At 38.2% G+C, this 72,089-nt stretch overlaps 2 protein-coding genes across 3 annotated transcripts; both read left to right on the top strand.

Moving 5' to 3' along the window:
* Positions 1 to 13,770: 13,770 nt before the first annotated feature.
* On the top strand, positions 13,771 to 17,300 carry HNRNPA0 (heterogeneous nuclear ribonucleoprotein A0). Its single transcript, XM_032211086.1, has one exon. It carries the CDS (start codon positions 14,586 to 14,588, stop codon positions 15,516 to 15,518), a length of 933 nt encoding a protein of 310 aa, XP_032066977.1. The 5' UTR covers positions 13,771 to 14,585; the 3' UTR covers positions 15,519 to 17,300.
* An 8,116-nt stretch (positions 17,301 to 25,416) lies between these two features.
* Positions 25,417 to 71,603, top strand: KLHL3 (kelch like family member 3). Of its 2 annotated transcripts, none has more exons than XM_032211382.1 (15): positions 25,417 to 25,706; positions 36,097 to 36,210; positions 40,960 to 41,066; positions 45,309 to 45,430; positions 47,560 to 47,722; positions 52,653 to 52,762; positions 55,327 to 55,443; positions 57,356 to 57,505; positions 58,453 to 58,570; positions 60,720 to 60,917; positions 61,774 to 61,875; positions 62,569 to 62,697; positions 64,758 to 64,898; positions 66,239 to 66,382; positions 69,183 to 71,603. In XM_032211382.1, the coding sequence occupies exons 2-15, from the start codon at positions 36,173 to 36,175 to the stop codon at positions 69,209 to 69,211; spliced, it is 1,668 nt and encodes a 555-aa protein (XP_032067273.1). In that variant the 5' UTR covers positions 25,417 to 25,706; positions 36,097 to 36,172; the 3' UTR covers positions 69,212 to 71,603. The 2 variants fall into 2 exon arrangements, with proteins under 2 accessions (XP_032067273.1, XP_032067271.1); XM_032211380.1 differs by having other exon boundaries at positions 25,636 to 25,711.
* The last annotated feature ends 486 nt before the right edge of the window (positions 71,604 to 72,089 follow it).

The following is a 72,089-nucleotide window of genomic DNA, read 5'->3' as shown; positions in this document are numbered from 1 at the left end:
TGGGTATATCTAACCCAGACAATATATTATATTGTACTATTGTGCAAGGTAAAAAATATAGCATATAGTTTTCATTCAAACAGCTAAAAATTAATAATACCATTTCCCAAAAGAATAATTTCCAAATTAAGCAATGTAGTAGTTAAATTGTAATCATTTCAGAATATGTATGTTTTACAAAGCATATCTAGCAACCTAGAAACAATAATTAATATTTCAGTCATTAAAAAACTTTCCATCTCCCTCTTTCACCTGTAACTTACATGTCAGGAGCAGTTCCATGAAGCTTGCCAGGGGGAAAGAAATATCACAGGATTGAATGCAGATCAAGACACAGAGAAAAGCAAAACACTCATAACTTACCTCCCAGGAAGTTCAGATGGAATGTCTCCACTGGTTTGCTGGATCTTTTCTTTTTTTCTTTCTTTTCATAATAAATATCAAAAATAGTATAATTGGGGGCTAAGAGAGATCAGTGGTAATGAGGACTTTGCAAGCTGCCAGAGGTGAAGTTTTCTCAGTTCTCCACAAATTAATCGATTAAGACATTCTAGTGAAAATTGAAATGCCCCACGGAGGAGAAGCTGAGCAATAAAGCCAGCTCTGGAGTCTGAGAGGAGAGGAAAGCAAAGGAGGAGGGCAGATGACAGAAGAGACCAGTAGCCATGGGGACCACATTTGTTATTAATGTTTTTCCAAACATCATCTTGAAACCTGATTTGGACTTATCTATTTCACAGCACATTTGTTTACTTTAAAAAAAAAAACAAATTATGCTGGATTGAAACGTGTAAATATTTACAAATGGCTCACTGTTCATTATAGAATGTGATAGTGTTTAAATATGAACCTAGACTGCTTATGAACAATAGATTGCTTATTTCGGCTCTTTTTTGAGGCACTTTCGGAGGCATAATGTTCCCTCCCTCCCACCCTCTTTATAGACTTATATATAAAATGTTGAAATTTATTGGGTTTTACTCAAACTGATTTCTGAGTCATGTAATATATTTCTACCATTTGTAGCCTGCAAACATTCATTCATTCTTATGCTGTACAATCCTTTGAACATCCATATCTGCTTTGTGTACATTATCTTAGCAAATTTTGTATTGGTGCTTTAACGGAAGTGGGTTATTATCTATGTACTAAAAGAAAGTTGGAGGTCATTTTTGTTATAAATTTGTTAGATGTGTTTTTTGTCACAATTCCTTTTCCCCTTTCCTTATTGATTGGTTTTTATTTTAATGTTGAAATTTAATAAATATATTATTTATAAAAAAGGGAGTAACCTGTCCATACCACAAAGAGCTACTTAATTATTCTGTCAATGTATGAAAAATCTGTGTACATATACATCATGGCTAAGCAATCCATAACTTGCAAGCTATATATACCCTGCCCAATGCTATTAGGCTAAGGTGTGGCCCCCTGGAACTCCTTTTACATTTGCCACCCAAAAACTTGGAGGCGTCCATGCTGCTTCATTTCCAAGTTGTTTGGTAACAGATGCTCTAGAATAGGTTAAAAAATACCTGCATAAATTAAACTATCAAACTTGTCCTAGATATGAACTCAAGACTCAGGATTGACATTTATATTAAGTTAAACTCAGAAGTAGTTTAAATTCTTTGCTTCTGTTGCTTTTTTTCCAATATTTTGTTTAATGACAAAATAGACTGAATTTTAATTCTGAACAGTTAACCTTTTTACTTTAAAGGGAAAAAAAATGATAGCAAGCATAAATATATTTTGCTTCCTTCAATGGTTTTCTTTTGGATTTTTAAAAGAATTGTAATTGGCTAAGGGAACATTTATGCCCACTAGTTATTTGTGCATGTATGTGAGAAAATGAGTGTGCATGTGAGATAGACAAAACTGTGTTTACGTGTGTAAGACAGATATTGGGTTGAAAAAAACTATATCCCTGTTGTTTGGTTTTGAAGATGCTATGTGTTGTGTTAGCTGCCAAAATAGCACATAAGGCAATATAAGACTAACATCTCTGGAAAAAATCAATAACAGCTAGCTCAATAAATCCTATGTTCATCACCTTCCCGGGCCAACAGCCACTTAAAAATACAGCCTATAAAAAGAGATACCTTGTGATATGGAGTATCATTGTTTTACTCATTTTCTATTGAAAACAGCTTCCACATGTAGGTTTTTTTCTCAGGGCTATGTGTGATTCTTCCAGTTCTTGAGACCAGAAAAAAAAAGTATGCTAAAATACTTTGCACTATCCTTACTTTGCTAAGCCTTGTCCTGTCTCAGGTACAAGACCATAATATGGTGTTGTCCATACACTTTTAATGTGGAAGAATTTAATGGAAACAATTTATAGATTTCCCCAACTTTGTTTGCTTTCTCACTAAATATCATTAACTGGCAGAAAAAAAACATCCACCAGTCATTCTGTTTAAAGTGGGTTGGGAAGGAGATAAGTTGACAGATGGCCAGACCAGTGGGTTTAGCCACCATGCTCTGGTTGTAATGAGACTTATTTTGATTTACCCCAAATTAATTTGAATTGTCTTGATGATTTTAATGAACCAGACTCTCTGCAGAAAAGAGAAACAGTTTGCAAGTTGCTGTTTCCTATTTTGTAACAGTGGAAAATACCGTAATACAACAAAAACATGGCTGTTAATTTGAGGCAACCTACTTGTTGGCGTTTCAAAGCATTTATCATTGAAAGCTACCATCCAACTAAACATTGGGAGTAAGTCTCTTTTAGGCCCTTGGAAGTAAAAATATGACCGTTTCAACATAGGTAGGTTCCTTCCCATTTAAAACATGAAATCCTCTGCATGCCTATTCAGAGGTAAACTGAGACTAGTGGAGGTTTCTCATTGATTTTAAGAGGAATCTTTTAACATTGCTTCTTCCCTTTCATGTATCATTAGTATTTTAAGCTACCCTATAAAATTAGCATGTGTACTTGCAGCATTTTGAATACTTATTGATTCCCCCAAATAAGTAATTTCTCTGCTTAGTTTTATGGATGAACAACCAGGTTAACAATGAAATTAGATCAGGATCTTTTAGAAGAGATGACTAATTTCTGAACTGCAGTTTGTAATGCTGTGTACAATGTGCTTTTAAGTGCTATTTCCTACAACTAAATTAGAATATACACCTACTGTATATGTATAATTAGATAGATCCCAAGTATAAGTAAAATTAAATCCCTAACTTATATGTAATGTTAGCTATATGTTAATCATATGTAATTATGTCCTCCATGCTCTCTATATGGGTTATGTTTGCTAAAAAGGTTAATGAATAGCAGAATTATGTTTGCATTATTTGAATTTTCATGGTACAGCACTTTTAATTGCTGAGTAAAAGTCGATGCAAGGAGCCTTTAGCACTAAGTAAACATGGACTAATTGCTGAATAGGAGTAAAGACTGTGGCTTGATTAGGGAGCTAATAAGAATAAGCTAATAATAACACGATAAGAAAATATTGTGAGTGTATTGTAGATAAAGTCTTGCAAAACAGAATGAATGCAATATGGTAGATAACAGGTAATTTACTTCTCTCAAATGACAGTAAAGGTGAATTTGCATTTCAGAAACAGGCAACATCTTCAGCATTGTCTGTGGACATTTTCAGTCATCCAGTTCATAGTTGTCTCAAATTTGTTTTTTTAATCTTCAAAAGGAAATTGGACTGTTTTTTCTTTATTTTCTTCTTTTCTCTTCTTTCTACTTCTTCCTCAAAGAAAAAACAATCTAATTGCCTTTTGAAGAAGAAAAATCACTTTAGAGACATCTTCGGCATTATGTTCTTAGTATTCCATTTCTACTTCACACAGATATGCACATGGAATGCCCAAATTCAAAATGGTAATATATAATTTAAATCAGACTTGTACTATAATTGTTTGTTTTTGGCACTAAACTGCACGGTAAATATTTTAAGTAATGGTAGAGGCAGTTATCTTTTACTCTATTCCTTTTTTCAGCACCTTTTGTTAGAAATACCGTATATTACACTGATGGAAACATTTGGAGATCTCCTTGTCCATAAAAGTCTTAGCCTAAATTCTCTTATCTAATGTTCAGTTTATTGATACCATCCACAATGAAATAGTTGATAGTCACCCAGCTAACATCAAGATTCATTTAGCCTAATTTCCCAGAAGTGTACTTTTCAGAACAATGACTTAACTAGTAATTCATAAGCCATTATTTGCCAGAGCAGAAATTTCCAAATCACTTAGCTTTATTAGACTTTTAATCATATTGCTGAAGTCCTCAAATCTTAGCTTCCTGCTGGTTTGAGAAGCATAGAAATCCAAAACTGGAATGAACTTCACTGAGCTTTTGTTTTGTAAGCTGAGTGTATTTTTGCAGGTAATATTGATTGCAGAAAAACAGATCTAGGAACTGATAGTAATAAATAAATAAACCTGTTACCAATTGTGGCATTATACAATTAACCAATGTCACTTTTGTATGTTATCATGATTATTTTAGGATTAGATATAAAATAATTATGAGTGTAACAGCTTTCTGAGTAGCATGTGTAAACTTTGAATATCATGATTTCTCCCACTGAAATTCATAGTCTCCATAATGTTATGGACATTGAACTATAACGTTCTTATAGTTAGTCTCTTAGTGGTTTTATACAAATGGAAAATCATAGAATAAAAAGAACCATAACTATTATGAGCAGAGCAAAAATCCCCTATAATCATATTCTAGAACTATTTAAGTATAAATGGACGCTTGCAACATAATTCCTCCATATCTTAACTAGGTATTCAATCCAGCAGGCGGTCATGCTACCAAAGGCTCTCTTCATCTATATCATGGCTGTCAAATTTGCGGACCGCTGGCCGAACGCATCATATGCTGGCCACGCCCATGCTCGGTTTAGCAAAGGGGCAAAATTCTCAGTATATCACGTGACACCGTGTGAGTTTGATACCCCCAACATAGATTATCCAACAGGGTAGTTTCTGTTAAAAAACTAAAGCCAAAACTAAACTAAAAAGGATCTAATAAATCAGACTCATCCAAGAGGAGCTGGACAAATTACTTACTCGTGTTGGCAACTACAGTTGATTTGTGTCCATTTCTACAAGAAATGAACTGAAAATCACCCTCTTTTTTAAAGAAATTGGAACTTTTTAAAAAAGAGGATAAAAGGCAGTCTGTGCCTTTTTAAAAACGCATTTCATTTGTTAACCATCTTCAAGAATACATACTAATTTTTAATACTACTCTGCCACCATGTGGTTCCAAATTTTTACTTTTGTAAAATATAACAAGCAGAAAAATGTAACATACTTTAGATGTAAATTATTCAAAAGTCAATGGAATGTGTTGCATCTTTATGTAAAATCATGTGGTAAAAGAATTGCATCCTTGCTATTTGGTTACCAGGGGAATTTACAAAATGGCACAAAACATAATAATAATATAAAATTGTGGCAATTTTCAAAGAATGGGTCTGTTGGAAGAAAAATCCATCTGGTTCAGTTCCAAGCTGGGAGAAAGGCATTGGAAATAAAATGGAGAGTAGACGCTGATTAGAAAGAAAGGTTCCATTTATTGATGAAGCAAAACTACCAACCACATATGATTTTGGGACAGCTGAAAAAATGGAGTTGAGAATGGGTGGGTCTTCTTTTGGGCTTTATATTTGATCTTCCTGTTCCTGTGTAAGAACATGTCCTTTAATATTCCACTGGCTGTTGTCAGATTCCTATGGAGCTGTCATGCCACAACATATAACTTCATATACTGTTGTTGCTCTCTAGCCCCATCTAGTGGCTGGAGAGACAAATATGCCCCAACTATATTGTTTGAAGCTGAACCTGCCATCAACCCGCACTCTCAAACCAAGTGCACACTGGGAAATCAGACTCCATTTCCTAACTTGGAGAAGGCAGAAGCACAAAGAAGCAGCCATCTTAATCTGTGGCATATGGTCATCCAAGGACGAATCCACATCTCACACACAGAGCATCGCTGGTGAGAGTCAAATTGCTTGTATTTATTAATTGTTCTGTTCAGCAGTAACTTAATACTGTCTATCTTATATTTGATTCTCACTGTATGTATCCCTATTTTCCTCAGTTCCACTGTATCCTGTTCTCCCAATAAGGCATTCAGATCTACGCAAATGGTCTGTTTTATTGGAGGATAGGTGGGTTTAGCTGCATGTCGAGCTGCACACAGCCTAACATGTAGTGGGGACAGAAGAGTGAAACAGCGGCTACCCAGCAAGTGGGATCCAGGGTAAAGACTATACAGAGACCTGCTACTCTGCCAGCGCAGGTACCTGCATATGGCCATACAGCAGTCTCTAGCACCACCAGAAGACAACATGTCACAGGTGGTGCCACAGCGGAAGTTAAAGCCTTAGAGAGAGCAATGTGCTTGAACCAGAAGCTGAACCCCAAGATCCTCTGCAATGCACCTCAGAGTACATCTATCAGCACTCCAGGCCAAACAGCAATGCCTACCTCAATAGGGAAGACAATCTTCAAGTAGCTAAGTTGGAAGGGGACTTTCAAGGACTTGCATTCCTTGACACAGCCAGACGTGTCAACCCATTGTACAAAAGTTACCCTATAACTTACAAGAGCAGTGGATCGCACATGGCTCGAAATACAAAAGAGAGCACAATGTTCCATTTTTCCCCTTCTCTGTTTTTGTGCACTTCATGTGCCAACAAACTAAAACAAGAAATGATCCTAGCTTTGACTTCACATTGTCATGTGCTGCTCCTTCAGAATGTAATCCTCGCAAGTCTCCAGTAGTAGTCCACAAAACTAATTCCCTTCACAGGTCTGCCAGATCCTATCATATAGAAATGGAGATCAGAGATCCTGGTAAACAGTGTCCTCTACATCAGAAGTCACATTATCTCCTAAAATGCAGAGCCTTCAGGGAGAAGTCCATAGAAGATAGCAAAGCTTTCCTGAAAGTGAACAATATCTGCTACAAGTGCTGCTCATCAGTTTCCCACCTTGCCAACGACTGTAAGGTAAAATGTATGGAATGTGGCAGCACAGGCCATAACACAGCCTTACACCCAGGGCCAGCACCAGTGGCAATGAGCTCGGCATGGAGGAAGAACACACTGCTACAACCACAGCAGAAATCAACACAAAATGCACAGAGGACTGCAAAGAGATTGCAGATGGCAAGTCTGCTCCAAAATCTGTTTAATCAGAGCCTACCCAACAGGACAAAGAGATGAATCCATTACGCTTTAAGCCATTCTAGACGACCAAAGTAACAGGTCTTTAGCCAGCTCAGCCTTCTTTGAAGCTTTTGGCATTAAAGGCCCCAGCACTCCATATTCCTTTTAAACTTGTGCAGGAATTGTGGAGACGGTGGGGAGAAGAGTATCTGGTTATCAAGTCAAGTCAGTAGATCAGTGGTCGGTTGCAGGCGGTATGCCCCAGTACGGGCATACCGGAGCCTGCCTGGAGCACTGGGTACTGTTCCGGTACGGTGCTCTGGAGGGCGCACCCGCCCACCTGAGCTCCTTACCTGTCCTTTAAGCCTTTGGCGTTTCCACGCATGGCCCCTGCGTGATGCTCCGCCGAGCAGCTGGAGCATCGCAGAGGCTTGCGGAGGCATCACAGGCAGGTATGACGCATGTGTGTGCTGCCTGTGTGTGTGGGCACGTCCATGTGGGCAATGCCGGGCCCGTTCCAACTGTACCGGTTGGAACGGGATCTAGAAGCCGCCATTGCAGTAGATGGGAAAACATGCCTGACTTTACCAACTCTTATCAAATACAACCAGATCCCTGACCATAGGTCTGAAATCCCTACACCAAATGCAGCGATTCATCACCCACATTTGAACCGCATAGCACATCTGATACCAGAGCTCGATCCTCAGGTTCAGATAGTCTTGTTCCTAAGGAGAGATATTTTACGAGTCCACAAAGTGACAGCTTGAATCAATGTTCTCCACAATGCCCCCTACACTCAGAAATTAGACCTAAGGTGGGACATTATAGGAGATGTCTGTTTAGGAAGCATGCACAAACCAATCTCCACTGGCAGGATGCTAACAAGCACATTGGAGAATAGACATCCTTTTATCTTTCAGCCATGCCACAACCAACTCCTCTTAAAGGAACTACCACACATTTCCCATTTGCCTTGTCCTTTCATAGGCTCCTTTAGTGACAACCTTGCCTGTGACAGTGACCAAGGTCTTTTGAGGTGCACAATCTTTCACAAAAGATGGTAATCAGGTGGCAGCATCTACTGAGGACAAACTCCCTTTAGAAAAGACAGGGCAGGGATTAGTCCAAAAAGATAGTGACATCCAAGTTACCTCTCTTCCCTTCAAACCACAGAGAAGACATCTACCTAACAATAGAGAACAAGTGCTGAAGCACTTCTTTTCCCTTAAACATAATTTCCAAAGAAAGCCAGAAATGAGAGACCACTTCTTTTCCTTTATAGGGAAAAATCTTTTGAGAATAGTCATGCAGAAATAGCTCCCTCTCTTAAAGACTATGAGGAGCACTGGTACCTATCACTATTTGGGGTATATCACCCTAAAAAGCCAGGTCAGATTAGAGTAATATTTTACTCTATTGCCAAATTTGAAGGTCTTTCCTTAAATGATCTTCTCCTGTCAGGTCCAGAGACCTCAATAAAAAACTTCTAGGAGTGCTCTTGTAATTTCGCAGGGACTGTTGCCCTTGCAGATGTCATTCAACAAATGTCCCGTTGCTTCTTTGTCAGAAAGGAACACAGAAATTTCTTAAGATTTCTTTGGTTCAAGGACAGTGATCCCCCCAAAGACATCATAGAGTACCATATGAAAGTATACATCTTTGGCAACAGCCCTTTCCCTGCAGTCGCTATCTATGGGCTCAGACATTCTGCCAAAGGTGAGTCAGAGTATGGCTCTGATGCCAGACAATTCATAGAAAAGGACTTCTATGTAGATGGTTGTTTAAAACTGATGCCTTCAAACGAGTCTGCATTTAGTCTCCCCAAAAGAGCACAGGAAATGCTTGCCTGTTCAAATCTCAGGCTTCATAAAATTGCTTCCAACAGTAAAAAAGTTATGAAAGTCTTCCCTTCTCAAGACTACTCTAACGATCTAAGAGACTTAGATTGAGGGACAGATTCTCTATCAGTCCAATGCAGTCTTGGTCTTCTTGGGACTTGAGAACTGATCCCTTTACCTTCCAAGTAAGTACAGAAGAAAAACCTTTCACTCGTAGAGGTGTCTTGTCTGCAATAAATAGTTTGTATGATCCATTAGGATTTGCAGCTCCCATCAAAATTAAAGGCAAAGCATTACTTAGAGACTTAACCTGCAAAACATGATTGAAAAATGGAACTCCTAGGCAGAATGGAATAATTCCTTAACAGCTTTATCTGATCTTCGGGTTTAATGCCCTATATCCCCCTGTACCCTAACCCTCTACAGAGGTACAAAGCCAAAAATTCTGTATATTTTCTGATGCTTCTATCAAAGCCATAGCTGCTGTTGCCTACTTAAAAACAATAGATACTAAAGCACACTGCTACAGAGGAATCATTATGGGCAAAGCAAAAATGGCTCCATATCCTGAACATACTAGACTAGATTAGAACTTTGTGCTACAATATTAGCTGTTGAGGTAAATGAACTTATTTAATCAGAAATGGATATTGAACTTAAAGATATTGAATTCTACACCAACAGTAAGGTAGTGCTAGGCTACATCTACAATGAGGCCAAGTGCTTTTATGTCTATGTTAACAAGAGTGCTAAGAATTAGGAGATCTAGCTGCCCTACACAGTGGCACTATATACCTACTGATCACAATCCCGTAGATCACACTACAAGAACTGTTGCTGCAAGTCACCTTAAAGATGCGACCTGGTTTCAAGGCCTGCATTCTTGTGCAATACATACCAGACTGTTCCTCAAGTTGATACATTCAACCTGGTAGATGAAGACTCAGATGCTAAAGTCTGTCCTACAGTTCTTACATTTTGGACAGTGGCCTCAGAGGCTTGACTTGAATCACATAGATTTTGCAGATTTTCAACCTGGAATTCAGTCGTTCAGGCTATTACTGCCTGACTCATATAGCCCAATCATTTAAAGGAGCCACACACAGCAACTTCAAAGGCTGGTACTGTACCATTGCCAAAACATCCGTTCGGTAATAGAATGTCAGCAATCTCAAAATATCATCATTTGTACCGTGCAGTATGTAACATACATGAAAAATTGACTGTATGCTAAAAAAAGATGTATTTCTAGAGGCAGCTCCCAGAGGAAACTGGACCCGTTTCTTGATCAAAATGGCCTATTGAGTGTAGGTGGCCACTTTAAGGAAGCAAAGGCAGAACCGGAGGGAAAAAAAAACTCTGATAGTTGTTGGCAATCATCACATAGTTTCTGTTTGTGCTACACTATCACCATCAAGTCAAACATCAAGGCTGACTATTTTACAGGAACTATAAAAACTGCTGGTTTGTGGATATTGGAGCTAAAAGATGTGTGAGTAGAATAATCTTCAGGTGCATCACCGGTCACAAGCTCTGTGGTGGGTTGCAAATGCAGAAGATGACCGATCTTCCAGCCGACAGACTCAGTGCAAATCCTCCTTTCACTAATGTGTGTTTCACTTGACATCTTTGGCCCCTGGTCCATGACTACATGTCACACTAGAGCAGGGTCTGCAACTTTAAAGAGTCAGACCCATTTGGACCTGTTTCCCACAGAAAACAAAACACTGGGCTCCATAAAACCTGTGTGGGCATGGCCAACTCAAAGTCACTCACCCCCATTAAGTCACATGACCCCCTTAGATGCGCCTACCAAGCTAGTCATTAGGGCAGAGAACCCTTGTTAAAAAAATACTGAGTCACAAAACCCTTTTGACATGTCTGTTATCTCTCTCTCCCCCTCTTTGTGTCTGTCTCTTTCCCCCTCTATCTCCCCCCCTCTCCTTGTATCTCCCCTTTGTGTCTGTCTCCCTCTCCCGTCTCTGTTCCCCTATCTCACACCCATCTGTATCTCTCTCTGTGTCTCTCCCCCATCTCCTGCCACTCTATAGCTGTCTCCCTCTATCTCCCCCCTCTGTCTCTCCCCTCTGTATCTGTCTCTCCCTATCTCTGTGTCTATCTTTTCCTATCTCCCCCCCTCTATATCTCCCCCTTCTATGTCTGTGTGTGTGTGTGTGTGTGTGTGTCTTGTCCCGACTGTGCCTCTTCTTTCCCTCTCTCTTGGAAAGCCCAGCGAGCTCTCCTTGGGGTTCTTAGCTATTCCTTTCTTCTTTTTGTAAATCCAGGGCTGGCTGAGGAATGAGCGCAAGCCAGGGCAGAGGCTTCCCTTCTCCCCCCTCCTCTTGTGTGCACCGGCCCGGCCCCACCACAGCTTGCCAGGGGGTCCTGTGTAGTGGGGATAGAACAGGGGTCATGTAGGGGTCATAGCTGGCTCTATAGGCAAAGGAGGAAATGCAAACCTTAGGTGTTTGTCTGAGCTAATTTTGACAACCTTTTCTTTGTTGCTTGAGTTTCTATCTTCACCCACTTTCTGAATGGAAGACCAAATCTGCATTTCTAAAAGCTGGCCACTGCTTGGGGCAAGGAAACGGGCTGGTTTCTGCCTCCCTTCAGATTTTTAAATTTCTCTTTAAGGGAAATATTTTATCCTGCCTTTTAATATTTCCAAAAATATTTCATTCTTCTGGGGGGGGGGGGTTCCTACAGGTCCATTATTATCTACAATATCAGAAATGATGTCTGCTTCTATGGACAGATGTCCAAAAGATGTCAAATCTGATGCAGAAATACTAGAACCAGAAATGCTGTATAATTATAACATATTATAAATATTGGAAGGTTTCAATGATTAGAATGATTTTATAATTATAGAAATAGCTTGAAATGTTGCAAAATGTAAAGCAAAAGGCTTGTTACCTCAAATTTTAGGCTTTCTTATTAACATTTTAAAAGGTGATATTAATATTTTTAACATGGCAGTCCATGCCTCTTCTCTATCTATAAGGAAACATGTTTTTCTTTTAGTCAAGGTCATTTCTTTTGGTATGTCAGAACTTGCATCTTCAGCAACCACACAATAGAAAGAGTATTCTGAAAGTCCTTGAGTACACTTGCAACTTTCAAGAAAGATACTAACCTAGCTAGGAAAAAGTAATATAACCCGTAAATTCATCAGTTGTAAAATACTTTCTAGAAGCAATGTTTTCTATTATTCAAACATTGAATGCAATCAATGTATTTTGTTTGCTCATTTACTTACTGACACATATATATACTGGAAGTTATGTATCATTTGTTTCTGTACCCTATAAAAAGATTTGAATTCTCCCTCCCCCCAATAAATGCTTTTTGCTTTGCCTGAATTACTTGATGATTCTTATTTTCAGGAGGCAAAGAAGCCCCTCTGCAAAGGTAAAAGTGTTTTCTCTCCCAAATTCAGGGAATTGATCTTAAACTCCGTGCACAATTGGGATGCCTCAATTTTGAGGCAGCACCAGGACTAAATGTTGATATGGGATGGGTTATAGAAGAGATACTTAACCTTCATAAAGGGTGAATTTATCAAATTTGTTTTTACTTTTTGTGATTAAGATTGGAAGTCACTTCTATACCCGTGTATATTTTTCTTTTTCTTACTTTCTTCTTTGCATTTTATTCTTTTTCTTTTTAAAAACTGATCTGCTTTGTGACCTACCAGGAGAAAATGCTGGTGGCATCCCATTTTTGTGAAGGAAGACAGAGGCTAATTAGAATATATTACCACTGTAGACCATCTTTTCCTCAGAAGCTAGACTTTCATCTATTGCCTTGTTGAAACTGATTAAAATGTCTGAAATCACTTTGTTTGAGATGGATGAATATATAAATTTGACAAAAACATAAATAAAATGGAGTTCTCCCGCATGGCATTTAGGAATTGATTTAGCTGATGCCATGGATGCATATATTGAGTAATGAATATTTTTTTTCTTATATTGAATATTTTTTTTCGATACTCCTTTTTAAATTTGAAACCTTTTTTCTTCCTTTGAAACTTTTATGGTTTCAGTGATGTAAGCTACCAGTGTCAGATTTGGCAGCATGCAACTAAAATAAAGTTCATTATTGAGAGCACTGGAATTTTCTGCTTTATGCATAAGGAATAAATAGAAGATAAAATTGTAATTAATGTTGCAAACAAGAAACTTCCTTCACTATAAATATCTTAATGTGAAATATAAACTAATAATTTAGATAAATTTAATAACAGATTATCCAGTAATTTAGATAAATTGCAGGTAGACAAGTTAAACATTTATTACTATCTATCTATATTTCTTGACATGATATGCTGGAATGGAAGATGAGCATGATGAGGTATCAGCCACGTCTTTATAATAAATCTACAATATACAATTATAAAAACTGTAGTAGAGAAATACTATTAGATAAGCCATTATTAGCTACAATATTCTGAATTATTGCAAAGGAAGTATCTTTTTCAATATGTAATTTCCAAATAGAAAAACTATTTTTCTTTTTTTTTCTTCCTCTAAATTTTGGGAGTCTTTCTTTACAATAAGTTTTGAGAGTATATTTACCCCCGGGAGAAGAATTCGTATGCTTGTCAAGTTCTACCACACTCTAGATGGGAAATATCCAACTGTATTCATCCCGCCTCCCCCCCCCCCCCGGAATTATTTTTTCCGAAAAACTGAACAACAGTTGTATTTTTAGTATTTTTAGCTGATCTAATACAGGCACGGCCTTAATATGGGTGTTTTTGGTCAATACAGGTGCCTTCGTTTTCATTCGTACTCAAGCTTGCTCTCCTACTAGTGGCTCAGCTCATAAATCTTGTTCGGAAGGAGCCTAGGGAAATGCAGAGCGCGACATCGGATAACGGCCAAACGTGCTCAATCTTTCAAATAAACCTCGTTATCTTCATTGCGCTATCAACCCCGCCCAAGGGAGAAGGGAGCTCTCCAGGAGAAAGCGCGCGCTTACAAGCGGGACAGCCTATTGGCTGATGCCTTTGTCCATGGGCGTATCGGAGTGGCTTTTGTCTCCTTTGGACTTCGGCTCAGTACGTAACCGATTGTTTTATCCGCGGCTGCTTAAACTAGAAATGTGATAGGTTCCTTCCGGACGTCAATTAAATGATTCGCTCCTCCTCATACTTTTTTAAACGCAACTCGTCGCTCGGACGGGAAAGATGATTGGCTTTGGGATCTATCATTCAGTAATAACGTAAGAAGGCAATGGCGGACGGTTGTTGGCTCAGTCGGTACTCCAGGAAAAGAGGTGTGTCTCGCGCTGCCACGGAAGGCGGGCCCTTTGGCGTTTCCTTTGTGTGTGGGCAGCAGTGGCTGGCTGCGAGCGCGCCTGAGGAGGAGTAGAAATCGCAGACGCCATTTTGTACGTTTTCTTTCCCCACCCCCTTTCCCCGTTCTCTGCCGGTGGATCTGGCCCGACCTGTCCCACGACGAAGATTGCTTCGTAGCCTCTGTCGATTTTTATCCGGCGGCAGCTGCCCCCTACCGGCGGCAGCAGCAGCGAGGAGGAGGAGGAGGCGTGTGACGGCCGCGGCTCCGGCATGGAAAACTCCCAGCTTTGTAAGCTGTTCATTGGCGGCCTGAATGTGCAGACGACGGAAGCTGGGCTGCGAGAATACTTCGAGGCCTACGGGACCCTAACCGACTGTGTGGTTGTGCTCAACCCGCAAACCAAGCGCTCCCGATGCTTCGGTTTTGTCACATACTCGGCTGTGGAAGAAGCCGATGCCGCCATGGCTGCCTCGCCGCACGCTGTCGATGGCAACGTGGTTGAGCTGAAGCGGGCCGTTTCCCGCGAGGATTCCGCCCGGCCCGGCGCCCACGCGAAAGTGAAGAAACTCTTCGTCGGAGGCCTCAAGGGGGACTTGGGGGAGAACGATCTAGTGGAGCATTTCAGTCAGTTCGGCCCTGTGGAGAAGGCCGAGATCATCTCCAACAAGCAGAGCGGCAAGAAGCGGGGCTTCGGCTTCGTCTACTTTCAGAATCACGACGCCGCTGACAAGGCGGCCGTGGTCAAATTTCACCCCATCCAGGGCCACCGGGTGGAGGTTAAGAAGGCCGTGCCGAGAGAAGACATCCAAGCAGGAGGCGGCGGTTCTTCCAGGTCGAGTTGGGGCGGACGGGGAAGAGGAAGGGGCGGAGGTGCCGGCAACCGGGACCACAACGGTCTCTCCAAAGGAGGCGGCGGCGGCTATAACAGTTACGGAGGCTACGGAGGAGGAGGCGGCGGCGGCGGCGGTGGTGGAGGCTACGGCTCGTACGGTGGCGGCTCTTACGGCGGAGGTGGCAGCGGCGGCGACTATGGCAATGGGTACGGCGGCTTCGGCAGCTACAGCCAGCACCAGTCGTCCTATGGCCCTATGAAGAGCGGCGGTGCGGGTGGCGGCGGTGGCGGCAGCTGGGGCCCCCGCAGTAACAGTGGACCATACAGAGGCGGTTATGGCGGGGGAGGTTATGGAGGCGGCTCTTTCTAAGCGGGAATTCCCACCGATCCTTCTGGGGGACGTTAGTTTTGTCTGCATGGAGTATGCTCTCCGTTTGTACCAGGCCAGGCTTTCAATACTTCCCCTACACTTCGCCTAAAGGCACCTTCATACAAAAAGGTTCCAGTGATGCGAAGCAGATCTCGAATGTTCCTGGTGGGGTCGCTCTGCTGCCTGTGTCACTTTCTTGAAGATGTACTGGGTCTTTTCACACAACGATTTTGTGTTAGTCATTGATGGACTCTATTTTTTTATTGCTTGGACATTAGTCGTTTTTTATACTAGGAACAAGATATTGTTTTAATTTTGGTTTATTTGGGGTTGGGAGGGAAAGTCATGATTCTGAAGTAAAACTTGGGAGGGAAAGGGAATTAACTTTGTAAGGACTTGGAATATCTACACATTTTTTTCTACAATGATTCCATGGCTGTAAAAGGGGTTAAATCGTTTTTACATTTTTATTTTTTAAATAAATCATTGTGTTCATTGACCTTTACATGTCTTTTTTCCTAGGGTTCATTCCGTATATTTCAAACAAAAGTTTTTTAAGCCAGTAAAAATTACTGATGCTTGAATAGCTTAGGTGTATTAAAAAAAATTGCTTTATTTCAAGTATAGAGCCCAGCTCTTGCTGCCTCACTACATTGGTTTTCTTACTGGTAAAGAGTTTGTGCCAGTTTTTGAAATATGTTGGTGGATGAAGTTGGTTAAAATACCTTATTCTTCATCCACAGTTTTGCAGTTGGGCATTTGCCTTGCAAACACAGTTGGTCTGTTCTTTTATATAGGGAGTTATTCATAAAAATGTTCTAACACATTTAAAGCATGTGCTTTTTTATATATACATGTTCAAAATGTCAGATTTCTTAGTTTCACATTGTGTTATTTATTGGCTTGTCTGTAACAATCCATTTTTAAAGAGGTGAATGATTTCCCTTATAAATATTTTGTTTGCATAGTGAAGTCATTTCAATTGGATACTATCTTAATTGTTCTTATTAAAAAGCCAAGTATTAAATAGAGTGCCATCTGCTGGCAGACTAGTTGACTTTTGTGTAAGTTTTATTAAAAAAATTGGCTCTCAGAATTGTAGACCATTAGATCTTTAGATTGCAAGGATTAAATTAACATGCCAATAAAATATATTGGCTGAAATGAAATACTAAAATATAAAAAAGTAAAATTATTGATTGACCAATTTAAGTATTCAATTTTTAAAATTTGTGCTCAGTGAACAATGAGCCAGTAACTTAGGCCAATTGTAAATCAAAATTTCTGTAGTCTGCTTGATGTATTTGTAGCCCTTTCACATAGTAGAATTAACGTTTGTTGTTCTATTAACAATGTTCTAGACAGAAACTGACTTCCTGAATAGAAATATAGAATAGTTATGAATATTGCAAATAAAAAATTGAATTCTTCACATGCTTCAGTGAGTATGTATGAAATGATTAAAATATTGACTTTTTATTAGAATTTCAACCAAAGTATTTTACTTGAGCTGCTTTATATTTCAACATTTGCTAAATCAAAATTTTACATAGAACTGAGGTGTTAAAGTCAAAACTAAGTTATATTTAAAAGTTTATTTGACCCAGTAGATTTTATTAAATAAGGTTTGATAATTTTTAGTAGGTGATAGTTATGGTTGAAGATAGGAGCTAGCTACTGAATGTCCTGATGTGTCTTTGAATACACATTTTTAGTGTCATTTACTCTGGAAGGTCAGTTATATTAAATTGAAACAACAATAAATTGGCTTACTTTATTTGATGCTCTACACTTTTTATGTGTACAGTTATCCATTTGACTTCTACAGCAAATATTTGTTCAGTGTGATGTGGAAATTACATTATCTGCAGCTTGTTCTATGTAAGCCTTAACAAAGTTCTAATTCAGTTAGAACTGTGCACATACTTTATCCATCAATATGTTCAATTTTCTAGATTTAACAAAATATGAAAAATTTTATTGGCTTGAGAAGTTATGCTGTAGAAAAAATCTTGGGTTAAAGCGGTTTGAAGCAAATTGGAACCTGGAGTAGGTGGCTTAACCATGTTGAATAAAAACTATTCTGGTTCTTTAATTTCATTAAATTTTAGTGATTTACTGGTGCATTTATCTTTTGGGGGAAGATAAGGTACAACTGAAGTCAGATCTCTGGGACTGTTATCATTGCCTAGAATAAAAACTGGCTTCTAATAACTATTTGTAGCTATAATTTGTATAGTAACAACCTTATTTCTGATTTTTCAGGACCCTTAAAATGTTTTATTCTATCTTGATATAAAGGTAGGTTGATTGTGCTAAAATTAAGTGTAAAAAATCCAGTGAAAAATTAATGCCATTGTCTTTGAAAATACATGTGTGATAGGCTGCATCATTTTATCTTCAGCATTAATTAGAGTTTACATTACTTTTACATCTGGGGTATATTTGCCTAAAAGAACACACAGCTTTCAATGATGTATATGAATACTCTCCCCATAAGGGGTAAATTAAACTATTAACAGATTTGCTAAAGATGATGTTCTTAGAAATTGTTACGTGCAGACCTTTGCAAGCTATCTTTTTGGACATAAAATTTAATTGCTGTTTATAATGCTTTTCTGTTTTCCAAAAGCACATCATGGTGATAAAACACTGTTTGTTATAATAGTAAAAACAGTTGTATATTGCCTGTAATGTTGTCCTCTCATATGACCTTTCAAATCTTCTGTGAGGTAATAATCGCATATAATGAACTACTAACCTTTAACACAGTGATTCTTAAATAACAGGTGCTATACACCCACACGGTTGATTACTAGCAGAAAAAACTTTTGAGTCCTGAATGTATAATATTTACCTATATATTTGGAAATATGTACATGATTCAATCATACTGTTCATTACTGTTTGGTTAGGTCAGAATATCTGGTTTGATCTAGTTTTCATATGACAGAGGCAGAATTTGCCAATTTTTATACATTATAATTTGCTCTTGAGTATTGCAAAGATTAACAGAGTAAAAAGTTTTAACAAAGCCAACTTAAATTCCTCTATTTAAAACTTCAATGATGTATTTTACTGCATATATTCTAATTATATAAATCTACCTTTTGTATTGGATGCAAGAAGCTGACTACCCTAACATTTTCTACTTTATGAAAGAATGAGTTAACAGAACATTGAAGACCCAACATTTGGCATCGACAAGAATTATAGCTAACTTAAATTTTTTTTTTAGTATGTGAACAGTATCATAGAATCCAATGACACTTCAGTTAATTCATTTTGCAAGTGTTTCAGGATAACCTGTAGTATGCTGTTCATGTATGGCAGTGTTCACTGCAATGAGGTCTGTCTTTATTGATCATAATTTTGAACTGTTCTTTTGAAAAATAAGCCTGGTGATATTGAAATAAATTTGCCAATCAACCTTAATAATTCTATTTCTAGGCCTGTGACTGTTAATGTTTATCTGGTGAATTAAGAACAGTACTATGTTTTATTTATTATGTTTGCTTTCTCTGTATTTTATTTTAAAGCTATGTTGAGAGAATATGCAGATCTTTTCACAATTTTGTACTCCAGATGTTGTGGACTTAAGCTCCAGTGATATCCCAGAGTCAAAGTCCAACATATCTGAAGGCAGAAATTTAGGTAAGCATGGACTGCAAGCATAATTAAACTATAAAGATACCAGATTTAGATGCCTTATATGTCTAAATTATACGAGTCTTTATAAACTGACCATAATGTTTCTGCAGTTTTGGACACTTGTCTGTTAGTAGACTGGTCAGCCATAGAAGTACTATTTTCTTCTAGTCTGAAACCCCAAATTTGTAATCTGCATGTCTGTAGGTATGGGAGAGAGAGAGAGAGAGAGAGAAAGAGTGCAAGTTTCCTACCCAATGAGTTATGCAGAAAAAGTTTTTATTAACAGTACATTGTGACACATTTCATACAAGATGATGTAATTTCAACATCCTGTCATGGCATCCTGAAAGAAAGGTACAGTTTAAGTTCAGAAATTACATGAAAAATCCTATTTAAAACTTATCTATGCATTATGTGATGTGAAGTTGTATTTTTGAACTATTTATTATGTGTAATTAGCTTTTAGTATTTTTAGACATTTTAATTTCAGATCTAACATAACCTGATGACCTCAGAGAGCATTCACAAGACTGGCAAGTTTAATTGCTCAAAATCCTATGAGTGCTTGTATGAGTGTTATAGTGTTGAATTAAATGCTTCTTCTCAGAGGCTTGGTGAAATAGTCTGGTGCTTGTTTATATAGTTGCATTCTAAAATTCATTCTAAAATTCAGGCACCCTGAAACATTGTATGTTTCAATGAATCCCTAAGTGAAAAGTGACACAGCTTCTAAATAGTACAAACAAATTTATGTAAATGTGAAGACATATCAATGAAGAAAATTGAAGCCCAAAAAGTTCAGTAATAAATTATTTGAAGTATATATGGAAATAACCATGAAATGTAAGAAAAAAAAGGTTTTCAAATTGCCCTTGGATATTACTTAAATTTAATGTGGGGAGATCTCATGCTCTTAATATTTCTAAGGGAAAATGCTTCTGCAAGGAAGAGTGAAAAATTCCAAAAGCCATTACAGAGAGACTTAAATGCAGTGGCATCTGTGTGTAAAGAGTGTTTAACGAAAGTCAGGATGATTGCAGTAGGCCCATCAAAGCCCAATATAAATGCTGCATGTGTTGTAAAGCATTAAGGTATGGGTTCATTTGTGTTGTGACTGACCTGGACTTTTATGTGTTTTACATTCTCCCCTCCATCCTTGGGTACTGCATCTTAACTGGCTACCAAGGACATTTTTATTAGAGTTTTAATCTGCTTTTTTTAATCTGTTTTTTTTTTTTACTTTATAAGAACTCAAGGCAGTGAGCATACCTCTAATACTCTTTGCTCCTATTTTCCCACAACAATCCTGAGAGGTTGATTGGTCGGACAAAGTGACTGACCCAAAGTCACTCCAGCTGGCTTTCATGTCTAAAGTGAGATTAGAATGTAGTCTCCTGGTTTCTTGAAATTGTTATTTCTGCCAAAGGAAGGTGTTGTCTGAAAGAATGTCCAAACCTTTGCACCTGACATACTATTAATACTCTAAACACAGTATTAATGCCTTCCAATTTGCAGAATGATTTGTTTGACTCTACTTCATAGAGCAGGGGTGATAAACTGGCGGCCCCGTGGGCCTGATGCATGACGTGCAGGCCATGCCCACCCCGGCTCTCTGGGAAAATCATCACAAAACGTCATGTGATAGCAATGTGATGCTGTGAGTTTGACACCCGTGTCATAGAAGTGTCAACCTCTATTCGGTTAAGGATCACTGAAACAATTATGGTGCCTAAACTTTCGCCTGCAACTACATATGGAATAATTTAAAGTTATTTCATTCAGTATCAAAGTGATGTATACGGAATCTAAATCTGCAGGTAATAGGCATGAAGGAAGCAATATGGCCAATCAGGTTTCTGTAAAGGAATTCATTTAAGTTGTTTTTACTAAAAATATAAATGTATTATAAAACTTATTAGACTGTATAAAAGCAATTCATTACACAGGATGGTTATTGACAAGTCTTCAACTACTTATACTAAATGCTGTGCTGGTATAACAATTATTTTTAGTGCTACATAATTTATTCTAATGTTAGAAGTTAGTATAACCAGACAATATTTATATCCTGTCTATTATTTTTATAAGCATCTCAAGGCAGTGAATATATCCAACACATCTTCCACCTTCCTCCAACAGCCATGTGAGGTGGTTTGGGCTGAGAGGGTATGACTGGCCCAAGTCACCCAACTGGCTTCCATAGCTAAGACAGAATTAGAACTCAGTGTTTCCTGCTTTTCAGTTTGCTTCTTAGCCATTAGACCAAAGTGGCTGAATATGAGGACAATTTCAGTAAATCTTGATTTCAGTTGTCTAAGGATATATTTTAAAAATTCAATATTACATAGAAAAATGGAGTAAATCAATATGACCTATATAGCCTGTTCTGCTTTATAGATTTTATTATATGCTTGTATGGACCAAACTCCACTGGCAGCTCAGTATTTCTTCATCTGTAATCTGACTATTGGGCAGAAGCTAACAACAAGCAGCATTAAGATGCTTCTGCAGAGAGGAGCAGAATATTTTAGAAAAAAAAATGCTTTACATTACATTTAAATTTAATTTAAAAATATGAAATTCGTAGGATTCTAAGATAGCTTTATTTTATCCAAATCTTTCCATTGTAACCAGTATGATAAAAGTAGGGCATATGTGTACTAACCTTTTATTTTTCAAAGACTGGGCTATTGATAATTCTATTGATGAGTTTTACTATAATGCACATTTCTGCCCATGTCAAACATGTTAATGAAGATTTAAAAGGACTGAACACAGGTCTGGTCAGGATCATAAATTGAATAAAATTGAATGAACATTCTGTGAACTTATACCAGGGTCTATAACTTTATACTGGTAGATATATATATGTGGCCTGTTAGTTGATAGTGTTTGGTGATTGTGGCAAACCGTTAATAGAAAGTTGGCGAGATTGTTCCCTGCCACCCCACATTCCCTCTGTTTTCTGGGCAGTTGAGCACACAAAGCACTGGGTTGTGTTCATCTTCTATTGTTATTTTTAAAGGGTATCTATAGGGTACATGTGCTCAATGGCATAATAACAAATGAAAATGCCAGAGGGCCGATACTTGGTTGCAATATGTCACCTTTCCTTAGTAAAAGAATAATAGGACAGAACCTAGCAATTACTAAGATTCATATTTATTTCTGTACTCAGTTATATATAAATATTGATTTTGGTTAACTCACTTGCTATGTTGCCAGAATGACATGATCCACATACATGTGATTTTTAGAAGGCTAGAAAGAAGATTGCAGAAATTCAAAATACAGTAAATTTTCTTGGGAGACATAAGGTATTAGAAATTCCTTCAAAAATTAGTGAGTAAGCAGCCTCGATGGGAATACCTGGCTTGGCTGGCTAGAAACTCCAAAGTCTAAAAATGCATGCCCCATTATCCCTTTTCCAATTCTAATCGATGAAAGTCAACATGTTAATATAAATAAGGTCAATTGGTATTTTGGTTCTGCATCCATATTTGAGCTGGTAACTAGTATATTTTCTAGTTTTTTGATTGTTCAAGTGAATACACTAATATATTACTGCATAAGATGGGATTATGAGTGATTAGAACCAGTGACGTGCAGTGAGGTTTATGGCTGGTGAGGCAGCAATTTTTTTAGACTTGTGGACTTCAACTCCCAGAATTCCACAGCCAAGCACGCTCAGTTCCAATTTAAAGTGACAGCATTTGTTTTTCTCCTTTTCTAAATAAGTTTCCTTCTTTCTTTTTCTTCTCCCTTCCCCTCCTTCCTCCCTCTCTCCCTCCCTCCCCCCTCTTTCAAACACACACACACACACACAAAGTTGCACCAGGATTCAGAAAATTTAGGTTTTCCTCCTCAGCCCATGTTAGCAATACCACTAGCAGCATTTTCACTGGCAGGTGTAAGTAGAAGTGGAAATTCATTCTTCTGAAAACATTGTTTTTGCTTGATTGGATAATTAAAATTTCAGAAGACCCAAAGGCATAGTATTAGAGTATTACATAGTGCATAAACTAAAGAACTGTCTCAATACACACACACACACACACACACACATACAAAGTTGCACCAGGAGGATGAAGTTTGAATTCCTCCCCCTCCCTCTGACCCACACGTACCTTTTTCAGCTGTTTCAGAGAGGATTTCAACTCTGCTCTTGCTTGCCATCATGAAAAGAAAAAAAAAATGTAAAAGGAAAAAGGCAAGAGCTGAGGTCAGGCTGAGCTAGTTGCTGCCGGAGTCACCATGGACGACTCTGCTTAGTGCTTAACTGTTTAAAAAAGCCTCTAAAAAAGCACTCTACAGGAGAAGGCAAGAGAACAATGTGCCTCACCTACAGGGATTTTTCGGCTTTTAACCCTTGCTTAACTGCTCAAGTGATCAAACGCCAGACTAGATGAGGCATATCGTTCTCCTGCCGCCTCCTGTAGAGGGCACTTTTTTAGAGGCTTTTTAAAACAGTTAAGCACTAAGCAGAGTCATCCATGGTGACTCTGGCAGCAACTAGCTCAGCCTGACCTCAGCTTGCCTTTTTCCTTTTACATTTTTTTCTTTTCATGATGACAGTGATGAGGCTCTGCCTCCCCTGACTGGACGTCCCTGATTATAAATCACTACATTGTGCTAATCCCCCCCAAAAAAGTTGTTTTCTTTAAAAAAAACCTGGGTTAGTAGCAGTCCTGTTTATCATTTGTATGATCAAAGATCCAGTAAACATTTAAGCTATTTTTCAGTCTCCATTCCATTGCTTTAGAACAGCCTGAAGTATAGCATCTATATAATTTCAGTTGAACATGTGGCATTTAATCTCTGCTATGTCATGTCACTTGGAGAGTAAAGATATTAAATAGCTTATAAACCTCATTTTGATTCTTGGTGAGGTTGCTTGAGTTTAAAATGCACATATCCAACTTTTTCTTTAGTCCTCTGACCCTGACAATCTATCTGAAATGTCAATGATATGTATAGAGAATGAAAAAGATGGTACTTTACAATTGAAATGAGAATTTTTTTACAGTACGTCCTCTCCCTCCAATCCGTGTTGTACATTTAACGAGGCTATACAGTGCTGATACTTTACAAACTCGAATGCCTTTATCTTGTTGCAAAAAGCGATGTACCTGCTTTTACTTAAGCTGAAAACTGGCCCCAGTAAGGGAAAATGGATGTGCGAAGCTCACAATAGAGCGCGTTTTGCCTTAACAACCCTGTCGGTTTTTAAAACTAGATTTGTTCCAGAGTGCAAATAAACACAATACAAAGGGAATTGTTTCCCTTTTTAAGACATCCTCTAAACCTATGGGTTAAATACATTGCCCTAGAGCTTTGGAATAGGGCGAGAACGAAATCCAAAGAAGTGGGATGTAAAGAGAGTACGTTCCGAAGCACGCCTCCCCCTTCCCTAAGCCATAAACCTCGGGACCAAGATCAAAAAATTGCTCCCTTCCCTTTCCGCCCTTGCTGCATTTGCTTCGTTCCCTTGGTCGGTCTTTTTAAAACCGAGCGGAACCCCGCCAAAAAGATGCCTCGGGCAAATGCAGCAGCCGGGGTGGTGCAATGTACCTATCCGCACAGCTGGTGTTGCCAGGAGACCGAGTCGCATGCTCGGAGCGGGAGAAAGGAAGGCAGAAGGGAGTGGGCTGCCGAGGCTGGAGGCAGAGTAGCGGCGGCAGCGGCAGCAGCGGCAGCGGGGACCTCTGGGAAGGGAGTGTTCTGGCTGCTGCAAAGTTAACCTGCCGCTGTTGCTTTAGGCGTGAGAGGAAGCGGCGCAGGGGCGAGAAGGAAGGCGGCCAGCTGAGCGCAGCCAGATCAAGGGGGCGCCGAGCGGTTCGCTGCGGCAGCGCTGGAGAAGCGAGCGGGCAGGAGGCGAAAGGCGCATGCAGCAGGGCTCCGGCTCCGCTCCGGCGGCGCACAATGGACGACGAAAGGTTGGTGCGGTGCGAAGAGGGGCAGGCGCCTTTTCTTTTTCTTTTTTTTTGGTTGCTTGCGTCGGGCGGTAGGGGTGGGCGCGTGGGCGCGTGGGCGCGGAAGCCTGGCGGAAGATGTCGCCGGCCGGATTCGCTAGCATCTCCCGAAAGTTGGCGGCGGTAACCTCCAAGCGACGCCGCTTATTCGCGTCTGTTTCTGGGTCGCGGGCCCCGGAGGTTGCTCCGCCGCCGCCGCCCCTCGTTGGAAGACTCTCCCTTTAGTGAATCTCCCCCTTTATTAGGGGAGAGGCTCCGGGTGACTTATTATTTTTCATTCATTTATTTTTAAATCAAGGGTTCATTCATCGCGAATCTCTTTCATCAGTTTTACAAATCCCCTTACACGCACACAATACACACGCGCGCACGTACACACACACACACGCACACACACACTTCCTGTCTCCGGTGGCCCTTCTTTGAAAGTGTCTCCCTCTCTCCTTCCGTTCGACGTGCAATTTCTAGGGTCTCCTTCGAAAGCGGTAGTCATTTTGGCAAGCCGATTCCTTTTCGGCGGGGCAAACTTCGTGCTCCGAGTTTTAATACGCTGGTCGGAAAGATGGTGAGGTGAGGAGTGTGTGCGTGCGTGCGTGCGTGTATGGGTGTGTTTGACCTGTGGGTGAATATCCCGGGCATTAAGAGACAAGAGCAGTGATTAGATTCGGTCCTGCCGATTCCTACACGAACTCCGCTTTCCCTTTTGCTTCTGTTCCCCCCCCCCTTCTTTTCACTGTTCTGCAATTCGCTTTTTAAACTACACATGCAAGCCTGCTTAGTTGCTTGGCACGGCAATTAAACATAGGTGAAAGGTTAAATTGTTTGCGTTTAATGAATCTCAAGCTGCAGGAAATATGTGTGAGTGGGTGCCTTTGCCGTTGCTATGGGAACATTTTTGTACAGCTACACCGGTGAGATTCACACAATCTGCTCTCTTAGTGTGGGATGTTGCTGCTCTTTGAGAGTTATGGTGATAGTTGTTGATTGAATAATAGCTCCGAAGTGGGGAGTAGTTTCGTATATACGAATTTCCAAGAGGAGCTTCCATAGGATCCATTGGAGAGTCCTTAATATTTAACCAGAACCATAAGTTATGACTAAAATACAATGTGTATCACAGTGAGGAGTCTTGCTTCACACACTACTCAAGGATAGTAAATTATGCAATTCATTACATAAGTAAAAAGCTGAACTCTTGTTTCCAGCTGCCAAATGATATCTTCCAAAACATTGTAATCTATAATTTTTCTACTGTTTTTGATGTTTGGCATTTCTTTGATGTTTATTTGGGATCTACTTAACTCGCCTGTTTTTAAGACAACTGAGAAAAGTACAATATGCTTACAAATATATTATTGCAAACACAAAACACACTAGTTATGACTTGTAAGATGCCAGGTGAAGATGCATTAACATCTAATAAAAAGATGACTAACCTATATCAGAATGCATGAATTTTGGGGCTCAAGGCCAAAGTTATGAACTCAGAACTAAATCTAAAAGGTTGCCAGGGCCAGAACAATGACTAAATTTTATATAATTAATCTTACATTTAATTGCAATTAAATTTAATGAAATTCTATTCTTATGATGATTGCCTCTATTTAATGTGCCCTGTCAGGTTGCATTTTTTGAGGAAGTCTGAAGGATCCATTTAAAACTTTGGGGTCTGTATGCAATTGTGGGAACCTAGGTTACAATGCTATTAAATGCTCAAGATGTAATAATGTATGAAATACTATAGAAAATTGTATTGTTATTTCCTAGCAATCAAATTAGAAAAGTGTTTTCCTCTCACTGTGGGGAGAATTCAGATTGATGACACAGTGGCCATTCCTACTTAATGCAAACTTAAATCTTGTTCTCTTGGAAAAAACAGGATATGTCAAGCACTTCCTTTTTACATTGTTAACCGGACTTGTTCAGGAAAAAATAACACACAGAGACCGCTGTACAGTAAGGTAGAACAGCAACTGCTTGCCTTTGCTGTTGTTAGTATGGGAAAGAGTGCTGTTATTCAAGTTATTTTGATGCTTGGGAATTAGCTCTATTAAAGTAGGCGAGACGTGCCCTCTTTTTTTTTTGCTTTCCGTGGCCTGGTTCACTAAGCCAGAAGGAGGGTGAAAATGTTTTGGGTCCAGTACGTTTTGCAAACCTAGACTTTTGACTTGTAAAGTATAGTTTGTGAAAAGGTACAATGTGCAAACCCAATCAGTTGTGGTTTATTTGGCAAACTCTGATCTATACTATTAAACTATGGTTTGGCACAGGAGTAGCCAATATTTCGAAGCATATTTGGAATTTCAAAAGCATGTAATTAGGATACATTTAGTCCTTGACTTACAGCCATTCATTAAGTGACAGTTTGAAATTATAACAGCACTGAAAATGTGAATGATGATTAGTTTTCACATTTACTAGCATTGCAGCATCTCCTTGGTCATGTGATCAAAATTCAGGTGCTTGGCAAACTGGCATATATTTGTGATAGTTACACTGTCCTGGAATCATATGCTCACCATTTGTAACCTTCTCAGCCAGCTTCTGACAAGCTAAGTCAATGGGAAGCCAGGTTCACTTAACAATTCATGAACTGCAGTCCTTTCCTTAACAACTATGACAAAAAGGTTGTAAAATAGGTCACAACTCATTAACAACTGTCTTGTTTAGATCAGAAATTTTGGGCTCAATTATGGTCTTAAATTGAGGACTCTCTGTATTCACGAGATAGCTGTTATAACACGTATAGTCCATCACAAAATTCCCACTTACCAGAAGAGCCAATGTAGTATATTGGTTAAAGCACCAGGGTAGAAACTGGGAAACTGAGGGCTAGAGCTGCCCTAGGCACAAAATCAGCTGGATGACCTTGTGTCAATCAGTCTCTCTCAGCCGGAGAAAGGAGGCAGCGACAAGCTACTTACAAAAAATATATTGCCAAGAAAGTGGCAATTTCCAGGAGTCAAAATTGACTCAAGGGTGTATGAACACAGGCAAACTGGCAGCCTATAGTGATCACTCTTAGAGGACAATTAAACATTAAAATGAACAATGATAGATAGGTTGAACCACACCCAAAAACCCCTAAAAGTTTTTGTGAAATTTGAGGATTTCAGGTCCTGTTTCTGAGCGGGGAAGGGTGTTTATATTTATGGAATGGTCTTCTCTGGAAATCAGATTGAGCACACACATTGGCTTTCCCTAAGCTGTTAAAAATCAAATTGTTTTAAAGATCCTAAGGAAGAAGAAATTATCCCACTGATTTGTTCCTTGATTAATTTTATTTTACAATTCTAATTTTTATATTGTGATTTTATTACTGTAGGTTTATTGTGTTGTTGATTTCACATGGCTTTTGTTAACTGCTGAAAGTCAAAATAGAGGCAGGGATAAATTTACCAGTAATAATCAATAAAAACCAACACAAGTATTTTAGAACAAGCAGTGATTTGGCAGTTATACCATAGTTAACTAAATACATAATTAACATGAAACAATAGGCATATGGGCACATATGCAGTTCCTTACTTCTCCCCATAACCTGAAACTCAAATTCAAATAACTAAATGGATTGCTCATTTAGTGATTAAAATAACCTTTTGCATTAGAATGATAACATTCATTTCCTTGAAGGTACAAAAGAGGATAATCGTGTTTTAATCTGATAACAAAAAACAGATTCCTGTCAAATTCTTCTATGAAAGGAAAACCATACTTTGGGTAACAGAACTGGAAAAGAGGGGAAGAATCTTATTGTTGCCCACTCATTTTTTTGTAGCTGGTGGCACTTTGAACCTACCCCCTCCAAAACTGGCAGGAAGAGCTACTGTAGATAAACGGGCATCAGATCCTATACTCATTTGGGGATTAAAATGTTTCATTATAATTATTTCTATGACTGGCAAGGTAAAACTATATAAACAGTCAGCAAACCCCTTGCTTATTTACACCGATGATGTTACCTGGTTGGGTAGTGAAATGTCTGTAAGCAACAACCAAATTGAGAAAGCACTGAGGACACTACAATTCAACCCTGAGCTACAGATGTTCTCTTCTGTTGAAGTTTAATACCATGATCATTTGACATGGGTAGAGATTAGAGTTCATTTTCACCAACTGGCTTTTCTGGTTTTGGTGGAATTGCTTTCTTATCCTGGCATTTACTCTACCGACTGCGGAGAACAATTACTATAGCATGTTAAAACTGATTTTATATTAGCCTGCGGATAGGGGTAGATGACGTGTCCTCTAGCATTCACATTTTAAAATTCAAATAGCATATTTTATAATAAATAAAGCATTCTTAGGATAGAAAAAATGATTGCCCTCCAATATAGCTTGACCTAGATGGACAAATCCATGCAATTTTCATGGCAAGATATGAAATGGCTTGCCATTGCTTTCTTCCAGGATGACCATTAGCAATAGCAATAGCAGTTAGACTTATATACCGCTTCATAGGGCTTTCAGCCCTCTCTAAGCGGTTTACAGAGTCAGCATATTGTCCCCACAGTCTGGGTCCTCATTTCACCCACCTCAAAAGGATGGAAGGCTGAGTCAACCTTGAGCCGGTGGGATTAGAACCGCTGAACTGCAGATAACAGTCAGCTGAAGTGGCCTGCAGTATTGCACCCTAACCACTGTGCCACCTTGGCTCTTGCCAACACCCAGGAGTGGGTGGGTGGTTTTATTTTTGTTTTTTACCCTTAACAACTGTGTACTATCATATTATTAATGCATCTTGTTTTGAGTGTCCTATATGTCCATATACTGCTTGAAGTCACTTCTATGGTATTTGGGTAACTCTAAATGGGTTTTTTTCTAAAACGTTTTGTACTGAAAAAAGCTTGGCTAGAGAAGAAAGAACTCACTTTTTTTAAATTTATCTATTTTTTTCCCCTTGCTCATTATGCATAACACTTTTTTTTAGTAAAAGTACATGTATGCGACTATGCTGCTTTCATTCTGCAGGGGAACATTTTCCATTATAAATAATATGATACAGATATAAATCTACATTTAATTAGTTCATGGCAAGAATCCTGAGCTTGTAGAATGGTAATCCATTCTGGCTTCTACCATTTCATATTACTCTGATCCGACATTCCAATGGAGTGTCTCTTCACATGGTTTATTCCAATAGAAGATATGCATGGCATGTAGATTGTTTTAACACATCTACTATCCTTGGAATGTGTCTAATAGCTATACACGCTATTGAATTTTCTGTTGATTATGCATTATGTAATACAAAGTATATTTTAATGTTGTCATAAATATTGGCAGGTTCTCTGATTTTCAGTGTTGAAAACAAGTTAATTTTGCTTCTGGCAGTTTGGAAGACTGACCAGTGCTTAAAGCTGAGATTTTTCCTTTTCTGGTAATTAATAATATATTGTGACAATTCGTGAATACAGGAAAAAGAAGCTACTACCTTAGTCTCCCCATTTTTAATGAAAGCATTTTAAAATTATTTAATGAATTTTAAATTTATTTGTTAAATGTGTATCCTGCCTTTTGTTCAGCAGCTCAAAGTGGTAAAAGTAGCAGATTCAGATTTAAAACAAGGATGACGTCTTCTCAAAATCTTTTAATCTATCTTTTTAATAGCTTTTTGTTTTGTTTTGCAATCAGTTTTCCCTAACAGATTGTATGTTTCTTGATTAGCAACTGATTAACTGAATTATCCAAGTTAATCAGTTATATATTCCTATTAAAGGCAAAGTCATTAATATAACATGCATCGTTTACAGATTAATTCTATGATTTTAGACCTAACCTATTGGAATCTCTTTAAGAGAATGCAAAACACCTACTGGTAGAGGACAATAAGCAATATGCTTTTTCTACATATCCAAATAACACAACAGAATACTCATAATTGTTAATTTCCTTTGATTGTTAGGATTTGTTTGCTAAAGCTTTTCAGTCTATGATTATCTAATGTCTGGGATATGTTTACTGTCATCCCATGTTACGATATCTCCAAAAAACATATGTTCTCCATTGTTTTTTTTTAGTCAGGTTAGTTTGTTCAGGAAGAAGAAAACTGAAAAATTATGGTATTTCTATTAGAGCTGATTAAATCATACAATACGAAGAAACCTTTCAAGTTCTTCAGAAGCATATATAAAAGGAGAGGGAGAAAAATGCTTTAGAAAGCCCAGTTTTTCCATTGGAGTGCTCAGTTTCCCCTTGGTGCAATAAAATGTAGTTAAAAGACAAATCTTAAAACAATACTAAGAAGAGAAAAGGGGAGGGGGGCAGGGGAAGTTTAACCCAGCCAAGTACATATTACTAGTAGTTGAGAAGTATTACTGGCTCTTGTGATTTTAGACTGAAACAAAAACAGAAAGAAAGAAGGACAGACAGACTGTAAACCTAAAAAAAATATTCAACTGCCCCAAAGGAGAAAACCTTCTTTTGTGGCTCTTGGGGAAAAAAAAGGTTTATTAAAATGTAAAAGCTTCTGGCCTTCCGTCTGGATCATTTTAAATAAATAATAATGCAATAAATCTTTGATTTAATGTATAATCTCTGCTAGATCAAAATTTTGTCCAAATTTCCATCTGTAACACTATTCAAATAATGGATAAAATCTGTTGTTTGGTTTATTGGTATAGATAGTGTCTGTTTACTTTCAAAAAGTTATTAGTTTTTATCAGTAAAATAGGCTTTTTCAGGTAAGAGTATGTTTTTGTCTTTAACAGGAATTTTAGTTTCTTTCCATTATATTAGTGATTATTTCTGAGTTTGGGAACTGAATGCTTCTCCCAGCTTTTAAAGTCCATTTCTAAAATAGCAGTGCTTTTGGTACACTAACTATAATTTTAAATTCAAGTTATGGTTTTATTCTACTCCATTTCTTGCTGAGAGTCTTGAATAAGCTATTAGAAAAGTATTTAAAGTGTTTTGGTTCATTGTTTTACTTTATTTGAAATTCACATGGGCAGTATTTTGATTTGCTTGCTGCTATCATTTTTACATTTCCATAAAACATTTTGAGAAAAAAATAAATCCTAATTAAACTTAGGTGCCTATAATCTCACATCATATGGGAATTTTGTAGGAGATGAGATTGTCAGAATCATGCAAGATTTGGACTATTTTAAAATTGGGTTATAGGAGGATTGGTACTTGTTAGCAGGAAAAATGTCTGACTACTGCTGTAGGATATGGCAAGGATAGGCAACTATTTTGTGGCAATCATGAGCTATTTTTTTAGTTAGTATTTTTTTCTGCCTACATCGTATTATGAGGGAGTACATCATAAAATAGTGTGAAGATGATTTTTTTCAACTTTATATGGTGTGTGTGTGAGTCTTGTTTCTTCTTTTTTAACAGTTGAAGCTTAAATCTTAAAATACTGGAATAATATTCAAATGATGGACCACCACGCTGCCAAATTTCAATATTTTCTAGTTGCATTTCAATAGTATTTGTGAGCTTCAGATTGATTGAGATTAAATGCTTCCACTCCAAAAAGAGGCATATTTCTATTTTAATACCCTTTGTAGCATTGCTTCAAATAAGCCTTGGGGTGAAAAAGTGAATTGTACTGCAGTCGGCAATGGAACTGAGCATCCATTATGAACTGGCAGTATATACATTAAGGCTGTCTCCATTTCTGAGATTACAAATAGTAAAGCATACTTTATTTTTTCCCCCCATTGTTTCTTTTTGTATTTTCTTATTTTTGTATGTTGTGGATTCCTGCTGGGTAGATCATGGACATAGGGTCAAGGCTTGGGTGTAGTCTATGAATTCCAATCCCACCAAAAAAATCTCCTTGCTTTGCTAGGAAATGGTTATACTATATAAATCATTTCTTTTTTACCCATTAGGACTAAGTGCTACCCTTTGATAGGGAATTATGAGAATTATGGGCTCAGAAAATATGTTGTTATCGAAATAGAACAAACTGCTTCTCAATTAGTGTTCCAAAAAATTAAAAATATAATGTTCATATTGTACTTGGCATTTCTTATTTTAGAACTTATCCTCATTTGCTTCCTTCCAATTAGTTCATCTTTTCAGTTCTCTTTCATTTTATTCATGGCCCAGGATGGAAGCTGTTGGGATTGTTATGGACAAAGCAGCAGACCTTTAAAATATGTTAAACTGAATCTAAGTTCCTGACATTGAAAGGGTCACAATTAATTACAGATAGTTCTTGACTTACAACCCCAATTGAGCCCCAAATTTATGTTGCTAAGCAAGGCAGTTATTAGGTTTTGCCCCATGTTATGATCTTTCTTGCCACAGTTGTTAAGTGAATCACTGCAGTTGTTCAGTTAGTAATGCAGTTAAGTGAATCTGACTTTCCCATTGACTTTGCTTGTCAGAAAGTTGGAAAATGGGATTACATGACCCCCCAACCATCATAATTACATGCCAGTTGCCAAATGGCTGAATTTTGATCATGGGACCATGTGGAATGAATGCTGCGACCGTCATAAGTGTGGAAAAACAGTCATAAATCACTTTTTTTCAGTGCTGTTGTCACTTTGAACAATCACTAAACGAACTGTTGTAAGCCAAGGACTACCAGTAATAAGCAAACCTGTTAGGGAGATCAGTTTGAAGAAAAGAGTTTTCTATAAGTTAGCTTTACTAAAACTTTTGATCTAATTGGAGGAGTGTTTTACTTGCTCTTCAGGGAAGTGCTATAAATAACCTGAACACACATAAACGTAACTTTAAAGCTTTCAAAATATGAATGTGTGGGAAAGAGCTGTTTGTCTATCTCTTGGCTAAGTGGTAACATTTTCCACACTTTTCTTCCACAACAAGCAAAATGTTCAAAATGTTTTTATGGGTTAGGCCCTACTGAAATATGTCCCGTTTCTTCTCATGCTTGGGTCCTGTGTTATCAGTTGCTTTGGGGTCAATAGCTGTGATTTTGTTTTTAAAATTCTACTGAAATTTTGCACTCAGTTCCTTGAACAACTTGTCTGCCTTTGCTATTGGTGTTGCCTCACCAGCAAATAAGAGCCTGGTTTATACTACTGAGTATAAAGTGCTGGCCTAGAAACCACAAGTGTTTAAGTTCTAGTGCCGCCTTAGGCATGAAAAATCGGCTGGATGACCTTAGACCAGTCATTGTCTCAGCCCAATTAACTCCACAGGGTTGTTGTTGTGGGGAAAATAGTAGGAGGAAGGAATATTAAGTAACTTTGCTAGCTTGAGTTACTTATAAAAATAATAAAGGCGGGAAACAAACAAGCAAGTCAACAAATACATGAGTGCCTCTTTTCTAAAGGTTTGAATGTCCAGCTGCACTTTCTTTTTCCCTCTAATAAACCATCATTTTATTTGCCATCCCTTTTTGCTCCAATCCAAGACAATCATTCTAATCCTACTAGCCCAAGTATATAAAAATCACCTTGATTGCTTTTTCTCCATCCAATGGGGAAAAGTCGTAAAATGGGACAAAATTCAACTAAGGAATGTTTCACTTAGCAACAGAAGTTTTGGGCACAGTTGTGAGCATAGGTCGAGGACTACCTGTATTGGAGGAGGGAGACACTCAGTGGGATTATTTTTAAGGAAGACATGTTTTGTAGAGCAGTGTTTCTCAACCTTGGTGACTTTAAGTCCTGGGGACTTCAACTCCCAGAATTCCCCAGCCAGCTATGCTGGCTGGGGGATTCTGGGAGTTGAAGTCCCCAGGACTTAAAGTCACCAAGGTTGAGAAACACTGTTGTAGAGCATATGAAGTTGTGTCTGAAAGTAAAGGCTGGATAGGAATGAGGGCAAGGAGCAATTGCTTTCCTTAAAAAAGAAAAAACCCAGAGGAGCAGCAGGAAGAGTTCCAGTATCTTGTACGCATAAGCAAAATCACCCAGTTCTCAGCCTCTATTGATGGTGGCTAAGGGCCCAGTTTAAAAGTGAACGCTGGCATTGTGAGATGCTACGTGGGTAGGTTTGCTGCTTCCCCAGGCTCATGAGGTGTCTCTCTTTGGGGAATGGTTCAATTAGCCTTCTGTCTTTTCAGGAAGCGTCGTTTACCTAAAGCTGAATTGGCCAGCGCTGTCAGTGAATGTGTTTTTTGTTTTGTTTTGATGGAACTGGTTTGGCAAGATTCTGTGTTTGTTTCTGGCCTGAGTGTAAGTAAAATGGCCTTGCCTTAGAGCTATTAACAGATGCTTTTGAATTAGGTAGTACATTCATACCAGAAGCCCTCTCCATTTGACCTTGAGAGTGCAATGAAATATTGGGAAACAGTATATGAACTGCTTTTTTTAATATTAGTAAATAAAGTGCTGAATATTTTATTTCAGGTTGTAGCTGCAGAGTGATTGTTGTTAACTGTATTGCCGTTCAAATTTGTGAATCCTGGTTTCATACCCTGGATATGGATATTTCAAGGGGAAAAACAAAAACATTCCTGCTGGTGTTTTTTTCCCCAGGTGCAATAAATAGATCAGTTATAATTCCAATGGCTCTGAATTTCTAATCCAGATGTCATACTGTATTTACCAAAAAGGATGATGACTTCGTTTCCCCCAAGATTTAGATAGAAAAACTGATCTGCCTTCATTAACTTATTCTTAGTATATCTAAGAGTCAGAGAGTTAAATACATTACTTTCCATGTGAATACTTTTTAAAAAAAAAGAAATACACATACATGTGCATAGTTCTTTAAAACCTCATGTGTGCTATTCACAAATGCTTGTGTTGCTGAAGCAAAGAATTTGTGCATGTGTTCTGAGCACATATTTCACATAGTTGCATCAAAAGCATTCACTTGTGCATAGTTGCGAAATTAAAATAGGATTCCAATTACACTAGGCAGACATAGTATGGACAGCTGGAAGAATACTTGCGATCACTTATAACATGTGACAACAAATGAGATGATGATTTCATGTTAAATTTTTAGGTCATGTTTTATTTTGGATCTTGCATATTAAAAGGGAGTATTTACTTGTTTTTCTTTCTTGTCTTTAGCATCAAGAGGTGCCCCCAACCACCTGAGGCAGATGGAGATAAGGATCAGCGGACAGTGACCATCAATTCTTGTCATATGGGAAAGGCATTCAAAGTCATGAATGAATTAAGGAGGTACTTCTTCATGTTCAATTTGCCTCTCTCTGCAATTATTAGACACTTGCTGGCTGGAGTTGGAGGGATCTAACTTGTAGAAGGCTTTGTTCAATTCAAGCATGATCTTCAAATCCGTTGCTGTATTTTGTATGAAGTTTATGGTGCTTCACAATAGAACACAATCACTAGTGCTATTATACAAAATAACAGGATTGTATAAGCAATTTGTTGGACATTGTACCTTAACAATATAGATATATTTATTTATTCTATTATAAATAGTAGATTTGCTTTAGACAACAATCTAACTTTGGGAATCTACAAACCCGGACTTATCTCATTTTTACAGGGCCCTGATAGCCTTCGGTGCCTTCCGTCTCTGCTACTGGATTTTCTTCTTTCCCTACTTCCACCTAGCTAACCACATATTTTCTTCTTCTCTTTCCCCCCTGTAGCTAGTTTGATGTTGGTTGTAATAAACTACAGAACCCAAGCAAAAGGGGCAGGGAGGTGCTCATCTAGAATACAACATGATGGGAAGTACAGATTTCTCAGGTGCTGAAAGGATGTGGGGGCTGTTGTGGACAGCAGCAAGCACTGACTTGTCTCAGGAGGATCTTATGCCTGACTAGGAAAATTCAAACAGGAGGACATTAAAAAAAAAAAGGACAGGAACTCTATAGCACTGCTTCCCATTCCAAGATACTGCAGTTAAACTTCAATAGTGTACAACTGAAAAGAGCAGGCAAGGCAATTTGGCCAATATTGCCAAGGTGGGTACTCTGCAGCAATCACAGGTGTCTGCCTTTATAGTAAAGTGCAGTATTGTAGAATGGTACTAGCTGAATTGCCACATATTGTCCAAGAAAATGGCCAGGACATGGACCTAGTCCTTTCCAGAGGTACCTCTGTGTCACCCACGGAACCACTGTCCTTTGAGTTCACATAAAAATCAGGAATCTAACTCCCATACTTTTTAATAACATGTTTTTAAACATGTTTAGTAGGAAAAAGCATTACTGGGCTCCTGTTTTGTTTTTTTGCCCCCAGAGACTAATATAGCTCTCTTCCTACAATGAGTTCACAGACGTGCAGCTGAAATGTTTAACAGCTCATCAATTGCCATTACTTAGTAATACATAGTCCTTGCTTTATAACACAACAGCCATGCCATGAACACACAGGAAAGCATTCACATGCCCTGTCTAAGAAGGCACCAGTCCTGATTGAATTATCTTGCCCGTGTCCCTTGGTAACAAGTTGCTTTTGCCCCTTTGCTGGCATAGAAAATGAAAGGCTGGAGGACTGTGGATTGCTTGGTATAAAGCAGATTAGTATGATAAAAATACTAGATTATTCTATTTGTAACTTAATGCTATGGGGGATAATGGAAGAAGACTGACAGCTTTCCTCTTAGAGGAGCTAATAATATAGGCTGCCTATGACGCCCTTCTAAACAAGTTACATTGCAGCTGCCCTGAAATCCCTCACATTTCTTCCCTTTCCTGCTTACCACTGATTTATTCTCACTACTGTTGTTTCTGCTGTTGCTGCTGCTGCTAAACTATTGCAGAACTAAGGTTTGGCATTTGTTGAATACTTTAAAGTGGTAGGTGACAGCTGATTGCCAAAGCAGGGTTATATAGAAAAGGTGTTGAGGGGCCACTGAATCAATCTAGGGACAGGAAAAAGAGAAAAGCCCATCTGCCTCCGGTAACATTTTTTAAGAAAGGGATATACTATACTAGCTGTCGAGATTTGATGCTACCATCTGCCCATAGAGGTTGGGATTCTTTAGTGCTGGTGACATTAAAAGTCAGCTGCACTCTGGAGTCTTCCCTGTCAAGCGAGCTAGTCCAAGAATGGATGGTTGATTTGACCTGCATTTTTGATAGCTCTGGAGCTGAAAAATTCCAACATCATTAAATTATGTTTACTTATTGATTATCCTGATCTGTTAATGTTTGCTGATCCCCGGATGAGCCCACGCAAATGCAATGTATATGAAACAAGTTTTTTTTTTAAAAAAATGAAATAATCTGTACATTTGAGCCATTATGTAGATAAATAAGACACTTGATCTTTCTATTTTAAAAACCAAGCACGGGGGTAAATGGGCAATGCTAATTCTGAGTAATGGTGTCCTTGGGATCATCCATTTTAGCTTGCAGCAATTATGCAATGCAAATTTGAAATAATATAAAAGTGGATGTTAAATATATTGATGAAAATACAGGTAGTCCTCGATGTACAACAGTTCATTTAGTGACTGTTCAAAGTTATAACGTAACTTAAAATGTGACTTATGACAGTTTTCATACTTATGATCTTTGCAGCATACCCATGATCATGTGATCAAAATTCAGAAGCTTGGCATCTCATTCATACTTATGACTTTTGCTGTGTCCCAGGGTCATGCAATCACCTTTTGTGACCTTTTTTAAAATAAATTTTATAAATTTATAAATTTAATTTTTTTTCTGACAAGCAAAGTCAATAGGGAAACCAGATTCACTTAACCTTGTTACTAACCCATCAACTTCAGTGATTCGCTTAACAACTGCGGCAAGAAAAGTTGTAAAATGGATGCAAATATTCACTTAACAAATGTCTTACTTAGCAACAGAAATTTTGGGCTCAATTGTGGTTGTAAGTCAAGAGCTACCATATTTTTCAGAGTATAAGACACACCTTCCCCCCCCTAAAAGAGGGTGAAAATTAGGGTGTGTTTTATACACTGAATGTAGCCCCACCCACCCACCATCCACCACCCTTTGGCCTCTGCCTCCCAGCAATTTACCTCTTTGCAGCAAATAGGGGGCTTGCGGAGGCTTCAATAAGCTATAGCAATCCCTGCAACCTCTAACAGCTGATGATTGGGATAAATTGAAAATGAAACTTGCTGTTTGCTCCCCGTGGCAAATTGCTGGGAGGCAGATTTTTTTCCCCTTGTGCTAATCAGGCTGTTTGCTGCAAGGAGGTAAGTCAACAACTATAAATGCCCATAGAATGTTCAAATTATTAGACTTATTTTTTAAAGACTGCTTTATTATTATTCTAGGCAACTTAACAAAATGAAAAAAGCTTTTTAAAATAAATGCTTGATGTGAAGAGGCCCCTTGCTATTGTTTTAAGAAGTGCTACTCTTTTAAATACCAGAGAATAACTACGGTATACTTCCAGAAAGCACATCAATTTTAATAGCATCTGTACAAGTATAGTCTGAAATATAACACTACAAACAGTGTATATTGTCTCTACTGCTTGTTGCAAGGAGCCAAATTGCTGAGAGGCAGAGGCAGACATTTTTCCCTTGTTTTTCTCCCTAAAATCTAGGTGCGTCTTATACTTTGGAGCGTCTTATACTCCGAAAAATACAGTACCTATACCAATTTAAGGAGCTGGACAATGTTGAAATTAACTTCATCTTTATTTTTGGCCAATTGTCCTGCTCTAAACTAAGCTTTAAAAAGAAAACTGGTAACTAGAAAGTTTTTAGAGACAGATGAGGGTAAACTAGTGAAAAATTAATCCAGAAAGATAGAGATTGTAGGGATTGGAAAACTAGCTATTTCAGATTGAGTTTTACACCAGATTTTAATCAAAATTGTACTTCTGATGGGCCAAATAATGAGTTTTAGATTCAACACTAGCTAAGAAGTCTGAGATAGGAGTGAAAGTTAGGAATGCTTTTTACCAGCTTAGATTGATTTTAGTTGTCCATGCTTTGTAGTGCAGCTTTCTCCAACCTGGAGTGCTTTCAATGAATTAGAACTGCTGCATCTCAAATTCTTTATTGAAAACCAGAATCTGAGCGTTTTAGGAATTGTTCCAATAACTATGAAATGTCACCGAGTTGAATAGGAGGCTGCTCTACAATGGTGGGTTCCTAACGGTTCAGACCGGTTCGGCTGAACTGGAAGTGGTTTGGCGGCCTGAGTCGCTGGAACTGGCAGCGACCTAGGCCTGCCACACCCCTGAAATGGTTCTCCAGGTGGCAGCATAGGTGTCACCATCTTTTTGGGTTTTATGCATGCGCGTCCAAAGTTTGCCACATCCACATACAATCTGGCAGTAGCGACTGCCGGAACCCACCTCTACTGCTCTAGGTTGTCATGCTGTAATGTGCAGTAGGTAGCTCTATCCCATTAGGAAAATTCAAATGGTGCTAATGTTGCTTGCTAATGCATGTAACCACATTGTGTCATGTTACATCACTTTCAGACCACTCTTCAGCCCACATTAAGTTGCCCGTATTTGCAAAGAGAAAAACAGGCTGAACTGAGAGATCAGTTGACCAATCTGCATGATAAATAGTTAGCACTGGAGGCCTGCTTTTGTAGCTCATTATTCATTTCACCACATTGAACAAGAGAGTGCTATTTCTCAGTTGTGTCTTGCTTGTGGCATTGTTTTCCATGGGTTGTTTGTTAGGCCTTCTCTCTTTAGTCCTCTTAAAGCTTACACGACTACCTTAGCCTGTAATAGAAACTGAATTCAGTCAAGGGCACTGCATACATGACACTGGCTCATTGGAATTGGGGATGGGTAGGTTATTGTATGATTGCTTTTCTTATTACTTTGTTGTTATATTTTTGTAACTTTTATTATCTGAGAAGATTTATTCTAATAGGTAGCTTATACTGTAGATCCTAATAAAAATGTAAAGAAGCATGGCAGCTACAGCCTACATTTACTTAGCATTTATTTAATAGTTCTGTATTTGCCAGATTAGTTCTGAAACCATCATTGTTGATATGTTCACAGCAAGCGGCTTCTTTGCGACGTGGTAATTGTTGCTGAAGACATTGAAATCGAAGCCCACCGTATTGTCCTAGCAGCTTGCAGCCCATATTTCTGTGCAATGTTTACAGGTAAATTTGTTTTTCAAACAAATAACTATTCTTATTTCGGGAAGAGCAAAGAGAGAATGTTTCTTGGTGGTGTTACATGGGATGCTGTTATATGGATGAGAGATGTTAAATGGAGGTACGGTCTTTGTTCAAAAGTGTTCTATCAGAAGAAGGAAAAAGGGGCACGAAGTATATTGCTTACAGCAGGGGTGTCAAAACTTGGGAACTTTAAGACTTGTGGACTTCAACTCCGATGCTGGCTGGGGAATTCTGGAAGTTGAAGTCCACAAGTCTTAAAGTTGTCACATTTGGACACTCCTGGCTTACAGTATAAGCCAATATTCCTCATTGTTAGTGAATGTTTCATGGCTGTGGAGCTTCACTTTGTGGATTTGATTGTGGAGATAGTGCAAGTTAAAATCAATATACTCTTCTTAGTGTATGCTTTCTTTTTGGGGGGGGGATCTTTCGCACAACCAATTTCAATGTATTTAAGTACAATGACAATAAAGATTATACTTATGAAGGCTGCCATTGGACTGGCTTTGACGGTAGAGCATAAGTCTCCAATCTTTTGGCTTGCCTGGGCTGCATTGACTGAAGAGGAATATATACAAGTAGTCCTTGACTTACAACAGTTTCCCCATGATCATGTGATGAAAATTCAGATGCTTGGCAATTGGCTCATATTTATAATCGTTGCATTGTCCCAAAGTCATGGGATCCACATTTGCGACCTTCTGACAATGGGGAAGCCAGGTTCATTTAACAACTGGGTTACTAACTAATTGACTCCAGTGATCCTCTTAATAACTGTGGCAAGAAAGGTCGTAAAATGGGGCAAAACTCACTTTAAAATGTCTCACTTAACAACAGAAATTTTGGGCTCAATTGTGGTTGTAAGTCGGGGACTATTTATAGTTAATGTATATAAATCACATAATAATATTAAAAGTTTACAATCTTTGGGTTGTAAAGAGCCAGGGTGGCACAGTGGTTAAAATGCAGTACTGCAAGCTACTTCTGCTGTCTGCTGGCTGACTGCAATTTGGCAGTTAAAATCTCACCAGGCTCAAGGTTGATTCAGCCTTCCATCCTTCTGAGGTCGGTAAAACGAGGACCCAGATTGTTGGGGGCAATATACCGACTCCGTAGAGAGGGCTGTAAAGCACTGTGAAACAATATGTAAGTCTTAAGTGCTGTTGCGATTGCTATCTTGTGAGACCGCATTACTAGATGTCTAGAACTATGAGCTGGACACACCTGTGATAGAGGGTGAGACCCTTATTTGAGCATCAAGGTGATGACTGGAACTCATTGATTTAAAACAAATTCATGCTCCATGAACTTCTGTCTCTCCTCCATTTTTTGCCTTATGTTATAATCTCTTTATGGCAACTGGGGTTATGACTTCATCCCAAAAAACAGGAAAAAATCATTTGATTTCATTTTCATTTCATTTTTCATTTATTAAAATTTATAGGCCGCCCTTTTCCCTGAGGGGACTCAGGGCGGCTTACAATCACAAGGGAGGGGGGTGCAGTATCAAAAAACAAAACAAAATGTGAACAAAGAAAAATAATAAAAATAATAAAACACAACTTTCGTTCAGCAATCAAACACTCGGGCGGGTGAATTGGGAACCTATCCCCAGGCCTGCTGGGAGAGCCAGATCTTGAGGGCTGCGCGGAAGGTCATTTGGAGTGCAATATCACCCTTGGAATGAATCCTCTGCAGACTACAATTCACTAACCATCTTACTTCACTTACTATGTTCCATCAGCATTATATTTTACAATTAATAATGAGCTTTTTGATCACAATCATTAAAAACTCAAGGTTTCTTTTTGCTTGAGCAAACAAAGTGAAACTGCATGCATGTGTATGACATTTGTTACTGGTAGATACAATTTAGGTTTTTAAAACATTTTGTTTTTATGAAGTGATCTTTAAAACACTTCAGTATTATTTAATGGCTATAGCGTTGTGACGGACTTGGTTGCCTGCAAAGTGCTAAATAAGAGACTAATCTACATTTCTTCGTTGTTCGAAGTACATGAGTACACAAGTGTTAATTGATCTACTGCTAATTAATCTTACCTGCCCTATGAATTGTTACAGTATTTTGCTAACAAGGAAAGCAGATTATATTGCTATTTTAACACATAGCCTCCCTGATAATGCTTGTAGGTTTTTTTCCAAACAGTATGTGCCAATTTTATAAGGCCTTTAAAAAAAAAGTTTCTCTTTTTTGTGCATGGGCCCATAAAGGCTGTGCAGATTCAAAGGGAGAAAAAGCTTTGAAGCATATTCAGTGCTCTTGTTTATTTTATCAGCAACTCCTTAAGGCAGGTGTGCCTTTTCTCTTCCGCCTATTTATATTTCCCATTGCTCTTTTCTCTTTCTCAAATCTACTGTGTACCATCCTTTGAAAATGAAAAAGCCTCCCCAGATAATTACATTAGATAATAAATTACCAATTTTCAGTTGTTGTTGTCCCCCCCCCCCCCCCCCCAGATCAGGCAATGTTGACTAGATGTTGCCACACATTACAGGTAACATGGAACACAATAGTGAACAACATTTTCTGTGCTAAAATACTTTGCTATGATAATGCAAAGTGCTCCATGATAATGCAGATTATTCAACTGTATGGGCAAACATTTTACTACTTGGTGAAGAGCTAAGGATTTGCTACATATCTGAGTGTGTGACAGAAAAAGACTAAAGCTCACACTTCATATATTAATGATTTGGTAGAATATTTGCTGAGGAAATTCATTGCCAGTGATAGGTTGGAATTACGTTGTCCTCCATGATTAAAACTTACAAGTGATAAATCCAAAGGAATTATCTACTGCCCGGAATGCAGGGATTTTGTCTTATTCACGGCATTTGGCCTCGTTTTGGGTAATAGATAAAATCGCTTTTTGTGTAGGAGAGGCAAGAAAACATTTTCCTCCTTTCTAGAAACATCAAGCAAGAAATACATTTGGGAGAAAAAGGAAAACATTTGGGTAGTGGATAAGTGTACTGACTTCTTTTTCAATTTGAGATAAGGACTGTAAAATAATAAAAGTCTTCATTTATGAAGAAATTACAGAACTTGACAACCCTCATATATACCAATAAGAATTTCTAACGAAAAGATACAGGTTGGGTTTTTCAGATTCAATCATATTAGCCTCACTTTTTTTGTCTCTAGCTTCTCTATTTTTCAGAGTATAAGACGCACCGGAGTATAAGACACACCAAGGTTTTGAAGAGGCAAATTTAAAAAAAAAGTTTTTGCACTCTGCAAACCTCCCAAAAATGACCCATTTTTTTTTCCAAAAAAGGGCATAAATAGCCCTTAGGAGGCTTGTAGAGTGCTCCTGGGCGGGTGGGGGCCAAAAACAAGCAAACAATGGCTATGGATAGCCTTTAGGAAGCTTATAGACTGCTCTTGCGGGCTTGGGGGGCAAAATTGAGCAAAAAATGGCCCATTTTTTGTTCATTTCTTCCCTCCCCAGCCCCCAGGAGCTCCCTGTAAGCTTCCTACAAGCTATGCACGACCATTTTGGTGATGGGGGCGGGGTTTCGGGCGGCAAAAAATGCTGTATTCAGTATATAAGACGCACCCAGATTTTCAGCCTTTTTTTTGAGGAAAAAGGGTGTGTCTTATACTCCGAAACATACAGTAATTAAAATCCATCCCCAAACATATATAGAATATATCCCCAACTGCTGTATTCTTGTCCACTCTGGCTTTACTCAGACTATCTGTTCTGAGGGTTGGATATAAAGGAATACGGAAACTGAAGAACCTTTCACTATGACAATCACAATCATTACGCTCTTAATCAGAGGATAAACACAGTTACCTAGTTTTGTAGCAGACACCCCCCCCAAGGAATTAAAAACTGTTGAGGGGATAAAAATACTCAATTATCATTTCAGAGAAGAAACAAAAGCATGTTGGCTTTGGCCTTTTTTGGGGGGAGTGGGGCGACAAAATTAGATAGAAAGCTAGAGATTGTAAGAAATGAAAGAGAGTTAGGAGATTGTCTAGTCCTAACTTCTGACGATTCCAGCATTCTCAAAACAATAGATATCTAATTTTTGGTCTAAAAAGAGATTTGGTCACTTTCCCAAATGTAATTTTGGCTATTCAAAAAGTTTGTTTTTAAAATAAAAGGATGATAAACTGATGGAACCTAATGGGAACTCTCCCAGCTCAGACTCTGACTGCCTCTTAAAATAATGTCTAAAATTGCATTTCAGGAGACATGACGGAAAGCAAAGCAAAGAAGATAGAGATCAAAGACGTTGATGGACTAACTTTAAGCAAACTAATAGATTATATCTACACAGCGGAGGTAGAAGTCACAGAGGAGAATGTCCAGGTGAGGGAAGCTGAGAAAAGAATAAGTACAAATAATTGTAGTAACTTTTCACCTCCTCTTAAATTACAACAATCTCTTGGTTACTCTGTGGTTTTGGCAGATCCTTGAAACTCCCTGTCCTGCAAATTATTTTTAAATCAGCTGTAGAATACCTTCTACCTTACAAGGCTTTTGATGATGATTTTCAGCTGATTCTTAATTTTATTATTCAACTAAAATAAACAATGTCCCAATATCTCCTCAAGTATGAAATATGACAACATAAGAAAACAGCTGAAGCTATTTAAAAATATATAACATTCAAAATCTTAAGAAATAGAGCCATTTTCAACTTCTATATTTAATCTTACTATGCAAAATAACAGGAAGCTTAGAGGTAATATATTTTCAATCTTACTGATATAACTAAAATGCAGAGATCAATTTTGAACAAGGAACATTTACCAATAGTAGGGTTAAGTTGCGGGTCCTTGGGGCGTTCATCAGAAAGTAGCAAGGATACCTCAAGCAATATTTAAAGAATATCTGAGGTCTCTTTGCTAACTCTTGAAAAAAATCTCTTTCAGCCAGTGCTGTTTCCTGTGTTGTTCAAAATCATTGATCTGAATATATGTGTATTCTAGTTCTGAAAAATGTTGTATAAGAATATACTATGTGTAAATTATTGGGAACTGAGGTCAATGAACCTAGTTTTATTATCAAATAGGCTATTAAAATCTTTTTTTCCTTCTCATTATTTTGTTGCTCTTAGTATATTTTACTGTATTATCTTGTACATATCTCAGTCAAAAGATCCACTAATTTTCACGACAATTTATCCAAAGTAGACAAAAATATTACTGCTTTTCTTATATAAGCCACTTTGGAAAGTTTTCATTTTTAAGTATGGGCAGAAAAAAAATTATCAAAGTACAGAATACATTTTAGGTTGAAATTTAGAATGAATCATTGTCATTTTATTTATTATAATGTGTGCGTGAATATATGCATACAAAGTTGATGTTGTCTTTTGAAATTGAGTATCTCTGAAGAGATTAAAAATACAGAATGTACTTTTGGAGCGCTACATTTGACATCACAATGAAAATATAATAGTTTCGTCTAGTTTGGTGTTTCAGTTCATGCAGCATTTAATAAGGATGATGAAAGTTGAGAACTAAAGATTTGAAATGAACTTTACAGTCCACTGCAGTGTGATTATGGACACCCAAAAGGTCAGCGTTCAGTACCCGGTGTAATAGTCTAGTTAAGAAATAGGAAGTAGGGATAGGAGCATGATAAGAAGCCATCTCCATCTCTTCCTGCTCCCTTGAATTGTCAGGGAAAGTCTGTATTGAGCTCTAACTGTCTCCATCTTCTCAGAGTCATTATTCATCAGAGTGCCAGGAACTCGCCGTTTAGGATTTCCAGTTTCGTGGAAGATGATGAACAAGAGATGAAACACCTTTTAACCTTTCCTCTTAGTTTGAGATCTGTGAAGGAGTTTCCAAAGGGTACAGTCTTGGCAGTCCAGTTCGCCAATAAATTTTGAAAGTGCTGGCTCTTGTTCTATGATACTCCAATAATTTAACCATTGAAATGCAACATGGATGTAGATGCTCCCCTTCCTGGGAAGCGTGCTGTTAATTATATTTACATTTTGTCCTTCATCGTTTGAGGAGAATATTAAAACCTTGAAAAACGGATGTTAGCTGAAAAAATCCAATTATTATTAGTTTCTCCTAACCAATTATTATTTAGTTTCTCTTTTCTAATCTATTCTAAAAATCAAAGTGTATTGAGGCCTAGAGACTGATGGTTTAATTTTATTGATGCCTGTTGGGGTTAGAGCTCTCTAAAATAGTTACTGATTTGTAATATTCCCGTGTGATCCAGCTGGGTTGGATTGTTCTTGCTGGAATAAGAGAATGAATGCACCCCAGGGTATGCTGCAGTTATATTGTTCTGTTTGGCTGAAGTATGTTAAAGAAGTAGAGAAATATAATTCTTTTCTTGCTCAGGTGTGTTATAGTATTGGTTAGCCTTTAATACTTTTAAAAATCATGTTTCAATATGGTTGTTTTTTTGAAGGAGCCAACATGGGACTTCAATTGCTAATTCTTTGTTGCCTTTTCTTTTTCAAATTTCAGGTTTTACTGCCAGCTGCCAGCTTGTTACAGCTAATGGATGTTCGACAGAACTGTTGTGACTTTCTTCAATCTCAGCTCCACCCCACAAATTGCCTTGGAATTCGCGCCTTTGCAGATGTGCACACCTGCACAGAATTATTGCAACAGGCCAATGCCTATGCAGGTGATTGTAACAGCCCTCAAGATGTTCCTGGCTTTAAAATATGAAAATATTGACGTCTTGGATACTAGTACACATCCTTCAACCTAAATCAAAACAACGAAGGGGGAGAGAACTAATTTTCTGCTTAAGCTTGTAGGTGATCCTCTTGCGTAATAAGAGGACTTTTAACATTTATAAAATACTAATTCTTACTGGTGAAATTCAACTGAATGTATGCATGATCTAAATCCCTCAAGTAGAGAAAAGCAACATGGCATTTCCTACATATGTCAGAATGAATTTTCATAATTCTTGAATAATGATCATGTTAGAGGAAGTATATCAAAATTGTAGTTTGGAGGTCAGTATGTTTCATACTCTTAACCTACAACAGCCACCTCAACCTAGATGTCTTTCAGAAGTTGGACTTCAGCTGTCCAAATTCCTTAGCCAGCAGACTGAAATGTCTGGAGGAACAAACATTGGAAAAAGCTGCCATTAAGATATTATCTGAATCTACATTTTAAATACACCTTTTCATGCTAGATGTTCTGAATAGACATACGAATTATAAAATCATTTCAAGCAGGCAATTTTACCGAATCTCTTACAAAAAATATTATACCAATGTTTCAAAGCCTCAATGTTCAGTAAAATGATCATTGTATATTTAAGATATACTGAAACAACAATCATCCTTCCTAATAGTAAATGTCTGCTCCTTAGCCAACTTTTAAGTTAATATATCATTAACTAGAAAAGGATATGGGCAAGTTAGGTAGAATATTGAGGTTCTACTTGGGCTCATATCTTTGCTTACTTGGACATACCTTTCATTGCAAGAGCACCACAGAGTTGGAAGGGACCTAGAAGGTCTTCTAATCCAACCCCCTGCTTAGGTAACAGGAAACCCTATACCACTTTAGACAAATAGTTACCTGAAGCTTTCCTTAAAGTAATGGAAGAGGTGTCTATATCAATGACACATTCTTCTTTTTTTGATGATGATGATAACAGTAATACATCATAGGAAGATTCTATAAAACTGCAGTTCTGTTTCTATTCTTTTTGTCCAAATAAAGTGGGCTTGGCTGGTAAATAAGAAACTTTCAGTTTGAATCAAATTAATTTGCAAATCCAGGTACAAATCTTTTCAGCATGATTTAATTGATGAAATGAAGTGGGCATGTGCTAAGGAGACATGCTCTGATATAGACAGAGACATTTTTCATATACCAGGATCTCTTGAAGACAGACTAAAAAGGAGGATTTTGAAATGTGACAGATAGGTCTAGGCAAACATTGGTGCATTCTGTGATCAGTGTAGAAAACAAAAGGCAAATTCCAGGCTTGGACACATTAGGAAAGGAAGAATTGAAAATGAAATAGCTCATACAGGAGTTATCCCTTATTAGCACAATTTGTTATCTGGACTTTTGTATTGACATGGTCACCAAACAAACCAGATCTAAAAGTTTTTACATATCTGCAATGTAGATCTTGTACTTTGTTTCTTTACTTAAGCACAGATGACCTTTTTCACATGCATAAAATACATTTTTGTAAGATCTTGTTACTGATGTAATGAAGTGAGAACAGAAGCCCTATTGATAAGCAGTTCAGCCAATGCACCAATTCATAATATATCATTGGTGATACTATACTTAGAGCATGCATACAAGTTTTCATCAAACCTTGGCTAATTTGAGAGCTGAGAAAGATATAACCAAGGTTAGTTCAATATGATTATGGGGCTAGAGTAGCAGTTTTAGGAACAAGGCTACAGTGCTTACATTTATTAACTTGCAGCAACGTGAGTTAAGAGGAGACATATTAAAGTGGTGTTTTCAATCTGATCAAATCCAGATCTTGTGGACTTTAAACTTCCAAAATTCCCTATCCAGCAAGGTCATTGCTGAGAATTTTGGGAGGAGTACACATATAGTTCACATGGACTATAACTAGCCTGAAAAATACTATATTTGAGGAGAATAGGTGTCTATTATCCAAGATAGTGGATAGTAAAATCGTTCATAGTATAAACCTGTGAGTAGAAGAAGGTTTTTTTCATTTGTTCCTTACAATGTCAAAATTGGGGGTCATTCAATATAGTGAGATTGAACCCAATATGGAGAGATTTAGGACCTATAAAGAAAGCACTTGTTAATAGCAGTAGCAATAGCACTTATATATCACTTCACAGTGCTTTTTAGCCCGCTCTAAGCAGTTTACAGAGTCAGCATATTTGGGTCCTCGTTTTATCAACCTCAGAAGGATGGAAGGCTGAATCTTGAGTTGGTCAGAATCGATCTGCTAGCAGTGTTGGGAATGCAGAGTCAACCTGCAATACTGCATTCTAACCACTGAGCCACCACGGCTCCTTCAACCTTAGAACTGGTGATGATGGTTATCAGTTTGCGTGGCTTTACAGGTTGTCCTTGACTTACAACCATAATTGAGACCAGGATTTCTGTTGTTAAGCCTGGCGGTTGTTAAGTGAGTAGTACCTAATTTTATCAAAACCCCCCCCCCCAATTGTTGTTAAGCAAATCACTGTAGTTAAGTGAACCGTGTGGCCTTTTAAGCAAATCCAAATTTCCCATTTGACTTTGTTTGTCAGGAAGGTTGCAGATGGGGATCACATCATCCTGGAATGCTGCATGTGTTGCAAATTCATGCCGGTTGTCAAGTGCTTGAATTTTGATCATGTGATAATGAGGACGGTGTGTCGGTTGTAAAAGTGAGAACTGGTTGCAAGTCTTTTACAGTGCCATTGTAACTTTGAATGATCACTAAACAAATGGTTATAAGTTGAGGACTATCTGTAAAAGATTCCGGGGAAATTACGGTTTTTTTTACAGGTTTACAGTTTCTTTTGCCATAGTTGTTAAGCAAATCACTGTAGTTAAGTGAACCATGTGGCCTTTTAAGCAACAAACTTGCCAACAAAGATGTTTGTTGCAACTGACCTGCTTTGAAAATCAGCAGCTAAGTTTAACATTTTTATCGAGTTATAAAATATTGTAAAATACAAAATACAGAAGCAAATAGAAAAGCTGGGTGGAGGGAAAGAGAAATGATGAAAGATAAGAAAAAGAAAGAAAAAGAAACTGACTTCCGACTCTGTTACAGTAAAATAAGGCATTAACATCAAATCCCAACTTTTTCATAATAATATGAACATAATATGTTCTTAATAATGTGAACAAGCCTTTAATGTAAAGATCAATCAATCTACTTGGTAAAACCCAAAACCAAATTTTCATTTTTTTCCACATGAAGCATGAAGTTCAGAAGTGGTCTCCATGTGGAAACAAAAGTACTTATGTTCTTTTGTTTAATCAAAGTAGTCAATTTTTGCCACTTCAGTCAACTCCATCAAAATCAGAGGCTAAATGAAGCCTGTTGCTCTCTGGTCCACATTTCTGAATTTCTTGAATGTAGGGCGTTCAGAGCTTTGCTTACTTTCTTATATCTGGGACAAATAATTATCTTTAAATGCTTGATTTTTAAAACCATTTAATCTTTAACCAGACCAGCACTGAACAAGGTTTAATTTAAATCTGGTTTAATTGCAAGAACTGCTCTTGTGGTTTTTTTTTGTTGCCCTTCATGAGGAACATATTACTTTAACATCCCCCTATGAAATGTTAATGAAAGTATTCAAGAAATGCATTCAAGATTCCTTTGGCTATACATTAACTGTGTACAGTGAAATAATTTGCATTTTAAAGCAGCAGAAAGTAACCTATGAGTTCAATGAGTACCCTCTTTGAGATATGCCTAAAGCTGATAACTTGGGTTATCATTGTGTTTTGTTTGATTTTGGTTTAGTGTGCTGTATGGTCACAGTCTAGTTACCACTCGAGTGTAAACGTTTGCCTTCATGCAATTTTAAATATTTCTTCAGAACATTATATTCTCATTTTAAAAATTGTTTCCTGTAATAAGATATTGAATAACCTGTGATAGTTCATTATATTTATTAAAGTTGGGTTGAGATTTATGTTCTCAAGAGCCACCTGCTGGTGAACAGAAGTATTTTACAGAGCCACTTTAAAGAAATATTTAGAACTGATACTGTAAATCAGAGCTATCAAACTAGATTTCATGGGGGGCTGCATCAGAGTTGTGTTTGACCTTGGGGGGGGGCAGCTAGGCATGGCCAACTCAACATCACTACTGTCGGGGGCACCTGTGGAGGCCTGAGTGCTCTGGCAGTGAAAACGCAGCTGGCAGAGGGTTACAGAAATTGGTTGCAGCCGAAAATGGAGCTCGGGAGGGCTGCACACAGCCTTTCCGAGCTCCATTTTCTCTGGCAGAGGCACCATAGGTCGGCCCTTCACTATTTCCAGACGGCCCTGTGAGCCAGATCTAAGCACTTCCCAGATCTCTTGGACTACAGTTATATTAGCTACAGTCAATGTAACAGATTGTACATTGGTTGATAGATGCTTCCTGCAAGGTTTCAATTAAATGTTTCTTTTTGTTTTCTGTACATGATTGAACCTGTATACATAACCTTGTATGTCGAGTATGTTCTAAGCCAGCGGACCCCAACCTTTTGAGCACAAGGGACCGATTCTGTGGAGAGAGGTTTTGCCATGGACCAGAGGGGTGTGTGATTTCATGTATTGCCTGCATCCTGTGGATGGGGCTTTGCTTGTTTGCATGGCCTGGCTTTTGGCATGCCACGGCCCAATGCTGGACTGGAGGTTCATGAAATTCAGAGTTTCACATACTCATAGCAGCAGGTTATACTTTTCCTGATGTGACAGTGGAGCTTATTTTCTTTATTGATATCACCCTTGAGCACCAGTCAGTCTGTTTTTTTTTTCTTCCTACCCTGTAATCTCATTGTTCAGCTATTGTTGCTAGCTCTTCGTGTTGAATGAAAACTTGGATTTTCATTATGATCTTCCTTTTCTTAATTTCCAATTCTTTGGAACAGAGCAGCATTTTCCTGAAGTGATGCTTGGTGAAGAATTTCTTAGCCTAAACTTGGACCAGGTTTGCAGCTTGATATCAAGTGACAAGCTCACAGTGTCATCAGAAGAAAAGGTATTCTTGATTTGTGTCTTCCGTAATATGGAAATAGAGCTTGACTACGTAGAGAGAGGAGAAAAAAGAAAAAAAAACGGAGCCTTCAGAGAAATGACAGCTTTTGCTCGCTGTCACATGGCTATGAAATAAAGGCTCTTCTTTGAGAAGAGCCTCCCTTCAAGTTCCTAAGGCACACATATACTGCCATAAATAGGGAGTGATGCTTCTTTAGGTATTTGGATCCCAAGCTAATTAATGTTTTGGCACAGTTGGGTTCAAAAGCGTCTGCAAATGGTGCTGTCCAGAACTAAGAAATACTAGCTGGATACCCGTGCTCCTCCACGAAACCATGTGATTGGGCTTGCTAAACCAACATTTACAGCTTGAAAATTAATTAGTAGTTACGATTGGCCTCTCTTCTCTCCCTCAGGCTTGCCCCACAGAAGCTTCTCCTATCTTATCCCCTTCTCTCCCTCAGGCTGGCCCCATTGATCCTCTCCAAACTTCCAGCCCACAGGCCGGATGAGTCACGTGCTGGCCACGCCCAAGTGGCAGTTGGAACACAGTTCTTTTCAGGTTGGGAGGGGGAGTAGAACATCTCATTCCTTAGCATCAGAGTGTGTTAATAATAATAATATAAGAAATACTAATGATCTGATGATCATTTTGAAAAATTCTTTCTTGGTGAGCACCTAGAAGCCAAGAGGAACATATGTGCCAAATTTCAAGTTTGTAGGCTTTATGGTTCTGGAGATTACATGATGCCACATGAGTGGCATTTCGCTTTTAAACATATAGATTGGAATAAACTTTAGCAGGTTTTAAAATTCTCTTAACTTTAAAAAAAATTCAGAGTGCCTAAAGGCAGAATACTTCTATGATCAGGAAAGGGATAGACCAAAATGGCCACTAATGAAGCTGAAAAAATAAGAAGGCATACAGATCAATGCTCACAATTTAAAACATTGCTAAATGAGTATTTGATTAACCTTTTGTAGAAAGTATAGCTAGCTGGGTGGAATGCAATTAGTGTCACTTGCAATTTAATGTCCCATCTCTAATTTACACTGGCTGAAGGATTCAGTTTTTTAAAGCAGCACAAGCGTACAAATGTGCGCAAGAGCCATCAGCACCTTTAATCTGGATATCTCACTGGCCACTTCTTCCACTGCACATTCATTAAATGAAGCTCCTTTTTTCATTAACATTCTTTCTGATGCTGTCAGATGATATTTAAGTTTCCCACCTGGCAGTTCCTTATTGGGTACAACTCCCGTATTGAAAGAAATTTGCAGTTGCTGGTGGTTGGATGATTTCAACACAAACCAAGATTTGAGATGTACAATTGTTATAGATATGTGACTACATTTGTGAACTAGACTATTTGATTTTCTTTCCCTGACTCTCATAATCTATTCTAAACTAAAAAGTAGAATTTCCAATGGTTGCTGTACAGCTTTGTTCATTTAATAGAACTCTGTGATTTTTCCATGTTCCTTTTGTGTTGCCTGCTGTCACCTACTGTATACTGTAGTATCCTCTTTCCTGTTGTGTTTTAGAACACTAGTCATGCAAAAGACTCAAAACAGGTAAATTAAGTATAACTTCCAAGCACATTTTTATTCTAGTGATGAAATCAAAATATAAATATGTATTACCCTGTATCCCTGAAAATAAGCCCTCCCTCAAAAATATTCCAACACAGCAGCAGCCATGAGATGACCATGCTCACCACTTCCTGCACCTCAAAAATAATAAGACCTCCCCAAAAATAAGGTCAAGCACTTATTTTGGGGGTCAAAAGATAATAAGACCCTGTCTTATTTTTGGGGAAACACAGTACTTATGATCACAATTGAACCTAAAATTTCCATTGCTATGCAAGACAATTGTTAAGTGAGTTTGTCCCATCTTTCTTGCCACAAGTTGTTAAGTTAATCACTGCAGTTGTTAAGTTAGTAACATGGTTGTTAAGTGAATCTAGCTTCCCCATTGACTTCGCTTGTCAGAAGGTCGCAAAACGTAGGATCACATAATGCTGGAACACTGCAGTCGTCATACATATGAGCCAGTTGCCAAGTGTCCAGATTTTGGTTGCGGTGCCACGGAGATGCTGCAATAGCCATAAGTGTGATAAAAGGGTCACCAGTCACTTTTACAGTACTGTTGTAACTTCAAACTGTCTTTAAACAAATAGCTGCTGTAACTCAAGGACTACTTATATTGCCCTTGAGGTTTTAAATTAGGTCCAGAATGCTAACAGTTATAATGTATACTTATTGCACAACCTGTAAACAAATTGAGATCTCTCTGGACTGGAAGTGTGCTACACAATTTGACATCTAAAAGTGTGCAAGGTATGGCTTATTTAAACGACTGTATTTTCATCCTGCACACAATCACCCTTTCCCCCCTGCATTTATAAATCTTTATTATGCAACTATCCTCTGCCTTTAAAAAAGTGTTTAAGTCATTTCTGCAGACTTACTGTTACATAATTTATGAAATCATTGCTTCCAAATTTGGGTTCCGTAATGACAAATTATGTCCCTTTTAGACAAAACAAGTTTTGATGTTTGCAGGTCTTCGAAGCTGTCATTTCGTGGATAAATTATGACAAAGAATCTCGCTTGGAACACATGGCAAAACTGATGGAGCATGTTCGCCTTCCTCTCTTGCCCAGAGACTATCTTGTACAGGTTAGTAATTATCAGATCTTGGCATAATTAAAAAATATTACAAGCGCCAGGTGCCTTCTTTATGACTTGACATCCGTTCATCTATCTCCCTTAGGAATCCTAATCTTTGCAGCCTTCTTGCTAGGTGAGCCCAATGCTTTTTCACATGAAGGCTTAGCTGGGTAGAACAGGGATCACATTTAACGACACTAAATGGTGCAAGAAAGGCTGCCATTTGGTATTATAATGATACATGAATTTGGAATTTTTAAAACCACATTGTATAGATTTTTTTAGTGGTGTAATCACTGAAAGATCATTTATTGACATAGGGTAAAGCTGTAGCCTATGCTGATGATAATTATTTATACATCTTCACCTCTGCTATCAAGATTAAGTTCTAGTAGCTATGGATTTAGAACTTTAGCATTGAATAGGGTGATAGTCCCATTCAAAACTCATCCATAATCTGGGGGGCTCTCTTGAAATTCATGGCTTTTTCTTGAAGAGCAGGTGAGACCATGACATAATTCTATCCTGTGAACCACTTGTAGCCACTTATGGATTGAGATATTTGTTGTCATTTCCTATTTGGACTACCATAATTTGATTTAGATGCACCAGACTAGAAAGCGGGAGATGGTGAATTCTAGTCCTACCTTAATCCTGAAAGGTAGCTGGGTGAGTTTGGGCCAGTCACACACACTCAGCCAGTGGTGGGATTCAGCGAGTTCACACCACTTCGGGAGATCAGTTGTTAACTTTCTGAGTAGTTTGGTGAACTGGTTGTTGGAAGAAACCATTAGGGCAGAGAACCAGTTGTTAAATTATTTGAATTCCACCACTGCTCTCAGCCCAGCTCACCTGGCAGGGTGGAAAATAAGAGGAGAAATATGTGTTAGATGTGTCCGCTGTCTTGAGGCATTGTAAAAATAATAAAGGTGGGATACAAATAAATACATTATTTATACATATTCACCTCAGTAGCCTGAGTAGTAATGGGAACCACCTGGTTGCCCTGTCCCTCCTTTAAGAGCTGTACCTGTTGCCATTTGGCTTCTCAAAACCTTTTGAGAAACTTCCTGTTCAATAAGACTAAGAAGGGGAAGCTTGCTGTAGGTTCTGGCTCCAGAAGTGTATTGTTTTGGAGTGACATAGAGGCTCAAATACCTCTGTGCATGTATAAAATGTATGAATGTACAGTATGTTACTATTGTGCTTGTTGCTGTTAGTTGCTTTTCAGAGGAAAAAAAATCCAAGAGAATGTATAGAATAAGATAATCTAGATTTCAATGTTAATAAAGAGCAACTTAATCTTTCCCCTTAATCTTTTCCTTGAAACATTTAAGGAAACACTGTTAAAAAAATTAAGATTCTAGATTACAGATTAAACTTTTAGATCTTCCTAAAAACCTGTAGAGGTACTGTTTGAGAAACTTCCAATATAGGAGTACTGTTAAAATAAAAATCCTCTTTCTTGTGCCTGCTATTTGGCTGTAGCTTACAATTTCGTAAATAGTTGTTGCACAGGTTATTTAGGTATTCTCATGATTTTGAAGGTAATTCAGATCTTTCCTACTGTGCACAATTTGGCTTTCCGTGCCTTTCCCCCCCTCTTGTCCAAAATCTCTTGTGTATCCCATTTCAGTGTTGCCCTTAGCAACTTTTGAGATGTGTAGACGTCAATTTCTAGAATTCCCAGGCTGGGATTTGAAGTGCACACATCTTAAAGTTGCTGAGGTTGGCAAACATTTAATGAGATAGAATTGTAGCAGAATTTCATGCATAAAATATGCATCAGTGCTAACTTGAAAATAGAAGTAATATTGCACTTATTTTTTAATGTTCACCACCTATCCCAAAGGTGCTAATGTTCATCACCTATATTCATTAGTGAAATGCAGCCATTGTGCTAACCTGTTTTGACATTTAGACAGTTGAAGAAGAAGCTTTAATCAAGAATAATAATACATGTAAAGACTTCCTCATTGAAGCCATGAAATATCACTTACTTCCTCTGGATCAGAGACAGCTGATAAAAAATCCTAGAACCAAACCAAGGACGCCAATCAGTCTGCCAAAGGTAAACAATATTTCAACATTGAAAAAAAATCAATTTTTAGTTAAGAATTCTAGTATATATAACAAACACTAGTAGTGATTCCAGCCAAAGCATAAAAATATGTTGGCATTGTGTTCCAGTAATTAACACTTTTTCTACCCAAATGTTTTTTCTATCTAGTATTGATTCTAAAGTAATTTACCCTAAGTAATTTAGAATATATTTACCCTGTTATAGGATAGGTACAGTGCAAAGAAAGCACAAAGGAGACGATTACATATAGTCTTCCTACAGATGTTAAATTGGATGACCATGAATATCAATTCAGATTAGTCAATTTGTGGAGGAACTAAGTTTAGTTTTGGGCAAATGTGAATGTTTGAACTTTTTTGTTAGGTGTATTGTTTATTTATTTGATTTCTACAGTACCTATCTCAACAAGTGACTTGCATAAGAATGCAAACAAATATTAAACATAGATTTAAAATGTGGAAATACTGTTTTTATTAACTAGATTTCATTCTATATTTTTTCACATTCTTAAGTTCCTGTGTGTGAAAACTACTCTCTTCTGATACTAATCACTGTTGCCAGGCATTCATAGAATTGTCACATGTTTCCAGGCTGTTAACAAAAACCTGTGTTTTAGATTCTAAATTACTGGCCTTTTACAAAGCAATATAGTTTATTAAGCCAAAGTGCAGCGGCTCATCCAAAGATAGCAGCAACAACTTTCTGGCTGTACTTTTAATTTTAATATTTTGCATATGTCAAATTCCCATTCTTCTATTATAAAATATTTTTTCTGGAGCATTTTTTTTATTACTTTGTTTAATGTGCTCAGCTATTTTGGGAGATAAAGCAGTTTAAGAATTCTATTGTCTAAATGTATTTCTACTGAAAAGGCCATGATTCTATGGGATTATTATTATTTTTTTTACAATAATTACCTTTTCTTTCTTACCAAGATAATGATTGTGGTGGGTGGGCAGGCACCAAAAGCCATTCGAAGTGTAGAGTGTTACGACTTTGAGGAGGAGCGATGGGATCAGATTGCTGAGCTTCCTTCTCGGAGATGCAGAGCAGGTAAGTCTTATTCTTTATAATGGCTTCTATCACTATTTAAATAGTATTCGTTCTATTATTTATATATTCTGCCATCTATAAATAGTTACCATATTTTTGGAGTATAAGACGGACCTTTCCCCCAAAAAATAGAGGGTAAAAATCTGGGTGCCTCTTATACAGTGAATACAGCATTTTTGCCTATCAAAACCCCACCCTCTTTGCAAAAATGGATGTGCAGAGGGTTAGGGAGGCTTGCAAAGTGCACCTAGGGGTTGGGGAGAGCAAAAAAATGGGCCTCTTTTGCTCATTTTTGCCCCCCAGCCCCCAGAAGCACTCTACAAGCCCCCCAAAGCCTCTGTATGCACCTTTTCTTGGCAAAAAATGGCCCGTTTTTGCAAAAAACGGGCCATTTTTGCTCATTTTTTGTTCCCCACCCCCGGTCTCCCACAGGAACATTACAAGCTTCCCAAAGCTCTGCATTCCCTTTTTGGATTGTTGTTGCAAAAAACGAGGCGTGCAGAGGGTTTGGGAGGCCTGCAGAGTGCAAAAACGTTAAAAAAAAATTACCTCTTCAAAATCATGGTGCGTCTTATAATCCAAAAATACAGTATGTAATATATCCATCCCCTTCCTGCCTTTCTGAGTAAGCAATATTATGCAAAGTACAGAAAAATGGTAACTTATAAGAAAAGAAATTGGACACAAACAACAAGACAAACAGCTCATTCATTCTTTCTTACAACTGAATCACTTTAACCTGCTTCATTTGTTGTGGTTACTCACTTTTTATACTTAGTCTGCCTTCAATCAATATTGATTCATTGTTTATCTGTTTTACACAGACTTCTTAAATAACAAATTATCAGTGCATTAAACTTCTATGTTATTCATGACATATCTAACTGTTGTTTCTTTATAATAAAACAATTTGCTCTTATAGATAGCCATTTATTACTTTTGTCAACAATCTGCATGCTACCTATACCTTTACCACTAGCATTTACACATCTTAAAATGTCTTTATTTATTTCCCCATAATCAGCATGCGAGGTACACAGATTCATTTGCTTACTGTAATGTTTTATTTTGGACTTCGTGTTCTCTGTTGAACACAGCTATATTGACATTTAGTATCTTAATTTCCAAGGTTTATCAGTCAGCCCCAGAGTGGAGGGAAGCTTCTCGGTTCTGGCACTGAAAATCCTCCATGGCTGAAAATCTTAGTTAGATTTCACTACGGAGTTTTTTCAGTCAGCCCCAGAGTCAGACGGCTTCGGTGGTGGGTTACGACTACTGGTGCCTGCCGGGAGCACCAGGAACCATTCCACCCGCCCGCACTCCTTACCGGTATTTGAGGTTTTCGGTGTGCACTGAGCGTACAGCAACTGCGCGACGCTCTGCCAAGGGGAAATGGAGAGTCTTGGAAGTAACCTTCCCCTGAGTCATGCAGGGTATTAAAGGTGAAATTCAGCACTTTGAATTGCCTCTGGGAACTAATGAAGTTCATTAGCAGTTGTGTTATGTGAGCATATCCACATACTCCAGCGGTAAGTCCCAGATTACATGTGCTACTGCTTTCTGGACTAGTCTGGACGATCATCTATTTGGTGAGGATACGCTGTTCAAACTTGCCTGTATCCTTCCCCCTCCCCCCATTTTGGGAAGCACTGTAATGAACATTAAGAATAATTAGAATTGAATTAGCCTCTGTTAATAAGTTCTCTAAATACATTATAGCAGCTGCTAAAAGCTATTTAATACACTGCTAAAATCTTGCTGAGTGTAAGCATCAAATATGCAATTGCAGACACTTGCACATTATTCAAGGAAAGTTCATCAGAAATTATAGGTGCTTGTTGAGACTACTCAGGGTCCAGTCCAGATTTATATTTGTATAATATTTGAAATAACTCATACTGGTTGTTATCAGAGGTATCTGGTGGATTATAGATCACGTCAATGCTAAAAGCTGCCAGAAATTGATAACACAAAGGTTAACATGGTGAATCATGCAATCAGAAGCTGCTAGATGAACAGACACTCTCTTGAATTATTATTAGTTTTAATGATACTTATCCTTGCATGTAAGAAGTTGGAATAGGAGTTTTGTGGTAGGCGTAGGTTGATTTGCTTAAAGCGTTGCTCTCTTTTCATTTATTTTTAACAGGGGTGGTATTCATGACAGGCAAAGTCTATGCAGTGGGAGGTTTCAACGGCTCTTTGCGGGTTCGGACGGTTGACGTGTATGATGCAGTGAAAGATCAATGGACATCTATAGCCAGCATGCAAGAAAGACGAAGCACTTTAGGAGCTGCTGTGCTCAATGAGCTCCTGTATGCTGTTGGTGGATTTGATGGAAGTACTGGTAAGCTGATGCACAAAAGCCAGCCCCAATCAGAGAATATTCAACTCTTTATTCTTAAGACTTTCTTCTGGAGCAGGGATCGGCAACCTGCGCCTCTGGAGCCACATGTGGCTCTTTCATCCCTCTGCTGCGGCTCCCTGTCTCCATCTGGCTCCACAATTGATAAGGCTTTTGGTTAGGACAGATAGAGGAAAAAGGACGCTGCGCTAGGAGAAGCTCTATGGTGGGGGAACCGGACTTCTTGTCGGCTCCAGAATTGAACAGGGGGCTTCTGTTTGGAACCTTTGTGGCTCTTTGAGTGTTTAAGGTTGCTGACTTCTGTTCTGGAGTAAGTTCCTCTGTTCATAAATACAAATTTTGGCATTCTATACCTATTTGTGTGACACCCCCATTTATTTTAATAATGATCTTCAAGAAAATGGATGGAGCTGAAGCCTAATTTTTAAGGATGGTTAATTTTGGCATGCCCATGGGAAGAAAAACTAAATGTTTACTTAAGAAAATCCATTGCTTCCGATTGCCCCCATTATGTAGTTAATCAGATTCTACAAAAACCCTTCCTTGAACTTCCCTTCCCTGTTAGGAAGTGGTTTTAGAATGCCCTGTTAAGCATAGGTCATCAATAAGAACTGGGATGTTATTCTCAGGGGTGGCTTCTTATTATTGCAAAAGCTTATGATGATTGCAATAGGTAAGGATAGTGTTAATGCCTGGAAAAGAAGCTTCCTGATTAGCAAAGGAGCTCTGGCTTTCTTCTTCCCTTTGTTTGCCTGAAGGGAAATGATCATTATGAGAAGGATTCTGTGATAGAAAACAACAGTGTTATGTGTTTCCCCTTTTCATGTTTTCAAACTAGGTCTGGCATCTGTGGAGGCTTATAATTATAAGGTCAATGAATGGTTTTTTGTGGCGCCTATGAACACAAGAAGAAGCAGTGTGGGAGTTGGAGTCGTAGAGGGTAAGAATTTTCTGTTTTGAAGTCACTCATATTTTATTTACAGCAACGCAACATTGCAACTACCAATATCGCAAAATCACATCCAGCCAATTAAACTAGTCAAGGATAATTGATGTTTTTTCTGTAAATACATCTCTGCCATTCTATAAGTATAGCTGTGTCTGAAAGCTTAGTTGGTCATGTTCCCATATTTTCTTATTAAGGGTGGCATGTTTTTTTAAAAAAATTTTCCTGTCCTGGAAAGAAATCAAGAAATTAGTGAAGGAAAGAGTTTCTATGTGTCATGTAGGTAGTCCTCAACTTAAAACCATTCATTCAGAAACTATTTAAAGTTACAGCAGCACTGAATGAGGGGAGCTTAAGGTCCTTGAGTTTTGGCTGATTTTAAAGTGTCAGTAACTACAAATGCTTCCACTTTATAATAAGAAAAAAAAACCCTGAAATAATTGCTGCCTGTATCTTGAGCTTTTAAAAATCTTCTTGCTCTATAAGAGTTTCTCATTACCTTGATATTTCATTGGAAATGCCCAATAGAAGCATATTATAACTACTGCCACCAAATTTGTAGATATTCAACAAGTTTATGTCTATTATGTGATAATCAGGTGAGCAGTGATTAAAAACTGGTTATTAAATATTCACCATGTATTTTCCTTTAATTGATCCTGTTGACGGCTGATGCTAAAATTCTAGGTAAACTGTATGCTGTTGGTGGATATGATGGAGCATCACGCCAGTGCCTTAGTACCGTGGAGCAGTATAATCCATCTACAAATGAATGGTCTTACGTTTCTGATATGAGTACTCGGCGCAGTGGTGCAGGTATTCTATCCCAAATCATGATTATTTATTTACTTAAAGTGTTAGACTTCTGTAACATACAGCAATATTTCCTTTTAGGTCTTTTTCCCCTCAGTTCTTTGTGTCAATCTCCTTATGGCCAGGTTGATAGGCATTCAAGTCAAAGCAGATAGTATCATAACAGGCTGGAGTAGATAAATATGGACCATCTAAAGAAAAGTAAAATGTAGTATTGACTAGCAAGTTGGGATGTTCAGTGGACTTAGTTCTATAAACATCTGTCATGATTATTGATGACTAACCTGAAGTCTGCTTCAGATTGACAATTCAGTCTAGACAGTTTTATGTTCCAGTAGTAGCCAAGATTGACATATTGACATTGGATGTGGAATATTTATAGCTACAGCAATTCCTTTTCACAAATGCCCTTGCAGATGTCACAAACATGATTAGAATGTAGAAATGACTGTGTACTTGCCTCATGGCTAAGACTGCTTCCAGAGAGTTGATCCCGCCCCCCATTACCTTCATTTTCCATGATACACATAAAGAAATTGATTAGTAAGGGGGAACCTCTAATTGGCCACTGTAGGAAGCACAGCACTTACTGGCTATAACATCTCTTAATGGTTAAAAAATACCATATTTTTCGGAATATAAGACGCACCCTTTTCCCTCAAAAAAAGAGGCTGAAAATCTGGGTGCATCTTATACACTGAATATAGTATTTTTTGCCTCCCGAAATCCTGCCCCTTCTCCAAAATGGTATGCAAAGCCTTTAGGAGCCTTGCAGAGTGCTTCTGGGGGCTGGGGAGGGCAGAAATAAGCGAAAATGGGCCGCTTTTTTGCTCAATTTTGCCCCCCCAGCCCCCAGGAGCACTCTATAAGCCTCATAAAGGCTATGGATGTCCTTTTTTTTTTTTTGACAAAAAATGGGCAATTTTTTTGCTCGTTTTTGGGCCCTCAGCCCCCAGGAGCACTGTACAAGCCTCCTAAAAGCTATTTATGCCCTTTTTTTGAAAAAACAAACAAACAAACAAACCCGGGCCTATTTTCATGAAAAACAGACTGTTTTTGGGAGGTCTGCAGAATGCAAAAACTTTTTTTAAAATTTGCCTCTTTAAAACCTTGGTGCGTCTTATACTCCAAAAAATATGGTAGTTTTAAAAAAAAAGACAGGTTGTCATGCTATTTTGCCTCTTATTTCCTCCCAGATTGGAAACATCAGCCCACTGTTGAGAGGGTTTGGGCAAGGGTTAAAGCTCCTACCTCATCCTTCCAAATGCTTAAAATACTCCTGCAAAGAAAGAAATAAAAGAAAAAAGAGCCTAAGAAAATCAATTCCCAGAGCCTTGAAAAGGATGCTAAATAGCCTCATATTTTTTTCCCATTCTAGGCCAATTTTGTCACGCTTTTAAGGGGATCAGACTAAATGTCTATGGCACAGGTGTCAAATTTGATCTTGTCATGTGACATATCATGACATACCACAATGTTTTTTCCCTCTGAGGAGCTGAGATGGATGATGCATCCTGCCCGCAGGCCACCAATTTGACAGGCTGGTCTATGGAAATTCTCAGTCACCCTGGTCATGTTGTCCGAAAGGTGCTTTTTCAAGAGGCAACTGGACTTTCTGGTTTTGAAGATGTTTCATTTTTCATCCAAGGAGCTTCTTCAGCACCTTTGGGATGTGGATCAGACTAGAAAACCAAAGTTATGGATGCTAATGCTATTTTTATTATAAAAGTACAATTACAGAATCTTGCAAGACTGTATGTGCTTCCCCTTCCCTCCCTTTATTTTTATGAGAACTAGAGAGGGTTAAGTCAAATGCTTTCTCAGATTACATTTTTGCCGTGGACTCAGATTCCTTTTATCTGACCATTGTTTTGATTCTGGCTCTTCCTCCTGTTCCTCATGGTTATTCTTTCTGCCTCTTACAAACTCTTAATTTGGGGTAATAGTTACCCCAATGGATACTGTACTGTTCTGTCAGGGCTATGCTTTTGGCACAGCGATTTATCATCCCTGTCCAGAAGTCGATTTATAATAGATCCTGAAACTCCCTCTTTGGCTTTTAGGGGTTGGTGTTCTTAGTGGCCAGCTATTTGCGACTGGAGGGCATGATGGTCCTTTGGTGAGGAAAAGCGTGGAAGTGTATGACCCTGGAACAAATACATGGAAACATGTAGCAGATATGAATATGTGCAGAAGAAATGCAGGTATTTTCCTTCCAAATTTCTATATCACTATTCAGGTAGTGAACTGCCATTCAGCAGTTGAGGGAAATATTAATACCAAGGATATATGATAATAAACATGTCAGTCTTTAAAGCACTATGGCACTTTTAGTTACTTTAATAATCATGACATTTTATTTCAAATTAATGTTTGATTAAGTCTACATACTTTAAGTTCAGCAGATTTGAAAATATTTGTAAAAATAGTGGCAAATAAATGCGGGACATTTAATACCCTTTTAAATTACAAGTTTCTATATCTTGGATTGTAAAGAAATAGAAAAAAATACACACAGGGAGAGAATATTAAAATATTTTAAAATCATATTTTACTTTTATAAATGTTAGGATAGTTTACAAGAGGTACAAGTTAAATAATGGCAGAATTATAGAAATTACAGTAAAATATAATTGAAAAGCACATGTACAGAGTTTCGTAAGAGAAGGGATAAAACTACAAGAATAAATATATTTATTTTAAATGTCTATATATTAAAATTTGACACTTTTTGTCTTGTAAATCTCATCACTTGCCAGGTCCCAGAACAAGCATTTTAAATAGGATATTCTTGCTTATTTTTAGTTAATTAAATGTTAAACATAAGGGGGATATAGTTCAGTTATATTTATTGCAGAATGGATGTCATGATTAACGAATGAGTAATATGCGGAACTTCATTCTATATTTATTTATTTAATTCAAGGCGGGCCTATTCCTTAATAACTCCAGACAGTTGACAGAAGACGTGTGTTTGTGTGTGTATAATCTCCGTGTGTGTATATAATCTCCGTGTGTGTATATAATCTACGAAAACATCGGAGCTTCCGATCACGCTTTGCTCGCACAAGCACGAAGCCAAAGGCACCAGCCTGAAGATGACGAGTGTGACCTCGTCGAAACGTCGTCAAGATACTGTAAATCTTACACGGGAAAAGACCCGAATACGCCAAGTCCTGCATACCTATACCGTGAAAATCTACGAAAACAAATGTGTGTGTGTGTGTGTGTGTGCGCGCGCGTGTGTGTCAGAGGTGGGTTCCTACCAGTGCGCACCTATGCATACATACATACATACATACATATATATATATATATATTCACAAATTATGATTTCTTAGTGGTTAGAAAAAAAGCAAAACAAATATATGATACAAGCAGAAACCTACTAGTATGACTGACAAAATGTGTGTGATTTCAGTAAATAGTGAAATAACAGGTGTTAATAATAAAAAATCAATGTTAAATTTGCCCTTCTGTCTTGCCATGACAGCAGCCTATAAAAATTAGGACTTCTGCTGTACTGTTTTTGTTCTCTCTGTAGGTGTGTGTTCAGTGAATGGACTTCTTTATGTAGTTGGGGGAGATGATGGCTCTTGCAATTTGGCCTCTGTAGAATACTATAATCCTGTCACTGACAAATGGACACTATTACCAAGCAACATGAGCACTGGAAGAAGTTATGCAGGTAAGCTGTGCATTGGTCTGGACTGGCATAGAATGACAGGCAAGTTGATTATATGTTGTTTAACTTCCTGCTATGGCTCTTGTTGAGTATTGCTTTTCTTAACTGAATCGGATAGGACTCCAGACCTTTGTTACATGTTTGTGTCTTCATTAGATTTACCCACTGGCGATTTAGCATTGTGCCATTGACATGCATGTAACTGTAATCTCCACTAACAGGTATATTAAATTGTCCTGGGTAGCCTTAGAATGTGTATACTTAAATTCTCAATGACATGACATTTAACTGGATGGAATGAGACACCATATGGTGCCAATTTTTGAACCAAGGTACTTCAGATAGGCTAATTTACACAATACATCCAAAATCTGGGACTCATGACTGCTGAGGGAATGAAATGCGGGAAAGCTGTGGCTCCTTCAGTGCTACTGGCTGCTGCAGTCACATGTTCTTCATTTTCAACATGAAGTGACAGTTTCCCATCCAGTCCTGCAATCTCTTTCTCCCTCCCCCACACAGCAGCAGGCCACTAGAAAAGGAAGGAGTGGGGAACAGGGAGGAAGGAACATTTCCTGGCCCATGCACTTCCCCAACCTGTGCCAGCCCTGATCCATGCCAAACCCACACATCATCCCTGTCTTCCATGTGCCATGACCCACATGTATCCCCAAAAACCCACCCCACTCCATGCCTGTTCTGTGTGCCTTCCCTGATCTATGCAGCACCTCTTGGGTACACCACACACTCTTTCCAACTCACATAGAACCTCTTGTGCACCCCCACATACCACTTATTTGCACACACCCCAGATGCTCCCTCCCTCCCTGAACACCAGCCACTTGCCTGCCTGCTGGCCTTTCACAGTCTCACCTGGTTCATAAGGGTAATCCAGGAAATTATATCTCTCAAAGTGGATAGAAGGGAGAAACCATTAAGACAGGCTCTAGAAAATGCTTATGAAACTCAGGATAAAGTACATGTACTTTGACCTTTCAAGTCATCATGGCAATCATTTTGGGAGAGGCCCTGTCAGAGCACATGACCTACAGTATATCATCTGACCTATAATTGTCCAGTAATATTAATAAGAGCTCCATTGAAGTCTATTAAATAAAATGACAAGCCAAACTATAGCTTTTGACTTTCAGCAGCTCAGTTTCTGTGTCAGAATGTATTAGGGACACATCTAGGAATAAAATAAAGGACATCAGAAAAAAGACACCACTTTTTTTTTGAAGGAAATGAAATTAGAATAAAGGCCCAAAAAGATCTTTAAAAAGACTGTCTGTAGTTTTTCAAGGGGGATGAAGTTAAATAAAACTCTAATTGTACCCCATGCAGTAATTACAGTTGGAATGAATAATAATTTGATGGCAGCTGGAATAAAATTCTCTCCTTGCATCCACTAAAACTGCTGGAGTGCTTTTCGGGTCATGGAGAAGGTGTAATTCATCGTAGAGGCTTGAAAAATATCTCCCACAATTTTTAAAACATCTCAACCTGCTCAATGTCTTTAGACACAATGAAAGTCTTGAATCATGTACCGTTCGGGTCTGCCACTAACAGGTTGTGGAGATGTTTCTCAAACCTTTACAATGAATTACAATTTCTCCATGATCCCCAAAGACCATATTTTTCTATTTTTATTGAAAATGCAAATTCTCAATTAAAACACAACATTTTTTTTCTTAGCGGTAACAGTATAATAGAGTTAGAGCTTGGAAGTCTTGCAAAGCCAAGGTGCTGTCCCAGCCCAGCAGCACAGAACAAAGCACAAAGAGGATTTGTGGTGCACCATAGCTGTGGGGCTACCAGAAGTCCCTGACCTGCAATGCAAAGCCTAGTTCTGCTCAGTGCAAAGCTGCACCTGGCCCTGGGAAACCACAGCTTCCAGAGTCCAGCTGCAGTCACCCATGCCACTCTATACTCAAAGGCCCCTGCCGTCCTATACTTTGCCATCCCAGTTAACTTCCACAGTCTTTTTATTCCTGATGCTGGCAAGGCTTGCCTGGCCTGGCCTTTCACAAGGCAACTCTGGCCATGTGAGGCCACCTTCTCCAGGTTTCCAGGCAAGAAAATTGCCATGCATGACCTGGGGAAAAAAGTCTCCCCTGGCCAGCAGCTGCCTCATGATAGGCCAAGCTGAGCAAAAAGATGGTTTAAGGTTGGCTTAAGGCATCAGGAGCTGAGAAGTGCAGGCAGCCAAAAAGGCATAGATAGGGGAGAGAGGTGGATAAGGGGGAATTGAAGAATACAAATTCATGAAGGGTTAGTGTTAGGAATAGGTTTAGTGTAGGTGGGCTTCCAAGCACCTGAATTTTGATCACTGCAGCAGCCATAACTTCAGGGATTGGTTTGTTAGCACTGACATAATTTTGGCTGATCACTGAACAAATGGTGATAAGTCAAAGATTACCTGTATGGTTGTTTGTATTGTTTTTCATTTACCATTATATAACCAAACAGTGTATTTCTTAAAGTTAGTGATTTCTCATATACTTTCTAGTAAATTTCCCAGTGATTAATTTAACAACTGTGACAATTTTTTTCTGATTACTTCAGGACTGGGTACAATATTACGTTTTCAGTCAATAATAACTCCCATCGGTGGTATACATGCAGCAGAATAATAAGCCTGTTTGGAATCTATCTGCTGTAACAATGATAAGCCAAGGAGACTTCATTTGTGAAAGACTCACTTGAAGGCTCAAGAGCTTGAATGTTTCATTGAAGTGAAAATTAGTCTCTAATCATCTTGAATAGAATACATTGAGTACTCATCTACTTTTCTCCCTTGCAGGTGTAGCTGTGATCCATAAACCATTGTGACACCCATTTGTGTGAATGCAACACAAGAAATGATGACTGTCTAGTTGTGTTTTGGAAGACACTGGGGATTTTTAATTGCCATACTAACGCTGCACTTCTAGCCTGACAACCATATTTAATAAGAGCATCCCTTTCTTCTCAACATGCCACTGCTGGGAACAAATTCCAGAAATAAGGTGTTGCTTATTTTGTGGGTGTTCTGTTCTGTTTTTGTGTGAGCTGTTTTATGTACAGCCAGGATTGAGCTTGAAGTGAATTTCTCAAGAAAGGGGAAATGTTTCTCTACAGCTTGTGACTGGGAGAAACTTTTTTAAAAGAATTCTTTACTACTGACAGTGAATTAAGTATTAGACATAATTTTTTACTTGGTTATAAACACTTAATTACACCCACAGAAACTAGAAATTTCAAAATACCCATAAAAACTGTCTGGGAAGCCGTCCAGAAGTTTATTTGCTGTATTGTATCCAGTCTGTGTACATATCCTATTTGACTACTGTAAATGTATAATTTTGGGTGCTGGAAGTATCCACTGTATGATTTTTCTCTAGTGGCAAAAATCCAGATTCATCAAATTGACTAGATGAGCCAAGTAGTGTGTTTTTCTGAACTTCAAATGCCCAAACACCAGAAAGACCGTTGAAATGCAGTATTCTACTGCTTTTGAACAGACTTTTTTTTTCTCAAGGTTGACTTTGGTGGAGTGGAGTGATGGGGCAATGTAATATATTTGTTGGCAACAATTGAAAAACTAATCAGAAAAAGCAAGCTGAACCTGCAGTCTGTTTTTGGTGCTGTGATATTGTGTCATCTTCAACAGTGTAGAACAGGCCTGTCAAACTGGCAGCCCGCGGGCCGGATGTGTCATGTGCAGGCCACGCCCACCCAGGCTCTTCAAAGGCAAATGATATTGAAATATGTCGCGATACAGCACGTGACACAATCAAGGTTGACACCCTTGGTGTAGAATGATGGAAACATGCCACAAAGTTCCACATTGCAACTTTTATGATGATTTGGGGATTTCAGATGGGACCATAAGCCACTTCAGGAACAGAAGCAGTATTGTGCCAGGATGATAAGGTACTGCCAAGTACAAGGGCTGAGGGAATTTGGGATGAGGGAATTTTCTGTGGAAATGCATCTTCAGAAGTCCAAAGGGGATATCAAGAAGACTGTAACTATCATCTAGGAAATCCCAGCTAAGCTTTGATTAGAAGGAACTGGATTCCTGCATATACCTCTCATGCATTTGACCCTACATCATCAGTTGCCCAAGATATTTAGAACTTCTAAGTGTCTTTCACTTCATCATTGTTTAACTCTTCTAGCTGGAGCTATCCTCCTAAATGTTATCCATATGTTTGCGATTCTATGTATAAAAAAGGCATTTGAATTAATTTATTCTAAGAAAAGGAAAGGTAAGTGACTTCTCAGAATAGAGAAAATTTCCAGCTATACAACTTGATCTGTATCCAATTCCATTCTAGCTATTGTTTTTAAAAAAATCAAACTACCACCACATGGAAAATAATTCTGTTGCTCAAAATATATTATTTACTTCCATTTTTTTTCCAGTCAGGTAACATTCCCCAAAGCACCTATTTCCCTATTCTTCGCTATCTTTTTCTTGAATACTTTTTCTGTTTTATTTTGATTTAAGAAAAGCATTTAACTCATTTGTCTTGCTTTCAGTTTTTCTGTCACTTAAAGCAACTGTGAAACATTAGTGAAGCAGAAAATGCAATTGAACATAATTTTCAGTAAGTGTTTCTAAAGGCAAGACTGGATTATTTTTTTTATAAGTGGTTTCTTTTTAAAAACAAACTCTTTACATCTTAATAATTCTTTTTTGTGTATTGGCAGAGAAAGTATAGTACCAAAGGGTAAGAATGCACATAGAACAATCCTAGCTGCTATTTAAAACTCTTTCAGCAGTAAACTGATTATTGTCTGTTTAACACATACTTTAAGGTAAAATATACGGCATTTTCTTCATTTGTCTTTCTCCCTTTTTATTAAGGTTGCCTGTCACTAAGGAATTGCTTTCCCAAAGCTGGGAACAATAAACACATTGCATCAATTGCATTTTCTATACTGAGTTTGAGGGTGAATGAAATACAGCTTCCTTTTCTCCACATAGAAGTTCCATCCAGAGTAATTGAATATGGACCTCCTGTGGCAAATCTCTAGTCCTTCTGGGGAAGATTTGAGAATGCCGTGGAGATTTTGCAGGGCTTAGCCAGACCTGGTTTGGATGTTTATTGCTGAGCAATAAATGACTTGAGTTGACATAGTTTGTTTAGCTAAAAGCAAACAAGTCTCATTCTGCGAAAGTTAAATGTGAACTAGGGCTTTGCATGTGATGGTAGTAGATAACATTCAGTGCTTTATAAACAAATAGACATGGAACAGGATTTAAACTTCATATTTTTCCCTCACTATCCACACAAACCTCCCTAGAAGATCTGGACACCATAGTTTTTGCTCAAAAATCTCTAGGATGATGTCTTGAGTATAAATCCTGTCATCCTCATTGGGGAATCTTCCGGGTATGATATCCTGCCTGTAGCACCTGTGAATCAGTCAACAGGTGGAAAATGCTTCCAGTAATCTGCAGGTGAAGACCACAGTATGTAAAACAGTCATGTCTTTGAAACACAATGAGTTTTTTTTCCTTTGTTTTTGCTCTGTGATGCTAATTGAGGAATTTGTGAAGTAGTAAGATGCCATATTTACCTCATTTGATGATGCAAGTGTTTCTACAAATGTATATGCACTAAAATCCAACTTCTTATCAAAGCTATATGCATGCTACATTCCACCACTGATAGGCAATGTATTTTGCTGTCTAGATCTACTATAAAGTGGCCCCTAG

This window comes from Thamnophis elegans, chromosome 2 (genome assembly GCF_009769535.1).
Source record: "Thamnophis elegans isolate rThaEle1 chromosome 2, rThaEle1.pri, whole genome shotgun sequence".
NCBI lineage: Eukaryota > Metazoa > Chordata > Lepidosauria > Squamata > Colubridae > Thamnophis > Thamnophis elegans.
Note: the sequence above shows the minus strand (reverse complement) of the source record. Positions and strands in the feature narration are given on the sequence as shown.

Excerpts from the sequence above, each read along its gene's own strand:
- HNRNPA0 (XM_032211086.1), top strand. The coding sequence starts at position 14,586 with ATGGAAAACTCCCAGCTTTGTAAGCTGTTCATTGGCGGCCTGAATGTG.
- KLHL3 (XM_032211380.1), top strand. Across the intron at positions 45,431-47,559 it reads TCACAGAGGAGAATGTCCAG|GTTTTACTGCCAGCTGCCAG; the intron begins GTGAGGGAAGCT and ends TTCAAATTTCAG. Across the intron at positions 57,506-58,452 it reads CGCCAATCAGTCTGCCAAAG|ATAATGATTGTGGTGGGTGG; the intron begins GTAAACAATATT and ends TTTCTTACCAAG.